General features: G+C 41.3%; 1 protein-coding gene across 1 annotated transcript; it reads left to right on the forward strand.

The window, feature by feature from the left end:
- The first annotated feature begins 7,240 nt into the window (after nt 1–7,240).
- On the forward strand, nt 7,241–57,742 carry ASPG (asparaginase). Its single transcript, XM_075193127.1, has 16 exons — nt 7,241–7,642; nt 21,784–21,913; nt 23,878–23,989; nt 27,320–27,445; nt 28,873–28,956; nt 32,466–32,592; nt 35,231–35,343; nt 36,251–36,436; nt 42,465–42,578; nt 43,684–43,803; nt 44,602–44,697; nt 46,228–46,391; nt 51,039–51,125; nt 54,869–54,968; nt 55,237–55,293; nt 57,506–57,742. Exons 1-16 carry the CDS (start codon nt 7,351–7,353, stop codon nt 57,554–57,556), a joined length of 1,959 nt encoding a protein of 652 aa, XP_075049228.1. The 5' UTR covers nt 7,241–7,350; the 3' UTR covers nt 57,557–57,742.
- Nucleotides 57,743–72,089: the final 14,347 nt, after the last annotated feature.

Here is a 72,089-nt window from a genome sequence, read left to right on the forward strand (position 1 = left end):
TATGTCTGGTCTCTTATGTTGTCAGATAAAGGACCCTTCCTTAACAACAAATGTTAGAACTATTTCAATGAGAGAGATAGGCCTGTAGCTCTCACAGTTAAGCTGGGTACACACTGAAGAGTTTTATAACCCACGTGTTATCTCAAACGATTGTACCTACCACTGAAAGTCCGATCAGTCTGGCAATTCATCCGTACACACTGACACGATTTACCTTCAGATCTGTGCTCTTCATCTGGTCCTCTAGTCTTCAGAGAATGACAGCACAATATTCATTCATTCATTATTGTCACATTGGGGGGTATTCAATTGTCAGCGAGTTGTTTTTGTTTTTTTCCCCCGCAGCGTAAAAAAAATTAATCTGTGGGTTTTTAATTGCAATAGCGACCGTTTTTAGTTAGCGCAGAGCGAAAACTCGTGCGATTCAATTGAAAAAGTATTAGGATACTCTAGCGCTCCTCCGGATCAATGGATGTGATGGATTACTGGATGTGTTTGCACTAAAATATTGCTAAATATTTCTTCTTTTTCTATGCAATTGCAAAGAGGGCTTGAGGATATTGTTTAAAAATATAGTTTTTTTTAATGGGGTTTTAGAAAATTGTGACCCTTTTATGAACAAGAAGTCTGCTTTGTATGAGGGGTAGGCTAAGAAGCCAATGTTGGGGAGGGGGCCATTGAGACCATGTACATTGTGAAAAATAAATCTAAAATATAGAGGAGTACTGTGTTTTGCCCTCTGTGTACCAGATGGTAATATCAGAGACGAGCAGATTGATGTCATTGTAATTAGAAACAAAGTAAAGGTGAAGAAATTGAAATTAGATCTTACCGATGAACCCTGTGGCGGAGAAACAGCATCTGCTGGAACAAGATTTGGATAGGAGGAAAGAGGGAGTGTGACGGTCTGACTCCCTTCTGCGCTAACGCACCATATAGGTGTAGAATTGCATTTCTACCACCAGTGGGCGCCATGGTAATGCTCCTAGCAACAGCTGAGCTGCCTCCCTCAGCTGTAGCTGGACATCCATAGAAGCCTCCTGCAGTCAGGCCTGGCTGGATCATTGCAATTCTCGTTTTCAGGTCCTGTTTATGCAGCTATTGCTATTTCAGTAGTATTCATCTTGTTTTACCTGGCTTTTGACTTCAGCTTATCCTGACCCTGGCAGGTATAAAATACTTAGTTTATTTCTGAGCTTTGTGCTGCTGGCTGATTACTTTGCGTATTGTGCATTGTTCTGTGGATTCTGTGTCCTTTTGCACGTGGATCAGAGGCTGCTTACTAGAGATGTTCACTGACCCCTGTGTTTTAGTTTTGGATCTGGATTAACTTTGTGTTTTAGTTTTGGCAAAACCGCCCTCGCGTGTTTTGGTTTTGGATCCCTATTTTTTTTTCTAAAATAGCTATTTATTTATTTTTGATAAATCACATAATTTGGCTCTTTATTTTGTTCCTACATTATTATTAACCTCAATAACATTAATTTCCAGTCAATTTTTGTCAAGTGACAAGTATGAGCAATGGCACTGGAGAGTGACAAAAACACTGCTACCCCTGTTTCTGTGTGAGCAATGGCACTGGAGAATGGAGAGTGAGAAGAACACTGCTACCCCTGTTTCTAGGTGACCAATGGCACTAAGCAATGTCACTGGAGACTGGAGAGTGACAAGAACACTGCTACCTCTCCTGTTTCTATGTGACCAATGGCACTGAGCAATGTCACTGGAGAGTGACAAGAACACTGCTACCTCTCCTGTTTCTATGTGACCAATGGCGCTGGATCTCCTGGGGAGGGAGGTACTTATAGAATCCAAAACCCGCGAGATCCGACAACGCAACAATGACGGTTTGCCTCGATTCAGATTCGAGGAGGCGCAAAAGTACAGAGTCGGTTCGCGAGCCTACTCTGATCCTCTAAGTTCGGGTGGGTTTGGTTTTCAGAAAACTGAGCCTGAGCATCTCTACTGCTTAGCTATATGTTCAGCACCTGTGTATTCAGCATATGAACTTGCTTTCATCTGTCTTTGCCTGGCCCTTCAGCCATTGAGATCCTTACCTTGCATGTTATAATTAATAAATATCACCTTATTTCTCCTTGATCAGTGGAGATGGGACCAAAGAAAAGACAAAATAATACCCCAATAATTAATGATTTAAAAAGGACAGACAAACAAAAATAAAACATTACATTAGGAAATATGTTATCGCATAAAATGACATTTTTTTTATTTCCTGTACATTATGCGGCGGCAGCTCCTCCGTGTAGGAGCTAGTATGCGTCTTTAGAATCTGTTTTTTTATTTTGCCAAGAATGTTCTGGAGGATTATTTTGATTTCTGAAGTTGCAAGAAAAGATCTTTTTTACACGCTTGGAATAATTTTTATGTTTGTTTATTTTTGTATGTTTTTTTTTTTTTATTTGGACAGCCATGGACCCTCAGATTACTTATATTGGGTTAAATCTTACAAGATTGGATCCCTTACAGATGAACAACACAGATATTGCTATCACTGGGGATTTTTAATAAGTTTAGTGGTAAAACGAGGTGTCTGGTTTACATAAATTTTGTGTTGGGGCACTACAGGACACAGTGTGCCCTTGGTGTCGGGGCATGCTGGCACTTGTGGTTCCCCATGGGTATGCTGGTGCTTGTAGTACTACATGGACCAGCATCCTCAAACTGTTAATGGCAGCCTGTGCTTGCTGATACCTGTAGTGCACCAGCCGACAATACTACTGTCGTCATGGTGACGGCCGGGACGCCTGGGCACACAGGAAGCGAGCCGCAGCGACTGTGAGTACTGCCGCGGCTCATAACAGTAACGGAGTTTCCTCTTGTATTGTATTTTGTGGAAATAACAGGAGTAGTCACATTAATTAGTTTAACCCCACAGAAAGTTTTACACAAAGATTTTCTATACTATTTGTTGTCATGTTATCGACTCCATTGAGATGTACAAATATAGACAATGGTACTTCTCACTTATCCAGCCGCTATTCAGGATTTAGCCATAATATACAATGCAATCCCTTGCATACTAACTATATCACCTGTATGCAGACAGAAAACCTTATTTGCATTGTAACAAGACACAGATGTGTATTCTTTTCCTGCAAAGTCTTCCAGAAGGGAGGTGGTATTCTTCAAGTACATTTTAGTGTGAATATTCCCCCCCCTTTTTTTTTTTTAATGATTATTTTATCTCTAAGTTGCATTGGAAATTCCACCCATTTTTCAATCTATTCGCAAAAAAACTGACAAAAAAACAAAACTTAATCTCATTAAAACCTGTATACTTGTCAATTAGGTTACACGTGTCCATTCAAACAGTTTAAACAAATTATTTCCTGTTTAGAGAAAGAAAACAGTTGGTCAATCATTTTAAATTCACATTATATTCCATTTACCAAATACCAGACTATGTCAATGAACTTTATGAAAGTTACACAAATGCAGAATTATGGCCATACACAGAAAGACACTACGCTTACAAATAAACCGCGTGATGCGACAATACACTTAGGGGCCAATTCAAGTCGGCCGCGTTATTCTAGGAATAAAGCGGCCTGTGCACTATTACCGTTAGTACGGTAATTTTAACGCTGTTTTTTTTTGTTTGTTTTTTACACATTCTTTATTTGTAAGTTGCATAATAATTAACAGTAGTCATCAATAACAGTTCCAGAGAACCAGCAAAGCAATTCAGCAACATATAATTTTATTTTATTTTTCTTGTACAGCAGAAACATATTTAACTTTGATTTTTGCTCGCACCTCTTGGGGCCGCAAGTAAAAATCCAGGTTAAATTGACAGTATTAAAGGTAATATTACTAACACTGCGTTAATCCTAGACTAACGTGGACAAATTGAATCTGCCCCTTGCACTATGTATAACTACCTCCCTCTCCAGGTTCACTCGGCGACTATTCAACTCGCAAAGTGGAGATTCGGTACATCATCACCATTTATTTATATATAGCGCCACTAATTCCGCAGCGCTATTGAGAGAACTCACTCACATCAGTCCCTGCCCGATTGGGGCTTACAGTCTAAATTCTCTCTCTTTCTCTTTCTCTCTTTCTCTCTTTCTCTCTTTCTCTCTTTCTCTCTTTCTCTCTCTCTCCTGTGAGGCAGAAGTGCTAACCACTATGTCACCTCAAAAACGGCAACGTCTTCATTTTATCCGTATGCAACGGTTGGATTTAAAACTTGTATAGCGCAAGACTCCCGCTACTAGATCCTATTTCAAAAACACTAAAGTTGTGAGTCTTTTATTTAACACTTTATTAATTAACCTAACATTATACTAATATTACCTATGCCTAACGTGTAATTACTGTGCTTTAAATATGGTTTGCTATGCGATCGGAAATATACTAAATATGTATAAGTCTCCATCACGCACAATAAGAACTGGTATAATATTGATCTTTTCATAACAATACGATATACTAAAATTAATGACTATTAATTAAAAAGGATAAGCTAAATACTATCTATGCACTTATGTGTATGCATTTTCACCTCTGCTTGTCTGTATTACCCTGTATTGCCTCTTGGGCAGCACAGTGACCTAGTGGTTAGCACTTCTGCCTCACAGCACTGGGGTCATGAGTTAAATTCCCGACCATGGCCTTATCTGGGTGGAGTTTGTATGTTCTCCCTGTGTTTGTGTGGGTTTCCTCCGGGTGCTCCGGTTTCCTCCCACACTCCAAAAACATACTGGTAGGTTAATTGGCTGCTATCAAAATTGACCCTAGTCTCTGTCTGTCTCCCTCCCTCTCTGTCTGTGTGTGAGTATGTATCTATATTAGGTAATTTAGACTGTAAGCTCCAATGGGGCAGGGACTAATGTGAATGAGTTCTCTGTACAGCGCTGCGGAATTAGTGGCGCTATATAAATAAATGATGATGATGGTTCAAAGTGCAGAGCGCTACGGAACATGTTGGCGCTATATAAATAAATGCAGAATTATGGCCATACACAGAAAGACACTACATGTACAATGTTCCTGATTAATGGTGTCTATGTGCAATAAGAACATTTTACACATACACAAACAGACATCCAACTCTAAATAGTTAACTTGCAAAGTTATGATTGCAGCTAAAAATAGAAAGGTTTCCTTTTTCTGTAGTTTTGCTACAAAGTCCTTGGATACATCAGCACCTCAATTACACCAAGTCACATATTTCTGAATGCAGATGGGTGCTGGGGGAGAAACCAGGTCTACCTGACTTTCTGCCTCCCCCTCCTCCATCACCATTGTACTATTCCCTCAGTCACCTGCATGGTGTGACCCCCTCCCCACAGTGTCACACAGTGACTGGATTGACCCCCTCCTCACAGTGACTGAATGGGGGCTGTGACCCCTTCCCCACAGTGACTGGATGGAGATGTGACCCCCTCCCCACAGTGACTGGACGGGGGTGTGATCCCCTCCTCACACAGTGACTGGACGGGGGTGTGACCCCCCCTCCTCACACAGTGACTAGACGGGGGTGTGACCCCCTCCTCACACAGTGACTGGACAGGGGTGTGACCCCCCCTCCTCACACAGTGACTGGATGGGGGTGTGATCCCCTCCTCACACAGTGACTAGATGGGGATGTGACCCCCTCCCCACAGTGACTGGACAGGGGTGTGACCCCCCTCCTCACACAGTGACTGGACGGGGTGTGACCCTCTCCTCACACAGTGACTGGATGGGGGTGTGACCCCCTCCTCACACAGTGACTGGATGGGGGTGTGACCCCCTCCTCACACAGTGACTGGATGGGGGTGTGACCCCCTCCTCACACAGTGACTAGATGGGGATGTGACCCCCTCCCCACAGTGACTGGATGGAGATGTGACCCCCCTCCCCACAGTGACTGGACGGGGGTGTGATCCCCTCCTCACACAGTGACTGGACGGGGGTGTGACCCCCTCCTCACACAGTGACTGGACAGGGGTGTGACCCCCTCCTCACACAGTGACTGGATGGGGGTGTGATCCCCTCCTCACACAGTGACTAGATGGGGATGTGACCCCCTCCCCACAGTGACTGGACAGGGGTGTGACCCCCTCCTCACACAGTGACTGGACGGGGGTGTGACCCCCTCCTCACACAGTGACTGGACGGGGGTGTGATCCCCTCCTCACACAGTGACTAGATGGGGATGTGATCCCCTCCTCACACAGTGACTAGATGGGGATGTGATCCCCTCCTCACACAGTGACTAGATGGGGATGTGATCCCCTCCTCACACAGTGACTAGATGGGGATGTGACCCCCTCCCCACAGTGACTGGACAGGGGTGTGACCCCCCTCCTCACACAGTGACTGGACGGGGTGTGACCCTCTCCTCACACAGTGACTGGATGGGGGTGTGACCCCCTCCTCACACAGTGACTGGATGGGGGTGTGACCCCCTCCTCACACAGTGACTGGACGGGGGTGTGACCCCCTCCTCACACAGTGACTGGATGGGGGTGTGATCCCCTCCTCACACAGTGACTAGATGGGGATGTGACCCCCCTCCTCACACAGTGACTGGACGGGGGTGTGATACCCTCCTCACACAGTGACTGGATGGGGGTGTGATACCCTCCTCACACAGTGACTGGATGGGGGTGTGATCCCCTCCTCACACAGTGACTGGATGGAGATGTGACCCCCTCCTCACACAGTGACTGGACAGGGGTGTGACCCCCTCCTCACACAGTGACTGGATGGGGGTGTGATCCCCTCCTCACACAGTGACTGGATGGAGATGTGACCCCCTCCCCACAGTGACTGGATGGGGGTGTGATCCCCTCCTCACACAGTGACTGGACGGGGGTGTGATCCCCTCCTCACACAGTGACTGGATGGGGGTGTGACCCCCTCCCCACAGTGACTGGACGGGGGTGTGATCCCCTCCTCACACAGTGACTGGATGGAGATGTGACCCCCTCCTCACACAGTGACTAGATGGGGATGTGACCCCCTCCCCACAGTGACTGGACAGGGGTGTGACCCCCTCCTCACACAGTGACTGGATGGGGGTGTGATCCCCTCCTCACACAGTGACTGGATGGGGGTGTGATCCCCTCCTCACACAGTGACTGGATGGGGGTGTGACCCCCTCCCCACAGTGACTGGACAGGGGTGTGATCCCCTCCTCACACAGTGACTGGATGGAGATGTGACCCCCCTCCCCACAGTGACTGGACAGGGGTGTGACCCCCTCCTCACACAGTGACTGGATGGAGATGTGGGCCGTGTCTCTGTGACATACGTAACGACAGAGGATGTTTATTTCACACGTGGTGGGAGTGGGAGTGGGGGCTGGACGTCTCTTCCACACCCCCTTCTGCAGGCATGGCGGAGGACAGAGATAACATCCCTCGGGCTACCTCTATATCCCAGCTCTCTAAAGCCCTGTCACACACACACCTGGACCTGCTAGAGCAAGAAGCCATGTCCCCTGTCCCCTCACAGACCCCGGTCCTGCCCCCACGCGTGTCCGCCACGCAGACCACCCGCAAGAGGAAGCTGTCCAGGAGCCAGAGCCTGTCCGGATCCCAGGAGAGTCTGAACAGCATAGCCAGTGAGGCCAGGGTCCTGGTGATCAACACGGGGGGCACCATTGGCATGATGTACCAGAATGAAGGTGACTTGTTTACGTGGGTGAGGGGGGGGGATGTCTGAGACAGGGTCATGTATCTGTTACATCTGAATGTACACAAATAATACAACGTTCTAAAGTGTCAGGTTACTGACCCCTCATGACCTCTAGAAACCCACTCTTAGATTGTAAGCTCTTTGGCGCACACTGCTTGCTAATTTGTGTGATGCAACTATCACTTGTGACTTACAGAATGTAAGGTTATCATGATGTCCACATTTGGTGACATTTCTGAAATTTGGTTAAAAAAACAAAAACTTGAGTAAAGTGTGTGGTGGGGGGGTTGTTATTTGTGAAAATGTACTTTTTTTTAAATATTGCCACTGCTTACTCCAGTTTTTCTTTATTTCTCTTTCATGAATACCCCTATTATATGTACAGCAGTCTATGCTGAAGGGGGGCACAGTTTATGAATATTTTAGGTTAATTTGGTTAAAATTGAGGGGGGGGGGGGTGGTGGTGGCTGCATTTTTCTTTCTCACCCCAGACGCTAACTTTTGATGCTCTGACAGACCAAAGACTGTGCACCTTATGTTAGACTTAGGTTGTCAACATGTGGCTCTCCAGCTGTTGTGTTGATAAGCCATGCTGAGACTTGTAGTTCAACAAGCGTTGGATCTCCACAGGTTACCTGTGTTATAAGAGACTATCAGGAATAATTACTATGAAGCGGATTTCGTATCGCCGCGTATCGTAGCAATAGAAAATCTTTTGTCAACTCAATTTACTTAGTGATAGTGGCTGGCAGCTTATTGATCTTTAGCTTCCCGGCGACACAGGCTGGCAGAGGTAAGAGTACACTGATGGCTTCACTGGCCAGCCTTGGGTCCAACTGCGCATGCGTGACTTGGAGATTGTATTTTTTGGCGTTTGTTTTTGGACATAGGGCTTTACTACCTATAATGATTAATTAGAGTTACAATAATTACTACACTTCTGGGCAGCCCTGTTATCCAGGAGCTGTACTTGCTAAGTATGTTATGTACATCATCATCACCATTTATTTATATAGCACCACTTATTCCACAGCGCTGTACAGAGAACTCATTTACATCAATCCCTGCCCCATTGGAGCTTACAGTTTAAATTCCCTAACATACAGACAGAGAGAGACTAGGGTCTATTTTTTTTTTTTTTATAGCAGCCAATTAACCTACTAGTATGTTTTTGGAGTGTGGGAAGAAACCCAGCACCCGGAGGAAACCCATACAAACTCCCCACAGATAAGGCCATGGTCGGGAACTGAACTCATGACCCCAGTGCTGTGAGGCAGAAGTGTTAACCACTAAGCCACCGTGCTGCCCCCTGTACATATAATTACATCACTGTAAGGCGCAGTATTGACCTACATTAAGCACTCAGCCCCTGCTCTGTTCAACGCTTGTTTATGAACTCAGTCCAGACTATTGTGAAGACCATTGATTGGTCTCCAAGGAGCAGTGTTTTTGAAACACTTGTCAGCCAGCGTCTATCTGGTTCAGGCTATAGGTCATGTTCAGCAAGATCAGTACAACTGCTGTCGTCCCTAGACTGGTGACGCCCCCTCCCCTCCCTCCATAGGATCGGTCACTGTATTTTTGCCTCTTGGTTGTTTGTGTTGCAGCTAGAGCAAACTACAATCACTAGTCCGCAGGCTAACGGAGAGCTGTTACTCTGCCAATGAGGTCCATAGACGACCTCCTCGAAGCTCTGTGGAGCCCAATGCTGGTGTACAGCCATTAGACATTAATAAACTACTCAGTAGTAATTGCTATTACAATATGAATTCAAAATATTAGTGAAATAAGAATTGTTTGCTCTGTAAGTTGCTTTGACCAAGCTTGGAACTCTGTCGTGTGTAGATGTTGTATCGACCACAAACGTTGCTGATCAGCTGGTCAGGGGCGAAGTTGGGGCCTCTTGGAATCTGAGCATCCTCATCTAGTTGCCTTGAACTCCCCCATCTTATCAAAAATAGAAGCCCCCCAAAATTACTAAAATATTTTTAACCTGCTATTGCCTTTTATATTTTATCAACTATGGAGTTATTTTCTTTTTTACTTCTTGTTCCATAACTGTATAATACAAGTTATATTTTGACTACATGTTGAAGAGACACTAGATCTGAAATGCAAGTTCTACTTTACAGTTAAGTACTTGATGAAATACCTTTTTTTTTACCTTAAAATACAACATGAAACGGCACGCAGTGACATGTCAGCGTGTTCACCCCAGGGAAGAAACAATGATATTTAAATTTTACATGTTCTTTAAAATAGTTGAGTAATGTGACGGCGGCTAAGTGGTTAGCACTTCTGCCTCACAGCACTGGGGTCATGAGTTCAATTCCCAACCATGGCCTTATCTGTGAGGAGTTTGTATGTTCTCCCTGTGTTTGCGTTGGTTTCCTCCAGGTGCTCTGGTTTCCTTCCACACTCCAAAAACATACTAATAGGTTAATTGGCTGCTATCAAATTGACCCTAGTCTCTCTCTGTCTGTGTGTATGTATGTTAGGAAAATTAGACTGTAAGCTCCAATGGGGCAGCGACTGATGTGAGTGAATTCTCACAGTGCTGCGGAATTAGTGGCGCTATATAAATTGATGATGATGAAAGTGAGTATACTCCTGCTATCTTTCATAAAATGAGTTGCTGTATATCTTCCTCTATTGCAGCATCAGATTCGATAGGAAGAAATTTGAGGATTCTGTAGGGCCTGTAATTTTGTCCTTGAAACTCCTTTTAAAAATTTGCACAGTCATTAGATATGGGTTTAACGTGCTGTGGTTCACTCTTTGGAAAATGTTAGAACGGAGATGAAATATTAAATTCTTTCTCATTATCCTTAGATTAAAGTTTTCCAGAATGTTAAATATAAGATAGTAGCAATTAGATTTATCTGTTCAGATTAACAAAAATATTCATATTTTTTGCATTGGTCTATCTTCTGCTTTACCAATAACGGATGATGCCAGCTGATTACAACTGACTGAAACGTAATTTCCATTGCAAACAATTAATAATTACCTTTTAAACCGTGAATTAATTATTAATAAGTGGGTTTTGACATACTTGAAGAAATCTATTATTAAAAGATTAACTTGTGCGTGCGATTTCCATACCATTAAAAAATATAAAAGAAATCCCACAAATTGCGTTCACCTTGCGTTCCAAGATGTATCGGGGCCCATTGTGTTTAGCTGAGAAGGGAAAAAAAAATAACACTGAACCATTGTATCCAATTAATGCCTGTCTAGTTGCTATGGTTTATTGCAAAATTTTGCATCTAAATGCAGTGTTGGTTAATGTCTCCCAATTCCTATAGTCATTGACTTGAACATTGGTATAGAAGTAATTCTATATATCGAAGTCTGTATTTTGGTGTCCTTAATAATATATGTTCAATGAACAAATATGTACATTATAGAAATAGTTGGTTATTATCACACTGTGGTCGCCATGGCCTGCTTTCCAACAAATTTTTTTTCTTTTTCTTTAAAGTAAAAATCCTAACATGTCCCGAGACTAATCCCATACTTGCCTACTCTCCCGTAAATTCCTGGGAGGCTCCCGAATTTCGGGGAGTCCTCCTGGACTCCCGGAAGAGTAGATAAACCTCCCGGATTCGCCGAAATTTACAGCAGGGGCAGGGTTTAATCGCGTCATTAAGCCGCGCTCCCGCTATTCAGTGCCGTGAATTTCGGCATTTTATAGTGGGGGCGGGGCTATGGTGACGTGACAACGTCCCCAAGCCCCCTACTACCCCCTGTCACATGACTTCTCCCCCGGGAGAAGGTTTGAAAGTTAGCATGCATGACTATTCCCAATACTGCCTCTTGTATAAAGTGTATTGCAGTTACAGTGGAAAGTTAAATCTTTACACTTTATTCTACAATTTGACCTCATACAGTCGGCCAGCACAGTGGCTTAGTGGTTAGCACTTCTGGGTTCGTGAGTTCAATTCCTGAACATGGCCCGTTTTTGCATGGGTTTCCTCCCACACTCCAAAAAACACTTCCTAGTAGGTTAATTGGCTGCTGTCAAAATTACTTAGTGTCTGTCTGTCTGTGTGTGTGTGTATGTTAGAGAATTTAGAATGTAAGCTCCAATGGGGCAGGGACTGATGTGAGTTCTCTGTACAGCGCTGCGGAATTAGTGGTCCTATATAAATAGCTGATGATACAGTCGTCTGTCTGATGTGCCCCATTGATATGATTGAAACACTAACTATGACACATTCTAAGCTGATGCAATGCTGGAGCAAGCTTCCTGTTCTGTGCTTCATGAATTACACTGTTTTGTACATAAATACGTCTTCTATCTTTTCATGTTTTGGCATTTGAAACTTTTTTTTTTTATATGCTGTCCTTTGTTTTCTCTGCACGACAGTGTAAATATCCTGCTACGTAGATATCACTAATCCCTATTAGAAGTGTAGTTTTATTGCTTGTTGTATATTATTGCACATGTAACCGAGAGGCATGTGAGTACCTATACTCACAGATAAGTGTGTTATTAAACAGTGTTGTATAACTGATCATAAAATGCATTTGTAACTCCGGCAATCAGACCAGTAACCAAGTTATTGTGCATCATATTCTCTGTGTTCATGTGACTGTCCTCATTCATTTAGCAATAAATACAGTTTGTTGTTTTTTTTTTTTTGTCTGTTTGTTTTCTATTTTATTTTGTTGGGGGAGGGCTTTGGGCTTTTTTCTTTCCCCCTCTATGACCCTCAGTGGAGCCTTTTGGGTATCTTTGTGAACAATAACTCTGAGATCTCTTTGGTCCGGTTTATACCTAATTTTCTGCATACAACTTGTATGATATGATCCAAGACTGCGCTAGACCCTTCCCAAATTTAGCAGAAAGGAAGATAAAATCTGACCCCCCCCCCAATTTTGTTACAGCTGTTGTGCATCTCTGACAGTAGCGCCAACAAGGTTAATGAAAGCGTATAGTCCTGTTTTGAATTAATTCTGCAATAATCATACTAGTTTTTGAGTAGAAGCTGCCTTAAGAGCATGCAGTTATTTTGGAATGATGCTGTTGCCGAATTCCTAAAACAAAGTAGATCTTCCTGTAAGCACTTCTGAAGAAATCTGCGGCGAAACGCGTTAAGAGGCTTTTTCTATTGCCTTCAATGCAGGGCTGCTTTGCGGTTACCAATTAAGGATGAATTCTTTTTGGCAGCTGTTGATGTTTTTGATAGCAGCGTTCCTTACCACTGTGCCTGCTGTGTAGCTTCTAGTGACATCGGGGACACTGTCTACTTACCAGGAGTACACGGCTCGATGCCAATGTTTGTTTCACTCTTATTATTGAAGTCCCCAAACTGTGAATGCTCTGGGAACGTTACATTGTGGCTTTTCATTGAGGCTATTCCCAAGAGAGTCCTTGTTACAATTTAAATTCTGATAGTACATCACATTGATACAGCAGATCCTGATAATCCATGTTGCCAGGTTTGCACACTATGGGCTAGATTTACTAAGCTGCGGGTTTGAAAAAGTGGGGATGTTGCCTATAACAACCAATCAGATTCTAGCTGTCATTTTGTAGAAAGTACTAAATAAATGAAAGCTAGAATCTGATTGGTTGCTATAGGCAACATCCCCACTTTTTCAAACCAGCAGCTTAGTAAATCTAGCCCAATGGGTCTTGTAAACTGTGTTTTTGGCTAACACTCAAGCTACTTTTGTGCTCCATATTGGTATAATGTACTCTCTTAATATCATCATGTAAGGATACAGCTGATCATGTTGTGGTAATAGCACTGTCAGTCTCTCTCATTATATAGTGCGTAAGCATGTCCACATTATATTATCTATTTATGGTATGTATATATCTGTGCTCATTGACTTTTACTACTAAGGTCCTTAGCAATTTAGATGTATTAACTCATTGATTAACAGCTGTTGTATGACAGATTTTCCTTTTTACAAGTGACTTTTATAATTGCACTTATTGATTGCCTGTTTTTTGGGGGTTTATTTGTTCAGTTTTGGAGCTAACTTAATAAAATCTTGTTTTTATAGCAAAGCAATTTTTTTTTTTTTTTTAGATGTGGTTTAACTGTCATAGTGATATAGATTTGTTTTGTTTTCTTATCTACTAAATGTTGAATTGTAGAAATGGTGATACAGAAAAAAAAGTTTTAGACACTTGAGATTAGCTCAAAATCAGTGAGATGGTGACAAACACCCCCCTAATCACTGTTCAAAGCTTTTAAGCATGTGCAAGCGTTAAAATGAATAGGAATGGAATGTTGTGAGTGAGTCCTCTGTACAGCGCTGCGGAATCAGTGGCGCTATATAAATAAATGGTGATGATTAAGAGGGTGGTGGAGGAATACTATAAGCTTGTCTGAAGAGGTGGGTTTTCAGAGAACGTTTGAAGACTAGAGGAAAGTCTTGTGGTGCGAGGGAGGGAATTCCACAAAGTGGGTGCAGCCCGAAAAAAGTCCTGTAACTGAGAATGGGAGGAAGTGACGAAAGTGGAAGTGACGCAGATCTTGTGCAGAACGGAGGTGTTGATTTGGGAAATATTTTGAGACAGGTGAGGAAATGTATGTCGGTGCAATTTTGTTGACAGCCTTATATGTTAGTAGAAGAATTTTATATTTGCTTTGTTGAAAAACAGGCGACCAATGTAGAGACTGACAGAGTGGTTCAGCAGAGGGAAAATATATATTCTAGGACTATATATAATATATAGATATTACTAGGTTTTCGTGTTCATATCTGTTAGTTACTCTCCTCCAGCGTTGCTTCATTTGTCCCATGACACCAGGCAGTATAGATACTTCTCTTCTCTAACCCAGCTGTCTGTTATCACTCAGTGCCACTCCTTTCTTCTTCTATCTCTTATCTTTCTCCTCCCCCAGAGCTTTCTCCATTAACTCTTTGACCCCCAGCTCTCTTTTCTATACTCATTGCTATTTTTGCACTCTCCAGTCTCTCTTCTCCTTTCAGCACCCACTACTCTTACCCCCCCCCCCCCCCAGTTGTTTATCTCCTTGTGTCAGAAACGCAGTCCCTGGTCGCTAGTCCACGAACACGGCATGCCCGTGTGACGGAAACGCAGTCCCTGGTCGCTAATCCACTACTCCTCCAAACAGTCAAAAACACAGATATATTTCTCTTTAATATTCCCACAGTGCTGGGTGGACTAAGGGCTGGAGCCAGTTTATGATAGGTGGGAAATTGATAAGACTTAACCTGCGTGTCCTCCGCCCAGTGGCTGGGGACTGTTGGCCCCTGTGGAGAAGGGTCCTGTATAACAATGACCTTGTTGGATAACCAGTATCCACATATGTTAGTGATTTATCCCAAACCTATTGTTCTCCTTATCCCTGAGTAAACACTCCTCCATAGAACAATTAACATAAACACACATTATACAGTCTAAATACAATGGTGCATTCCTCATAGAAAGTAAATGTGCTCAGACCATATCTACTTGCAGATTGTAAACAGCACATGATACAGTTTATACTACAACATGTGACTTATATTAGCCAGATATTAAATACATATTGTCAAGTACATAACTGTGTTAATAATAACCTGGGAAATATATCACAACATTTTGTAACAACAAATTGTATATCGCAATATAGAGCAACATTCACAAATACAACTTTAATTACATGTACAGTATTAAACCACATTGAATGACTGGATAACGTGGACACTAGTAGTGCCCAAATGTTCTGTGCTTAGAGACACCCATTTAAATCAAAGTCCAATAGTATTGGAGGACCAAGTCCATTATCCTGATCCTTGGTTTCCTTACAGTTGGTTTTTGTTAACATCCCCTCCTACCAACTAGCAGAAATGTGTAGATCCAATCCCAAGGACCCTGCATTCTGGGAGAACACACTCCTTCCAGCTACTGCTCTTGTCGCTGAGAATTTCAGCCAGCAGTGTGTCCGTTTCAAATATAGGCACGAACAGGTCATCATCATCAGTTATTTATATAGCGCCACTAATTCCGCAGCGCTGTACAGAGAACGCACTGACAACTGGGAGTTTTCTCCCAGTTGTTAACCTGGAGAGAACCACCGGAGACATGGGACAGTTTTACTAACTGAAGAGAGGTGGGATGTTGTCTAAAAATTATCTTTTATGTTTTTGAGTGGCGTTAGATAATTATACCAAATTTCAAAATGTGATGCAGGTAAACTAAACTTTCTTTTTTTTTTTTTTAATATATAACCTGCTTAGTGCCACTCAGAACTCATTTTTGGGTAGAGTTCTCCTTTAATGTCCATCTCGTAGAAGCAGACCTCTTGTAATCTCCTATCATGCCCTGACCCAAGGACTTAATCGCCTTTAAGACACTGTATTTTAAACACTACTGTAATGCATACAATTTTACTTGCACAACAGATTAAGAATATATATTTAATGGACAATAACCTAAAACAAAAACAAGTCTGTACATATTTGTATGTCCTACTGCAGAATGTATATGCACAACATAGTTTTGCCTGTGCAGGCACTAATTCATGCGTTGTCTGCAGGCTCTTTGCCCTTTCTCAGTCATATTTTCAGAACTTCCCAAACCTGGCTATACCCCAATATGTCATACCCCATCCTCTCTTATACCTCCCTTGTCCCTAAGCTGTTGTATTGTTAGGGACAATAGCTTAGGAACAAGGGAGGTGTGTGGTATAAGATATTGTATTGTTAGTGCATTATCACCTCTTCAAAATGATATCTGAGCGCTAGAAGACTATAACGTAATTCTAGAGAAGGCAAGCAATGGGACTGTACAAATTGATGAGCTCTGCACCATCATACAAACTAGATAAAATATATTCTGGTTATAGGGCTTTATGTGTTCAATCCTTGTTTATTATAGACGATGGGAAAATATATAACATCTAGGTAGCTTTTAAAAAGCTGTACAAGTTGGTTTATATGAAAAACTACTCATTATTTATGGGTTCATAAGATTAGAAAATCATTGGGGGCAGATATTTCACTCCCCAAAATAAACTTGCTGTCCTGAATACCACTGAAAAGCAATACACTCTGCTCCTTCTATAAGACCTGCATTTATCACTAATTGTATTTTCTATCTCCATATGTGGCAGTGGGTGACTATTTGATACAAAAATACTTTAATTTCAACCATAAATTTCTAGTTCCACTTTCAAATAAATGGCAGAAACATACACATTTGTAGATATCATACGGTCCTCTTAGATGCAGTTCAGACATTGTTGCCAATATTATAATACAGTGTATACGGACAGTGCGTGTACATTCACCTGGTACAGTCTGTATAGGCCCCGCACACTGCAATATCCATCATCATTTAATCACTGAACTTGGCTTTTTTATTTTTTATTTTAAATATATATTTTTTTGTGTTAAATGTAAAAGATGACAAATTGTATTGTGCAGTATTAATATTGAACATTAGGGGCAGTTGGCAGGTATGGTTTAGAGCCTAGGTTCTCAACCTGTGGTACTTCTATCTCAATGGGTAAATCGGCTTCAGTCTGTTTAATACTCACAGTAACATTGCTTCTATTTCTTATAAGAATCAGAAGGCGTATTTTTAGTACTTTTAAAATGTGTAAGAAAAAGCTTAGTAAACATATATAAATTGGGGGGGGGGGGGGGGGTACAGTGCTCTTTGACCTTTTGTGTAATAACATTGATTCGTTTGGTTGCTCAGAGTCTAACTAGGATGATTTGCCTATTTAATTCTGTGTTACCCTCTCTGCAAACAGTATTTGGGGGTAGATTTATCAAACCTTCCATAAAGGAAAAGAGGAGGTGTTGCCCATAGCAACCAATCAGATTCTAGCGATTATCTTCTAGAATGTGCTAGATAAATGATAGCTGATTGGTTGCTATGGGCAACATCTGCACTTTTCCCCTTATACACATTACGTTGCTCCAGTCGGCTTGGTGATGTCACAGGAGAGACAGATACTGTTTAGTGCTGCTAATATATCCAGTGAATGATGGGTTGGAGTCAGAGCTGGATTAAGGCTTAGGGGGGCCCCTAAGATCTAAAATTAAGGGCATAGTGACACATCCTGCATTACATCACCTACAGCCCACAGTATGACACTTACAGCTCTCCCAGAGGGCTCGCTTAGATTGTCTGCATAAGAAAAATCATTGCTTCCACAAACTAAAATACTGTACATTAAAACAATCATCAAAACACCACATTAAAATGGGTATTGACACCACACATTAAAACTAGCAATGATATCACACATTAAAAATACCATTGATAATGTACACTAAAACTAGCAATGATACCGCACTTTAAAAATAAAATTTATAATGCACATTAAAACTAGCAATTATACCGCAAATTAAAATACCATTGATAATGCATCACTGGGCATGGCCAGGCCACCCTCCTACAGACAAAAAAACTGCATTGTTGTGTACACCATTGAACAGTCACCAAAAATTGGGATTGTCCCACTAGAATGACAACATTTCACAGACTTTGCTGTTCTCTCCTACCTGTTCTTCTCACTTTCACCACCTGTGCTGCAGGTTTCTTTAGTTGCGGCTTTGCTGGATCCTGGAATGTTAGGGGCCCTATTTGGAAAAAAAAATGGGTACATTTAGAAAATGACAGCCACCCCCGGCGTTAAATCGGTACCACCCATGATTAATAATTAGGCCTTCCTCAGGCCCCAGCATTAAAATAATAGTATTCACATTTAATAAATAAACCTATTTCTCTCCCTACAAACAGCCCCAGCAATAAATTAATAGTATTTACATTTCAGAAATATACCTATTTCCCGCAACCGTCACTGCCATTAAATAATTCATAGGCACATTTAATAAAGGGTCCTCATTCTCCCCAAACCACCCTATCTTAAATTAATTGTCCCCACTATTGTCTCCCCCCCCCTTTTTCCTCATGCTGTGTCTCTCACCCTTTTTTCTTATACTGTGCCTTTCTCCACCCTTTTTTCTCATGCTGTGCCTCTCCCCCTTTTTCCTTACTGTGCCTCTCTTCTCCCCCTTTTTCCCCATAGTGTGCCTCTCCTCTCCCCCTTTTACCTCCATACTGTGCCTCTCTTCTCCCCCCTTTTACCTCCATACTGTGCCTCTCTTCTCCCCCTTTTACCTCCATACTGTGCCTCTCTTCTCCCCCTTTTACCTCCATACTGTGCCTCTCTTCTCCCCCTTTTACCTCCATACTGTGCCTCTCTTCTCCCCCTTTTACCTCCATACTGTGCCTCTCTTCTCCCCTTTTTTCTCCATACTGTGCCTCTTCTCCCCTTTTTACCTCCATACTGTGCCTCTTCTCCCCTTTTTACCTCCATACTGTGCCTCTCTTCTCCCCCTTTTACCTCCATACTGTGCCTCTATTTTTTCCTTTTACCTCCATACTGTGCCTCTCTTCTTTCCTTTTACCTTCATACTGTGCCTCTCTTCTTTCCTTTTACCTTCATACTGTGCCTCTCTTCTTTCCTTTTACCTCCATACTGTGCCTCTCTTCTTTCCTTTTACCTCCATACTGTGCCTCTCTTCTTTCCTTTTTCCTCCATACTGTGCCTCTCTTCTTTCCTTTTTCCTCCATACTGTGCCTCTCTTCTTTCCTTTTACCTCCATACTGTGCCTCTCTTCTTTCCTTTTACCTCCATACTGTGCCTCTCTTCTTTCCTTTTACCTCCATACTGTGTCTCTCTTCTTTCCTTTTACCTCCATACTGTGCCTCTCTTCTTTCCTATTTCCTCCATACTGTGCCTCTCTTCTTTCCTATTTCCTCCATACTGTGCCTCTCTTCTTTCCTATTTCCTCCATACTGTGCCTCTCTTCTTTCTTATTTCCTCCATACTGTGCCTCTCTTCTTTCTTATTTCCTCCATACTGTGCCTCTCTTCTTTCCTTTTACCTCCATACTGTGCCTCTCTTCTTTCTTATTTCCTCCATACTGTGCCTCTCTTCTTTCTTATTTCCTCCATACTGTGCCTCTCTTCTTTCTTATTTCCTCCATAGTGCCTTTCTGCGTTATTCCCTTTTTTTTTTTTTACTTACCTTTCTGTTAGCTTCATTCTTCTCCTCTCTTCTGTCTTCTTTTTTCTTTCCTGGTCCTCTCCGCGCTGCTCCTCACTGAAGGACAGGCGTGACTTGATGACGTCACGCCTGTCATTCAGTATCAACAGTGCAGAGAGGAAGGAGGAGGAGGGACGCCAGCGCCGCGGTGAGGTGAGTAGTGTATCTTTTTTTTTTTTCTACTACCTGGCTCCCCCCACCAACGAAGGGAGCCCCGAGACCCCCCACCCCCCCTCCCGCCGGCGCTGGCGCCGTTAGAAAAAAAAAAAGTTACAAATTTTTTAAAAAAAATCAGTACAAGTTATGTGCGCGGCGGCGGGGGGCCCTCGGAGAGAGGGGGGCCCGGGGCACGTGCCCCCTGTGCCCCCCCCCCTTAATCCGGCTATGGTTGGAGTTTACTAATACTTACCTACCTCGTTCTTGGGAGATGGGAGGCGAGTTAGGAAGGAGTAGGTGGGTGGAGCTTGATGGCACAATTTGCAGTAAGTGGGGGAGACATCAAGCCCCTCCCACCTCAGTAAATGGTAAAACTCCATTTAAAAAGTGTTTACTGACGTGGTCAGGGCCATCCATACACTTCATTTCCATGTTGAGTGATACTTTTTGATTTTACTTTTGTGTTTCTAGTTTAAGTGAATTTTAGCTCAAGTTTATATTCCAATAGCTGGTAAAAAGTCCCATTCCCTCTAATGGTAAATGCCAATGAAAATGGTGACTTATTTCGCACTGTAATGCATAGAGTAGGATTATAGAGGATTGGCAGAGTAGTGTGTACACACTCACTCCGCCATAAGTACCCTCTGATAAATCTCCAGAGGCTTCATACAGCCGGCGCCTGTTTGTTTTCAGTTCTCCGCAGCCGTTTGTTTGCCTGGCTGACCCTGCGCAGTGCGCTCAATGTTTGCTTTTCAGTGAGTGAAGAAGTGAATGTGGTCATAGTACACTATAACTGTATACATTCCTAGTATGGAGTTACACAACTCTGCAAGAACACGCAAACACTGTAATTAATGTGGGAAGTTAAAGCTCTGGGGCCTAGGACTATGTGGTTGTCAGGGTTATAGTACATGAGCTTTGAGCTGGTGCAAAAAGCAACTTTTTTTTTTCTTATTTCTTTGTGGGGGGAAAATGTCATTGTGCTTTTCCCAGACTGTATAGGTTCTGGAGAATAGATGCAGAATAGTTCGTAAAAAAATCACAGACGTGGATTTTCCTTTTAATCTAATGAGAACGTCGCTGTGAAGGACTGCTTTGAGAATCTGCTGTTCAGTGTTGCTCTTAACAGTGTTTGATGGTCAGCATGGTGTAGGGAAAGGGGTAGGAGATTAAAGAGCAAATAAAGCCACGTGCTTTCTTTCTCTCCTTTACAATTTGCATTTTAGGAGGGGGGAGTGCTTCTTTAGTTAAGCAGACATAGTTTGAGTGACAGATTTGCAGACTTGCTGTGAAAAATGCACTGCGTGGATTGCTGGATTAATACAGAGACCAGATCGGTAATGTCACAACATGTTCAGCTTTTTGTCCTGTATAGGATCCCATCAGGACACTGTCCTATAGATGTGAGAGGAGACGCAGCTGTCTGTAATGGATTGGGGAGGTTATGGTATACTTTTCAGTATTACAGAAGGCTTCTGGGAAGCATAGTGAACGTGCTCCTACCAGTGACGACAACAAACCACCCATGACTGAAAAACAAAATGTTAAAATGTTGACATTCCCGGAGGCTTTGATTTGTGAATTTATCTGTAATTGGATCATTTTAAGACTGCGCCCACTCATCTATACACCAAAGTTGTGAATTTTGTCACTGTGGGGACACTGTACATTTAGGGGTATATTTACTAAACTGCGTGGTTTGAAAAAATGGAGATGTTGCCTATAGCAACCAATCAGATTCTAGCTTTCATTTATTTAGTGCATTCTACAAAATGAAAGCTAGAATCTGATTGGTTGCTATCGGCAACATCTCCACTTTTTCAAACCCGCAGTTTCGGAAATATACCCCAAGGAGGGTTTATTTCATTTTACTTTGTCAATACTTTTGGTGAGTAATATGTATTTCTTTGCTGACTCGCTATATTCTATGTTTTAGTTTTGGCTCCGCAGGCCAACGCATTTGCTACGGCACTGAAGAAACTTCCTATCCTACACGATGAGCAGTACGCCCAACAGACTAAGCTCTACGACTTCCTTGACTTCCCCGAAAACACTTTGGTTCTACCGTAAGTAACTTTGTTTTTTTTGAGGGGGGGGGGGGGTGTTATTGTGTGTCCTGGAATGATACACTGTAAGTATTTAATCTATGACCCTCTACTAAGGCAGCCTCCAGCTCACTGATTAATTGCTTCTCTACCTCTCTGTAATCCTGTCCCCTGAGGGAAAAAGAAAAGCTCAATTATCCTAACGTAATTTAAGGTTTGTCTGGATTAATGTGGCCAGAATTGGTCTAAAAGGAATAGCAATGATGTAGTTTTATAATATTTTATATCTGAATATAAAAATACATTTGCAATGTGTTCTTCAAGGATCCTGAACATATTAATGCTGGTCTAAGTCTGCGTTCGTATTGCTTGATGCAGAGTAAATGAATTTCACACCTAGGCTAATGATCACATTATACATGCAATAAAACATTGTTGGAGAAGTGGTTCTAAATCCTCTGACTTTAGGGTCTGTTTAATGAGGCAACTTGGCCGAACTCAGTGGACCGTTGAGGTTACACAAGGCTTCTCGACCTTGGAAGTCACGGGGGGGGGGGGGGGGGGGGGGGGGGGGGAATGTATGCGGAACTGAAGCACAATTAATTACAAGCAAATCTTGGGGGTTGCAGAATCTGTTCGGGGCCACTGTGCTATCAATTAATGTGTTTCTCTGTATTACTGTAATGACTTGCTTGGGGGGAAAGCCAATTAGTGGAATTTCAATATTATACAATCTGATGTAGTTGGGTAAGAGGAGGATACAAACACAATCGTTTAACAAATGCAACTTTGTGAACTTGTTTATCCTTTTGCAGCTTTATGCTGTATTTGTGTTACTGCAATCTCTAAATCTCCGATTCATAGGACATTTTATTATCTATAAGGTTCTAGCTGTTCTTTGGAGCTGCCCAGTTTATTACTTCGTTTGTTTTTTTTGGTTTTTTTTAAAACGATCTTGAATATCTGCTTACATATTTGTCTGTACAAGAACTTCCTGCATCATCGCTCCAGAAATCCTGGCTAAGTGTCACTTACTCATATTGCACAATACTGTATGTATTGGACATATTTTTAATGGAAAGCTACAGGACCTGAAACTGATGTGTGTGGGATTCATCGTATGTGCCTGTTTCTGTTCCCTCTCGCTGAGTATATCAGGATATATGCAATCTTAGCAACACACACTCACGACACAAAGGCTAAGGCCCTATTTACTAATATTTGGCTATAACGACAATTTATTGGCCGTTATGACAGCAATCAGCTCTGCTAATAAAAATAATTTAACTGAAAAAAAAATATTTTTTTTTTAATTTATTTATATATATATATATATATATATATATATATATATATATATATATATATATATATATATATTTGAAAACCATTGAACTTTGAAAAATATGCTTTGTTCACAGAATAAACTATTTTTCCATTAATTTTTGTCTGTTCTTGTTCTCCTGAGATGTAGATGGCAGAACAAGTATTGCGGGGGCACGGCTCTGATTTTTGTTAAGCAGCAAAGTGCTGTAGCCGGCAGCAACCCATCGGTATATTGGGCAAAGCCAAAATATACCAAAAATCATGTTGGCCAACTGGATAAATAAACCCTAAATTCACTCTACATGAGGGCTCAAATAGAAGGAAAAAATATATTTTAATATATCTTCTAAGAGAGATGACTATATAACGATAAAGGGGTCCTTCTTTCCAATACTATATTTAATATTCATTTTCATTTATTGTGCATTAAAGTCAATCTTGCTCTCAGTAGAGTATTTAATTGTTCTGTAACTACAATCTTCATGTGCAGATCCTACAAGTAGAACAATCGTATATATATTTATTACATCAATCACCTTCTCTGTGACTTGTAGTGTTGCCCGACGGTTTATAAATTCATAGCTGCTGTAAGGTGCACATAGACTGTATAAAGAAGAGACGTCTGACTTTTTTTATTTCTCCATTCCTTTCTCTTCCAGTCTCTGTAAACAGAATAAGAGGGTGGTGTATACGATCCTGGAGTATTCTCCTCTTCTAGACTCCTGTAATATGACCACCGATGACTGGGCCAAGATAGCCAAGGACATCCAGGTACAAACTGGGCTTGATGGGTGCTCTTATGTCTGACTGTCTTCCCGTTATGTTTATTTATACTGAACAGTTCATAGGCAAACCGAGGGGAGGGGGGGGGGGGGTTACTTAGCTCCTGGAAACCCCCCTCCAAGCCTGGGGCACTGTATTATCGAGGTGGCTGGACCCTGCCCCTGCTTCACACAGCTCTGCTTGAAAAGGGAGAGCTGCGTGCACCGAACAGTAGTGCACGCAGCATTGCCCATGTATATTATGGGAATAGGAAGAGTTGGAAAGCAGCCACGCCCCCATGCATGCTGGTCACGCCCTCTGGTGGCGTGGTGTGGATACCACACTCTACAAATCCTACGGTTGTACTTCTTGTTGCTTATGCTGGATGTGGTTATTGCCACATCCACATCATTGTGGTTACAGCCCCTCCTCAGGCTAAATTCTGCCAGTCTTCCCCTGTGTATGCAAAACTGCACGTTACCAATTATCTGCTTCCTGCCGTCTGTTCTTAGAAAGATGTGACATACAGTTGTTTTCTTCATTTACGGCAACTAACCGTGTCTAGTTCAGAAGTGTTCGTGCACCAAACATAACCTTTGCAGGCGCGTCAGCCCATCCACCGCTATGTCGGAGGCTGCAGGCCTGGAACAGTATATGTTAATGTTAGAGGAACAGTCGCCCTCAAAGACTTTTACAGGAAGATCTGTTTGTTTTCATCATTCTTGGAGACGACAACAGACCTGCTGTGTAGACACTATTGTATCCAACACACAGACCTCAGCTTGTCTGTTGTCCTAGCCGGGAGCAGCGAAGTGCATTTGTTAATCATTATTTAAAATTTAGACTTTAATAACAAAATGAAACTGAAACCAAGGTCAAAGCTGGTGCAGATTTAGAGTGAGAACTTCGGTCTTTTCTGAATTTGTTGCTATTGAAGTCAGAGTATCGTGTGATTTCAGTGTTTGGACACTAGAGGGAGCCCTGGTGTCGGAATAGGCTGATTGCTGTCAATAAATGTATCTGCGGCCACATTTAAAATGAGTAGATCTAATGCCTGAGGTTTGTTTTATCTCCCGTGTGGGCTTTAAGAATTATGAATAGAGATACAAAAACCGAGTGATTATTTTATTTATTTATTTTTTGTTTTGTTCCTTATCTTTTTTTCTGGTGTGAACATCATCATCGTCACCATTTATTTATATAGAGCCACTAATTCCGCAGCGCTGTACAGAGAACTCGCTCACAACAGTCCCTGCCCCATTGGAGCTTACAGTCTAATTGTCCTAACACACACACAGACTAGGGTCAATTTGTTAGCAGCCAATTAACTTACCAATATGTTTTTGGAGTGTGGGAGGAAAGCGGAGAACCCGGAGGAAACCCACGCAAACACGGAGAAGACATACAGACTCCACATAGATAAGGCCATGGTCGGGAATTGAACTCATGACCCCAGTGCTGTAAGGCAGAAGTGCTAAGCACTGAGCCACCGTGCTGCCCAAACACTGATATATAATTTTGTGTGCACACAAATTAGGATATTGCTTACTTTTAAACAAAATATTTTCCCATGGGAAACATTGTTCTATAAATATTTAGAATTCTGAAAACTTCTATTTATAAAATAGTATTCTGCCGACCAACAGTGTTTTGTTTTTTTTTGTACTGATTTTATTGTGTTTATTCTTTATAAAATGCTAAACTATTACATGGCAGTTGTGACTTATGTGGATCACATTTTTGAGTTTTACATTTATATTCCTTAATGTCATCCAAGCCTATTTCATATTGAATCATCTTGTGTAATGAGAAAAATACTGCGCAGGATACAAGTTGGAGCTCCCAACATTTATCTTCTTGAAACTGCCAATTATAATTAATCCCTGTTTAAACAAGTTGTTATATGAGCTCATTTTCAGTCATACAAGTAGGTGTGACCCGAATACATGATAACAAAAGCCAGATTGAGCAAGCTCGTTAAAAGAACTCCCCACAATTAATAACACTTTCAAAGGTCCTATCTCCTGAAGACTTTATAAATGATCAACTTTTCTGCTGAATTCTTGGAATGGGAGTTCATATTAAAGTTGTTGGTTTGATTTCAGCTAATGTGCCTCAGTCAAGTTTGTGAAGATTGGCGTCTGTGCTCTTTGACCCCTGTGCTCTTTGACCTTCTATATTCATAGTCAGGACTATTATTGTAGTGTTTTGTTACTCTCTAGAAACAAAGTTGTGGCACTCAAACAAAGATTAATAGTACATTGTAGCTGATACGGTCGAAAAACCACATTTAATATTAAGGTAGCAGAAAAAATTATTTTACACGGATTAAACACAATAATGGAATGGACATTTACCTCCTCCCAAACCAGTTTTCAATGCATATGAATTGTCAGACGCTAGAAAACGTTGTTCTAATGTTACCGTAACCTTTAACTGTTTTGCGTTCGGGTGGCGTGTGTCAGAATGCTACATGCTCCATTATTTTACTTTATTTTTTTTGCTTTCACTGCATGTAAATGCATTGGAGAGCCTACAGCGAGCTCTGAAACGCTAGTAAAATGCGCACATTAAACACAATTGCGCTTTGATCAGCTTTCTTACTAACGTTAAACCACAAGAAAAAAACGGCAGTATGGTAACTCGCCTCTCAAACTATCAAATCTAGTTCTAACAATATGAACATGGAAATAATGTAGATATTAGGCTAGTGGTTTCAGGAAGTTGTCCTCATTGTCTAACCTTTAAAGGTGCTCGGTGCCAAGTACTTAAAGGCCCAACTGTCTAAAACCCACGTTAAGAGCGCTACTAATAAGATTCAGTATAGAACTCTGAAGACCCCATGAGCATCTTATTTGCAGGAAAGCTGCACCCAAACTGTTCGGATTCCGTGGTCCTCATAAACTTTGAGGGGCAATATTATATTATAATTTATTGCGCTCCACCCAAAACTGCATTTTGTTCAGGTCTATAGAAGGACACTGTAGGAAGCCTGAACTAGCGGATGGTAGGGGATCGCTAACACTTGTCTGCATAGCAAATGTAAATACAACACCACAGACCACATTGAAGTTTACACACGTGTGTGTACAGTGCGATTTGTATGTTGGGGATGCTTCTAAATCCATCCCAATCCTCCTTTTTTTTTTTTTTCCTTGTTAGTTTTGTTTTTGTCCAAATCAACTAAAACTTGTACAAAAGGTTTACACCAAGGAGGATGAAGAATGGAAACTCTCGAAAAATAAACTTATTTTTTTTGTCGTCTTATAATGAGGGTGGAGGGACCGTGGTCTTTGTTTGCCTGTAATGAGAATCTAAATCTCTTGCTTTGTGTTGTAGAAAAATTACGAGCATTATGACGGTTTCGTCATCCTCCACGGGACGGACACGATGGCCTACACTGCGTCAGCTCTGTCCTTTATGTGCGAGAATCTGGGCAAAACCATTGTGCTCACCGGGTCCCAGGTACGTAACAGATTGTCTGTTTGTTTTGTGTATATCTATTTCAATGTCATATATTCTTCTGCATAATAATATCCAGCTGTAACTATATCATATAACACTGGCTTCTTTATTCTCATTATTCTTCCTAAATAATCTATTCCAGAACTGCCTTTTCTCCATACATTATTGGGGACAGTTATGAAAAGTATTGTAAAAGAAATTGTACAGCAAAGTGTTACCCAGACTAGTACAGTGTAGACCAGTGATGGCTAACCTGTGACACTCCAGGTGTTGTGAAACTACAAGCCCCTGCATGCTTTGCCAGTAGATAACTAGCTGATAGCTAGCAGAGCATGATGGGACTTGTAGTTTCACAACACCTGGAGTGTCACAGGTTAGCCATTACTGGTGTAGACCGATGGCGGGCAACCTGATACTCTTCAGGGACCGCAGCGTGGCCCTCTAACCTTCAAAAGGGCCCCGTATTACTCTGAATCTCAGTAATAAGTTAAAACAATACACTTAATCAAAGAAAGACACCCTTGTATAAAATGCCTATTGATATGTCATTACATATAAGTGTTACATGGTATAAGAAACAAATCTGACAATAAATCGGGAAGTAGCTGGAAGTCTCAGAGGGCCGCCTGTTGCCCATCGCTGGTTTAGACCATGAATGGTTGCTATGGGTTACAGCACAGTTAAACTATTATCATTTTCAGCTCCAGGTGGAAGCAGGTATAAAGATTTGAGGCCAGGGGTGGACAAAACAATAGACTTGAAAAGCCAGTCTATCGGATTGAGGAGCCAGCAAGATCTTTTAAGAAGCCAGGGAAGACTATCATCCATTCACATAGGTAGACTCCAGGACAAATGTTTTCGTCACACAGAATGTGATGGGTACAATACTATATATTGGTCATTTGATCTGTGTGCTGGATCATAATATAATTCAGATAGTTATATCCTGGTCATTGTTGGTAATGATGCTATGTCTGCATTTCATTATACGAATAAGCATATCTACTATTTTGCATAGTCACACCTTAATTATTTCATACAGCTAGTAAACGTTTCCTTAACATATTGCTGGCTGCTCCCTCTGAGACACTTAGTCCTGGCCTGCTCTACACAGTAGTTACAACTTTTCCAGTTTTTCACTGTATAGACATAGGCCATTAACTGGGTGCCATCAATAATAAAAAATTACCTTTAATCCTCCGTCACGTTCTTATCTATCTTCATGAACGTGGTACAGCATTGAAGTACTAGTGCGGCTTCCTGGTTACTAGTATATATTCTCTTGCCGCGCAGTGAGAAAATCTAACTAAATGAATATCTAGTACAGTAAAAGTTATAAACTGTGATACTTGTGTTATTGTCTGTTCTGAATGTATAACTATATTTTACTGTGGAAATAAAATACATGCACTCTGTAATTCTCGCAGGTTCCCATCTACGAGTTGCGTAACGACGGCCGTGATAACCTGTTGGGGGCGCTGCTGATTGCCGGGCAGTTTGTCATACCGGAGGTCAGTTCTAATCTTCTGAAAACCTTGTGTGTTTAGCTCCATTATTAATCTCCTGTTGCAGAATGATGCAGTGACGGAAGCTGATACTCAGGGAGCTGGAGCACCGTGATGTGCCGCTAGTTTTAATCTGTTATTGGCTATGTAGAGATTCTAAATGCGAACGTTCCGTTGGACAATAGAGGAACACAGAGATAACACGGGTCATAATGAAACGTTGAATGTTGGTATTGTGAAGCCCTGGTGACATTAACATTTCACAGCTGCCTAAAAAGCTCAATTGAAGGCAGTGGTTCCCAAACTGTGCGCCTAGGCTCCTTGGGGTGCCTGAACGATCTCACAGGGGTGCCTCAGCCAGGGCCAGTGGTAAGCAAGGTGGGGGACTACTTGATAACTATTTTGGCTTAGGGGTGCCTTGAAAAAATTATGGAGACCCTAAGGGTGCCTCGAACTGAAAAAGTTTGGGATCCAATGATTTAATTGTGTTGAGTGAAAAGCCCTCGTTTCACACCGTAAGATCTTGTTCACATGGGTATTGAAGAATAACGCTCGTTAAACGCTTAGGAAAAACGTTGTGCTTTGTTCTTAAATTAACTTTGTGTTAGAATTGCATTCTCATAACTTCTCTGCATAGTGTACTATGAATATCCCCATAGAACTCACCTGCATCATACTCGGCATTAATGCTTCTCAATGCTGCAGGCAGACTTGACATTGACATAAACTCTTCTCAGAAAGTCTGAGTACAGGTCCTCTTATTTTATTTTTGGGTGTATCCACCTCCTAAGCTTCAATAGGCATGAAAAACAAGAAATTTAAAATGAATACACTTGTCTTTGGAGCCTATTAAACAATGAAAATGTAATCTTAAATACCCAATATCAATTTTAATAATTAACACATAGTATTAAAAGAATTCATGTATCGGATTGCTGTCTTCATATACAGCAATTGCTCAGTTATATCCAAAACGTGTTTTGAAGTGAAGGTGTACTTCTGTGGCCAGCCACTAGAGGGCTCTGGTACTTTCATTTCCTCCACATCCTTGATATTGGTTGTTCTCAGTCCTCCCCATGTTTTCTGGGTCCCTTAACAGGAGGCTCAGGTGACATAATCAGTGATCCAACAATAGTGATCCACCGCTGATTATTAGTTGTCCGCTCCGCAAACCGTTTGTCATTGTGGTTTGTTTTGTTGTTTGGGAAATGCCGCAGAAATTATTTTCTATGTGTGTTTACACAGTGATGGTGCTTGGTGGTATCCGTAATGAATGAGTAATGTAGTACAGGATGCAGATGTTGTTGTGCCAGTGGTGTAACTGCAAATTACCGGGTAGCTGAATAATCCGGGAGTCTGACCACGCCCTGTTACTGCTCTGTCGCCAACTCGGATTCACCCAACATCACCTGCTCCATCCAAAAACCTACACTGCAACATGCATAATGCATTATGACACGGGTGACTGAACTATATACACACTCCTGTTTATGCTCAGTAGTTGCAGAAGAAATCAAAGGCTTCTATAAAGTGAGACTGTCCAGAGTAATATTTATAATGATATTCGCTATCATACTTGACCACCGTGAATAAAATAAGCCTGTTGCCTGAACATACGATAACGTAGCATTTTAAGTATAATCCATTGGACAACTATATAATTTTACAGACACCAGTATCAATGTTCTCATTATCGTGATGGTTTCACAGTTAAAACCTATTTGCACACAGGACACCATTGCACCGACAATTAGTGGTGGAAGTGGGGGTGTATACGGGGTATGCTATACCGACACTTCTCCTACTGCCTTCATTGTAAAACTATCACATTCCATTCACTTGATGATATGGAGTCAGATTGCCTTAGTGTAAGCCTTCCTTTTCCCCCTTGACTTAATATTCTAGACCAGTGGTTCCCAAACTGTGTGCCAGGGCTCCCTGAGGTGCCGTGGCAATCTCACAGGGGTTCCTCGGCCAGGGCCAGTGGTAAGCAAGGCAGGGGACTTCTTGGTAATTTATTTTGGATAAGGGGTACCTTGAAAAAATTATAGGAGACCCTAAGGGTGCCTCGAACTGAGAAAGTTTGGGTTCCACTGTTCTAGACTGTTGTGGATCTAGATAAACCCGTTTCCCCTGCCAGAAAGCACCGCAGTAAGATCTTACTGGTGAAATCTCTTGTTCAGTCTAGTTATTTTTCACAAAGACCTAGAACAGACCTTCTTATCACTGGAAAACTATAGGTGGATGTGTTAGGAGTGGACAAAGTGAGCACAACTGTACCTGTAATGTATAAAGCACTGTATAACCGTTTCACAAAGCCTAACCACATTAATCTACACCCACCTTTAGTTTATATGATTAGATTGTACATTATTTGCTGCCCACTGGAAATAGAAAACTGTAATATCGCTGCTGGAATAACATGTAACTCAATGTAGCACTTTTATGTTCCCTGTTAATATGTGTACAGTGTTTAAATGGATTAGTGACATAAGCCGCCGTGTTAAACACTGTACACACAGATACGGAGAACAGGGCCAGAGACTCGCTCCCTCCATCATCACTCTGCTCTGTCTGTAAACGTCAACCTCGCTTGGCAACACACGGCTTCTACCGATTACCTGAACCACTTCTATAACTTTTTGTCTGTGTGGCCATGCTGTTGTTGAATGTTAACTGTTTTTTTTTTTTACTTGTGTTGAACCAATGTGATATAAAAAGCACTCTAACCTCGACATTTTCTTATTTATTGTATTTATAAGAGGGTCCCCAGATGACTCCAGCACTTTGGCACTGCTCTGTTTTGCTCAAATTTCCCTTTCATAAAGGGGAGTGGCGCTGACAACCGTGAAACAGACGAGTGGTTGTCGTATATTGCAAAGAGGCGCCAGACTGTTGGAGGCATCGGATTATCCGTCGCCGCGGAAAAACCGTAGCGCTTCAGACAAGTAAAACTTAGTATTTCGGCTTAAGCTAGGTAACTTCACTCAAAACTAAACTTTGAGTGGAGTTCTTCCCTGAGTACAGTAGACCAGTGGTAGCATTCAGGACTCGATAAGATCACCTAAGTTTCTATCTTTTAAAGGACTTGTAAAAGATATATCACACTTTGGGGGGGGATTCAGTTAGCTGCAAGATCCTGCAGGAACCTTGTAAAATGGGGTTTTGTGCACACAAAACTGGGTATTACGGTACAGAAAATATTGCTCAAAAAATATTATCGGAATATCCTACGGAGATGTATTGTGCAAGGCTCCTACGCGAATTGACTGGTCCCCATTGTTTCAGTTTACGTTCATTTTCTATATTAGTGATAACTGAAAGAACTTGTGTATCTGCCGGAATTGCCAGTAATGCCTTTGATATCAAAAGGGGTGACTGCACTGCACGCGTAAGGTTGGATTCGTACTATTTAACCCCAAATCTCCCTTTATTACCTAGTTTAGTAATTGTGCATCAAAGGGTTGGTCTGTCGTGTTGTAACACAAGTGTTGTCTCTCTGCTTTGCTTCCCAGGTGTGTCTGTATTTTCATCACAAGCTCTACAGGGGAAACCGGGTGACTAAGGTGGATGCTGGAAGTTTTAAAGCGTTCACGTCTCCCAACTTGCCTCCACTTGCAAACGCCGCAGTTGATATTACAAGTAAGCTGCCCAAATGTTTAATCCCTGTAATTTATGCTGCATGTAGGAGTTTCTTACTTTTTGAGATTGGAAGCTTAGTGAAGTCATGAAACTGGTCTTGAAACAAACAAAAGCTGTGTTTTGTGGTAGAGTTGTGTTGCCACCTTCGTCACTTCCCTCGGCTCCTGTGGTTGCTCACCTGGTATAACAATGTTATTTAACAAAGTTCTGCAGCTAAACGTAGTCGAGCAAAATGTAACAAAACATTAAAGGACCACCTTTGTCTAAGAATAGACATTCGTTTGTGCCCGCATAAGACTGTGGCTCTAGGTTAAATAGCCGTATAGGCGCGGTTGGAAAGCACCATTAAAGTACTGACCGTAAAATATACCGCCTGTCACTACATTAGTACATAGAGGAACAGCAAGAATTATTTTTAGGTATTCGTATCGTAAATTATTTATTTAAAATAAGTGATTCTCATTTTGATGTAGATATTGCTTCTACTTTTATTTCTTTATAAGATGTGATGCAGCATATTAATGTCATCAAGAATTGCTAACAGTCAGTAAATTTTCATCAACTTGTCTGTAATAAAATGTATGTTGTATGATTGCAACATTTGGAATCTGTCTGTGCCACGGTGGGGAAAAACAAGCTATGAAAATGCAGTGTTTTGAGAGCCGTGATGGAATTAATTAAGTTGTGCTACTTGCAAGAGTGCCGAAATATGCCAAACAATGGAAATCTATGGTATAGGTTAGTTGCATACCCTGAAGCTGCTGTTCAGAAAAATCATAAACCTGTATAAAGGGCAGCTCCCATGAGTGGGATAGTCTTTTTTTTTTTTTTTTTATCTGATTGTATTGGCAGCATTTATTTTTACGCACTGTTTTTACGTGATCTTTATAGTGTTTCTTTGTGCAGTAATTTAAAATCATGGCTTATGTTGCAAATTTCATGCTATATTTTATTTTTTTTATTTTTGATGGTTTAGAGATCTGATTTTTAGCTTACACCTCGCAGCTTAAATTTGAGCTGCAAACCTCCTTTCCAGTTAGTGTGGTTGTTTAACCTGATTTCCAGTTGGTGTCCGTCTGTGCTCTATATTCTGCATGACCGGTGCAGAGCTGTTATTTAAAAAGTAGTCGGTCTAGTTTGATTTCATAACTCCCGAGTGAATGCGCCACTCCTTAGGGAGTTGTTATTTTAAGAGTTTCTCTGGTGCTGTTGGTGTAAAACTCTATGGAAATGTAGATGGCCGAGGAGGGTATTTGTGGGTGCAGAATTGGGAAAGTGACTTATTAAAAAAAATGGTGTTCTATGTATACGTTTAAGAATGACCAGAAGTCTAGATATTTTGTGGCTGTATATAAAACACTGTATAGACATGTACAACCTCCATTACCCACATGATAGAATAAAACCTCTGAAAGGGTTATTTACAAACTGCAAATGTGGAAAACCTGTGTCCAGGCTCTTTGATGTTATGCGACTAGTATTCTGAAGTTTCACTTGGTTTACACAAGAGACCACACTGATTTGAGGCCACACCAGCCAATGAGCAGTCGAGTGTTCCCTGCCCAGTGCACGTACGTCCAAAAACAAGATTTTGTTTTGCGGGGTGAGATTATTTCAGTTCGGATGAAGGAGTGGGGGAAGCCATATTTACAGAGGGGGGTTTCCTTGCATTGCAGAAGGACGCATAGCCCTTTTCTCTTCTTTGAATTTGGAGTGCCAGAGGTCAACCCTCAGTGAGACGCGTTTCACACTTTCTGGCTGCACTTCTGCAGAAAAGAGCGTTTTTCTAGATGCACAAAAGTGACAGACCTAAAAACCATCTGCAGTGTCCCCCCATTCTCGTGTTTCACAACCTTAATGAGGGTAGACAGAGTAGTATTTTAGGAGAATTGAAGGGAGGAGTCCTAAAGTGGAAGTTGTAGGAGAAATGCGTTTGGTTAACTTGCATTAGAGGTCTAAATAGCCATTTCTAAGCTATATTAGGCGTGATTTACATATCAGCGTCACATTTTATTATCTACAAATCATTTTGCTGCTGTAAATCTTTCTCTTCTCTTTAAAGTTCTATGTTGTACATATTTATAGGTCAGCCAGTTTCTGAGAGGAAGCACGACTACTCCCACCTCTGTACAGATATATGGCCTTGTATCTTGTCAATCCACCATTGTTCCTGGCTGTAAATGGTCTGAAGCAGAAGTTTCATTCTCTCAAAGTTCTTTTAAACCTTGAATTGTCATTCATGTGTATATCTGAGTGAACATGGGGTGACCGTTATGATCCTTTAGATATTGGCTGCTGTACAGTTCGTTATCTGGGATTTGTTTGTTGTCAATTGCTGATACTATATCTGACGCACACGTGTGTCAGATAGTGTGTGTGTGTGTATATATATTAGGGTCATAGTGCAATTCTAAATATCTCCGTTCTGTAAACTAAATTTTCATGTTACTAATATTTCTCCTGTAGCAGTAACGTTTACATTAAATTTAATTTCTTTAAGGTTTTCCACAAGTGTATATGATTGTGTGTTGAAGTAATGGTGAGAAAATTCATTTTCCTGTAACCTTTTTGTACAGAAAGTCATAAAAATCTGTCTGGGAATGTCTGAACGCTAAACGGGGTTCTTGGTTTTTTTCAGTTAATTGGGAGACGGTTTGGAGAGCAAACACCACTAAGAAGTTCCACGTGCACACAGATATGAACAGGAACGTGGGTCTGCTCCGAATATTTCCTGGGATCACCGCTGCCACTGTACGTCTGCAGCCTCTTTACTAGTATTTAAAAACTATAATAATATATAATTCCGCTACATCTCCAAAAAAGCACTAATGAGCTCGGCCAGCCCATCGATTTGGGTCAGGAAATAGAGATTAAAAAGCCTTTTCCTCCCCCAACAGTCCCATGTAGTCTCTTCAGATAAGCGTAGTAGACTTTATTTACTTATTTAGTATAGTTTATATTTCGGGGGGTGGAGACTAGATGGGATTTGTGTAATTATGTAGATAGTCTTAACTGACTGGAGGAATAAACTATTTGTGCTAGTCTGATCAAACCCAGTGATGATTGGTATGTTGTGGAGATCGACGCAGTGGACTACATAAACGTGGCTTCATTGAAGATTTAGGGGTATATTTACTAAACTGCGGGTTTGAAAAAGTGGAGATGTTGCCTATAGCAACCAATCAGATTCTATTTATCATTTATTTAGTACATTCTACTAAATGACAGCTAGAATCTGGTTGCTATAGGCAACATCTCCACCTCTTAGACTGCAGAGAAGGGTACCAGTTAGATACATTGCTACAGAGTTTATCTAACCAATAGTTAATCAGTCATAGGACAAGAGTTATGTTTACAAAATAGATCTGTTGTGCCTCTTTAACCAAACTTCTTCTTTTAAGAAGCCTCCATAGCAGTTTATTGTAGCCCCCAAAAGAACTGTTACAATATTTAATAATTGTATTAAAATTTAAATGTTCTTTTTTTAAATAAAGGCATAAACTGATGAGTTTATTGCAGCAGTAGGTGTGAATGAGTTCTCTGTACAGCGCTGCGGAATCAGTGGCGTTATATAAATTGATGATGATGATGATGATAGGTAGACTATTGCATTTTGTTAGGGAATTCTTATCCTTGCATTCTATACATTTCTGAACAGGTAAAAGCTTTTCTCCAGCCACCGATGGAGGGCATCGTACTTGAAACCTACGGCACTGGCAATGCCCCAGACTGCCGCATTGACCTACTGCAAGAACTGAAGGCCGCCACAGAACGTGGAGTGGCAATAATCAACTGCACGCAGTGTTTACGTGGTTCGGTCACCGAGTGCTACGCAACTGGAAAGGTCTGTAGTCATAGTTTATTTTTAGGTACGTTTTAAGAGTTCTCCTGTCATTCTCGATACATGATTCATTCATTTTGAGGGCATTCCATGAATAACTGCATAACCGTAATTTAAAGCATAACTTGACTTTTAACAAGCTGCCTGAGATATCACTATTTTTGTTTGTTTTTGTCAATGTTACTAAACCGTCGAGTTCGCCAGATTTGGCTTTGGTTGTATATGTTAAACAGCAAGGTAGAAAGTCTATCTGTGCTGAACTGCTTGAATTATGACGCAGATTGTAGTACTGGCTGATCACTGATTTTTGCTGCTGTTCTGAACGTGGCAATTCACAGAATTCATGTGTTTTTGCAGAGTGACTAGTGGCTTGGCAGAAGGGTGCACAACCAATTATGTCCCTAAAATTATTAGACACTCCACGCCAGGGGTGGGCTGGCCCGGGGGCAGGGGGGCTGCAGCCCCCCAGGGTCGCTCAGTATTACCTCTATTAGGGCCGCAGGGATAGGCCGGCGGCTGCCCCCCGGATGCAATATACGCATTTTCACCGGCGGCCGCATCACATGACTCGGGATGCACCTGCCTGTGCGCCACCCGGGCTGTCATCTCCCAGCCCGCGCCTGCAGCTCGTATTTAAATTCTTGACACGTAAAACAAAATCTCGTTTTTGCACAGGAAATAAAACTAGGCATAGTGTGCACTTGGCAATGAATGCCCTCGCTCTGTCCAAATCCTCCCATCAGCCAGTACAGACTTCACGGTCTTACCCATAAAGCTGTGGCACCAGCGCAGGTCAGAGGATGGAGGATTGTTTACTTAGCCTCTATCAAGAGGCTTCTACTGCATAGTTGTATTGCAGATTAATAACGTTTGGAATCTATAATGGATAGTCTAGTTTTTTATTTCTTGCAGAATATTTACTTATTCCAAATCTATGTAATATTACACCTATAAGGGCACAGTATATTTTATTACATAGCGCACAATTTTTTTGTGGATGTTGTGCGGGAGGAGTGCAGAATTGTGTGGCTCTTCATCAGCGTTTTAAAAAAAAAATACAAAAATACAAAAATAAATTCTGCATAAATCCCATTAGTTCTCTTGGCTGTTGTTGAGTTACTTTCCTTGTGAGGTTGGTTTTGGTGAATTTCCTCATTTTATTTATTACCACATTGATGCATATTTTACTATTCTTGTTATATGACGACAGGAGGCCGCTTCTTGATAATACGGCAGCACTGACTTCATTTCAGATGCGGAAAAAAAAAAAAAAAAATAGATTTTCAGCCTGTAGCATTTTAACAGCCACTGGTTAGTGCTGGAATTATTTTTTTGCATATTTCTACACTTGTCACTTGCATTGGTGCCTTAAGCTATCTCAAGTGTATATTATATGTAAAAAAAAAAAAAGGGGGTTATTTTGCATTGTTGTTTAGAACAGTGAGGGGCAACGTAAGAGAGGTGGAGGGCAGAGTGTGCCCCCCCAACCTTCTAGGGGCCGCACAGAGGAAGGAGGGAGAGCACATGGCACTGCATTCTCCTCTGGGTAAGACATGTGACGCATAATTCTGCTGCCCCCCCTTCTGATTAGCTTAGGGGCAGGGGTTGGCCGTAGGTGAAGGCACGGTGGGCTGACATCCCACCTATTGCCCACTGCTGGCCTAGCAGCAATATAGCAAATGCAGTGTCTAGTAGTTTGGGCAACTAACTCGTCTGTGGCAGAGCGCAACCACAGATGTTTACCCCCAATACAGTCCAAGAATGATGTGTCAGCCTGATTCTCCAGGTGACTTTATTTATTCATAAACAAAAAAAAAGGAGAGATGGTAACACACAACGCGAATCCAAATCTCAAGCTGCCCCCTATGTTAATACTCTGATCCACAACAGAGTTGAGAGATATAGATAGATATAGATATAGAGATATATATAGATCTTTATATCTTTGGAGCAGTTTTTGAATTTTCAGAATTTCAGAGATTCAGCAGGAGAACAACAGAAGAACAACCCAGGTTCTACAAATAGTGGCAGAATTGCGCTGAATTTTACAATCTTTAAGACTAATCTGCTTTGTCCATCTCTTCTCATTTCCACAACATAAGCTACACACTGCCTACCTGTGTGACAGAACGGTCATTAAATCTTTTGCTCCATCTTGTTAATTACTGCTTAATAACATGAAGAAGGCTGAGGCCAGCACTGGGCCGGGCACAGTAATTATATGATGAGCACACAAGAGGCCGAATGCTGACAGCTTGATGTTACACTTTAAACAAGGTGTTCACCAGCCCATAATGGACATTAGTACAACGTGTCATTCTGCCCAGTGTAACACAGTAACTGCTGCTTGTAACCGATAGGGTGCAGCTTATTGCTCTACATAACACTGCTACAGGTGTCTTGGTTATGAATGTCCTATTTTCAAATAGTACATAAATGTCAGATATAAAAGGACAGGTTTCAATCAATGCAAAGAAAACCCCAGAACACCGTCCTGTTCCGGTCTCTGCAGCTTAGGAACTGCGCGTTTGATTGATAAAGTATTTTGCACTTGATAAACCGCTAACTTTAAAGGACCACTAAACCCTAAATACAGGTTGCTTATACAGGGTTGGCACCATCATCATTAGACAAACTCGGGTGGTCTCCTACAGCACCAACATTTCAGGGGCGTCTAAAACACTGAACGGATGACCTCTTGTCACTTAGGGCTAGATTTACTAAGCTGCGGGTTTGTAAAAGTGGGGATGTTGCCTATAGCAACCAATCGGATTCTAGCTTTCATTTATTTAGTACCTGCTACAAAATGATAGCTATAATCTGATTGGTTGCTATAGGCAACATCCCCACTTTTTCAAACCTGCAGCTTAGTAAATCTAGCCCTTAGTGTTTTTCTGTTTCCTCCTACACAGTTTGCCAATCATCCTGGGGATTTAAATTCAACAGACCCCCTTATTGGCTGACAGTAGGGAAGAGGTGTGTGTGTGTGTGTGCGCGCGCGCTTATTTAAATTAACTTGCGCTTTAGAGCTGTTGTTGATGATTATTGTCCATATCAATGTTAGGTTGGCAGTGTGTGTGCTGCTGGGTTGTGATTACTGGTTATATAAGATCTACTGGTGATAACACTTTCTGGGTGTGGGTGTAATGGTGACACACCCTAATTAGAAGGGGTAGTGTTAAGATATACTAATGCGCTTGGCTGAGTGGGTAGGGAGTATGCTATACGCTACGGAACCACTGTGTTCTCCACCTAGTGATACTTGAAAGAGTCATCAGATAAGTACTAATTAGAAGGGGTGTCCACTTACTTTGGGCCATTACATAAGTGTATGTATGCGAGTACTCTGATAAGAGAAACGTAACATTATATGTCTGCTATGTACCCACTGCCATTTAAAATGCTTCTAAATTCCATGACAATGCTGCGATGCCCATCAAGTTGCTTAACCTTCCTTGTCCTGCACTGAACGGCAATATAATCAGCTGAGGCAAAGTATAGCCAATGAGAAACGTCTCCTTGTTACACAGTTATGTCCAAACACCTATAAATGTCCCTCAGGTCTTTTTCTTTCCCCGTACTGTGTGCATGTATTGTAGAACATTCCTATATGTTACATTGCAATTTGGGAGGTCTTGAAGTTCAAGCTCACGCCAGAACCCGCTGTAGAAATGGGACAAATGATTTCCGTAGTAACGCTCTTTCCACATGGCGTTGGAGCATTGGATGGCGCACACCTAAGAGTTCAAATGATCTCTAGTAGTGGCTCCAACTCCTACAAGTACACTTATTTTTTAAACCATAAGAAATTGTGCAGTGTACACAAAATAACTTTCTTTTTTTTTCTTTTGAAGATGTGTGTTGTACTTGGCCGTACATACTTCTGAGAGGCAGGTAGGGTTTGGGTTCCCCACAGCATTGTTGACAGCCCCCCCCCCCTCTTCACTGGAATCTCCCTGAGGCTTTTATATCTGAAGTGCAGACAGTCTTTTGTTGGTACCAAAGTTATCGGTCACAAGACAAAACTGAATAACACATAAAGTGTTTTCAGACCAGTGTGCACACAACATATCTGTGAAGATGGTTACGCTTGGCCAAAGGAGGCAGAGAGAGGTGGGAGGTTTTTCATTGCCTGATGCATTGTCTGAATCACCTATGAGCAATAGACTTCACATAAGAATAGTAGAGGGCAATATATCACCCAGAGAGCAGTTTTTGCCAGTCAGTGTTTCCTAAAGCACACATATTGCACTTGACCATAAATAATCTTTCTATAGGGCATTGAATGGCCATTGCAGGAGTGTCAGCTCTTGGGAGATTTGAAGAGGAAATGTAGACGCTGGTTTTTGTCTTGTGACTATTTACACTGATTACTTTGGTGATCAAAAAAGTGCAATATGTTAGATAATAACTATATGAAGATGTGTATTCAGTTTATGATAACGAGGGGTTAGCTTGTCCATAGCATTGTGGAAATCTCTCTGGGACTGTTTAACCACGGGGCTTATTCTTACCATCAATTCCCTCATTCTGAAAATGTGTGACCTATAAGTTATAATATGGACTTGTCTCATAGAAAGCTTTTCTCTTGGGCTCCCTTCACCTACATTAGTGCAGTCATCTGTGTCTTTCAGTGCTGGGATAGGTACAATGCACCTTGTCTTGTAGGTTTGGTAATGTCTTATCTGGGCCTTAATGTCTCCTACACCGAGCGCTGCCTGGACACGGATCAGTCCTGATTGTCGACTGTACTCTGACCGCCTGTCAGCTGCCCTTACCTCGGCCTGTACTCTGATCTGACTGCCTGTCAGCTGCCCTTACCTCGGCCTGTACTCTGATCTGACTGCCTGTCAGCTGCCCTTACCTCGGCCTGTACTCTGACCGCCTGTCAGCTGCCCTTACCTCGGCCTGTACTCTGACCGCCTGTCAGCTGCCCTTACCTCGGCCTGTACTCTGACCGCCTGTCAGCTGCCCTTACCTCGGCCTGTACTCTGACCGCCTGTCAGCTGCCCTTACCTCGGCCTGTACTCTGACCGCCTGTCAGCTGCCCTTACCTCGGCCTGTACTCTGACCGCCTGTCAGCTGCCCTTACCTCGGCCTGTACTCTGACCGCCTGCCAGCTGCCCTTACCTCGGCCTGTACTCTGATCTGACCGCCTGTCAGCTGCCCTTACCTCGGCCTGTACTCTGACCGCCTGCCAGCTGCCCTTACCTCGGCCTGTACTCTGATCTGACCGCCTGTCAGCTGCCCTTACCTCGGCCTGTACTCTGACCGCCTGCCAGCTGCCCTTACCTCGGCCTGTACTCTGATCTGACCGCCTGTCAGCTACCCTTACCTCGGCCTGTACTCTGACCGCCTGTCAGCTGCCCTTACCTCGGCCTGTACTCTGACCGCCTGTCAGCTGCCCTTACCTCGGCCTGTACTCTGACCGCCGGCCAGCTGCCCTTACCTCGGCCTGTACTCTGATCTGACCGCCTGCCAGCTGCCCTTACCTCGGCCTGTACTCTGACCGCCTGCCAGCTGCCCTTACCTCGGCCTGTACTCTGATCGCCTGTCAGCTGCCCTTACCTCGGCCTGTACTCTGATCTGACTGCCTGTCAGCTGCCCTGACCTCAGCCTGTACTCTGACCGCCTGCCACATGCCCTTACCTCGGCCTGGACACCTGTACCATACTGTGTTTATTATTGTGCCTCCAATATTATCCATGCCAGCACCTTCCTTATAAAAACAACATCCTTGCTCCATTGCTCACAAGACCTGGGGGCAGCCAAGTACCAGTGAGCAGGTTTAGCTGTAATTGAAAGGTATCCACACAGACTTCCTTCTTGTATTTGTTGGATAATTGAGGGATTGTGAGAAATCAAAAAAGGTTTACTTATAGCTTCATTGTGTCTGCTCTGCTCTTCTCTAGATCATCTTGCTCATGGACTCATTCTTCCCGATTCTCTGTCGCCAACTACTACTTGCTGTTCAGTGAAATAAAGTTTATTTGTGATGAACGAAGGCCCTAATTTTCTCTGTTCCATGCAGGCGCTCACTGTGGTGGGAGTCATACCAGGGTGTGATCTGACTCCAGAAGCTGCATTGGCGAAACTATCCTACGTCCTCGGTAAAACTCACCTCACCCTGGAGCAGAAGAAACAGGTAAAGTGATGGATCTGTAATTTGCACAGATTCTATATCGCTACTACCACTGTGTGTGTGTTTGAATAAATATATAATATATATACAAGCAACGTAAGTGCTATAATTGCTAGATAATTAGTTCATTGGCCAGCTTAGAGTGTACCTGTCTTCTCCACACAGTGGAGGTGGCTATTTTGTGTGCTGAAACACTACTGTCACTGGTGAATGGCTGGTTCTTGTAGAACAGGCACACCTTAATACAAACCTACAACAATGCGCTTTTGTATAGTACAAGTTCCTTACAGGCAAAGCACACAGTTCTGTTGTCACATCGAATGTTCTTTTGCAAAAGTTCGTGTTACGTTACTTTTGTCTTTAAAATGGTTTTTATGAGGATTGTTTCATCCTATGCTCCTCTTAGTATTCTAAGTAATGACCGAAAGCTAATCTGCAACATAAAAATAATTTCGGAACGCTCTTGCAAACGGAACGTAAAAGCTGTAGAACACCTTGGCTGCTGTTGGGCCGTTTAGCAAAGTAATTCTGTGACTTCTTACGTAAAACAAAACCTGATCTGCCCAACAAATGATGTAAACGGTCTATTTCATGTATATTTCAGGAATAACTGCAGCAGCTTCTACATGTACACCGCTCCGTTCACAATTCGCCTATTCCGCTCGCCTGATCTGTCCGGGCGGTACCCCTGTTGCCTGGCATTTTTGTTCATGTTCCTCGCGGAGGGTTGAGCTGCTCTAATAATCAATGCTCTTAATAAAATATGTATAGCTTTTTATTTATTATGCTCTGAAACTTTATCATTTAATAAAAACAGGATGCGCTATCTAGGCATTATTGCCGTTTTGTTTTTTTGTAAATTAAATCAATTTTTGTTTGTCATTTCCAGACAAATTCTTGCAGCAAATTATAATATATTAGCTGATTTATAATGTGGACATTTTGGACCTTTAATTGGTGGCTTTGTATTTTCCAATAAACTTAGGGCTATGCTTCTTTTTTTTTTTTTTTTTGCTGTTATAATATACGATAATGTTGAACAACATTAAGAGTTGATATGAATTCTGCCGCTGTACATAGTAATTTACCAGGCTGCTGTTCTTTGTAGATGCTGTTTGAGAATCTCAGGGGAGAGATGACTGTAAGCGCCACTGGAGCCAAGATCTCTCTGAGAGACAGCAAGTTCATCCAAGTTGTTGCCAAGTCGGTGGGGGTGAGCTGCAAGGAGGTACGGTCTCATCAGAAAGTCACATCACATCTTTAGAATTTCATGTATGTAAGATTCCTTCTGCCATATTTGGGCAGCACGGTGGCTCAGTGGTTAGCACTTCTACCTTACAGCACTGGGGTCATGCGTTCAATTCCCGACCATGGCCTTATCTGTGTGGAGTTTGTATGTTCTCCCCGTGCTTGCGTGGGTTTCCTCCGGGTGCTCTGGTTTCCTCCCACACTCCAAAAATATACTGGTAGGTTAATTGGTGATCCAATCATATTATAATTATTGCTACATGTGTAGCACATAAAACAGCCTAAGGATATGTCAAGCAGTGGCGCACGCAGGGGGGGGTTTCTGGGTCTCCAGAAACCCCTCCCCTCCGTTAACGCAGTGCCCCACTTAGCGGCACTGTACTATACAGCAGCCGCGGCGCTGTCAAAGAAGCGTCCTCGGCGGTGCTGTATTGTACACAGCACCGCCGCTGACGCTTCTTTCATGGCGCCGCGGCTGCTGTATAGTACAGTGCTGCCGAAATGGAGCTGCTCCGCGGGCGCATGCGCAGTAGCTCTCGTTTTTTTTTTGGGGTGGGGGGGGGAATCCCGCGTGCGCCCCTGTCAAGTGTGAAAACATTGATCTCTGCGGGTGGTCGCAGTAATCATAATCAAGTGATCTTTATTGCCCGTGCTCAATATACCATTGAATTCAACGTGTTGTTAATGTATCAGATTTAGATTGTTCAATGAAAACATAACTGAAAAATATTTTTGATTTTTTTTTTTTTTTTTTTTTTTTTTTTCTTTCCTTTTCCAGGAACTGCAGGCGGTCAGGGACGCCCTCACCCCGGCCCTAGCCTGTGCTGCTGCTAAAACTGGGGACATTGATGCACTGGAAACAATTAGGGGCATGGTAATAATGCAGATTCATTTCATGTGTTATAAAACTTTAGTAGGGAGAGCTTATTAATTATCACAGTACTGATTGATCTTTCATGGTCCGATGCTGTTGTCCGTTCCTTTCTTAAACTGTTATAGGCACATTATACTAAAGAGAGAGAGACCTCCTATTGTGACAAAATAATATTTGACTAGTAGAACTGTTCTCGCTGTGTGAACTAACAGCGGTTACATGGCTGGTCTAGTACAAATGATAGTTCTGTAAAGCGCAGTATGTATCTCACAATAGTTCATGAACATTTGGCCACAGTGGGCACCTTGGTTATAATTCTTCACATTGCAAAATATGTGGCTAAAGTCTTACTATTTCTATATAAATAATTGTGAACTTTTGGAAGTTATAGAACATGAAGCTTATTGATGATATAAATAGCACAAAGACCCTGTAATCCATAATATAATCATCTTTGAATAGTCTATGGTAAATTACACCAGTGTTTCTTAAACCCAGTCCTCAGGGCTCCCTAACAGTGCATGTTTTCCATATCTCCTTGCTGGAGCACAGGTGTATTCATTACTGACTGATACATTGTAACAGATCCACAGGTGGTGATGATTTCCCTCGTCACCTGGAAAACCTGCACTGTTAGGGGTCCTGAGGACTGGAGTTGTGAAACTATTGCATGCTAATATCTCATCTCATTGCCGGTTAGTTATACCTCACAATAGTCCAGTTTATGGCGGAATAGTCTAAAATAAAGATGAGGATACAACAGATCAATTGTCAAGTCTGGGATGGGTCTTATTTTGTCCAGACTCCTTTGTAAGACTAAAAAGGTCAAGTTAATGGTTTTTATATTTGAAATTTCTGGAGGTTCCAATGTGTCTCCACAACAGTCTTTTGTCGAGCTCGGACTGCTTATGTTGCCCACACACGGAGCGGTTTTGGTTGCTACGTCTTTTGGTTAATTTAAACGAGTTGCACAAGATAATGCACAGCTGCTAAATCTGTCCAATCAGAATTGGATTTGATCAGGTGTGAAGAACAAAGTAGTTGGATGGTTCACATTGTAAGATGTAGAAGTGACAGAGATAACCACTGCAGCTATACGTGTAGCACATTTACTCCAATGATATAGGGCCTGAGTCATTAAGGCAAAAAAGGAGTAAATGTTCTCTGGGACAAACCAAGTTACAATACAAGGGGTGCAAATCAGTTTATTATTTTGCACATAAGATAAATACTGGCTGTTTTTTCATCTAGCACACAAATACTTGATGGCTTTATTTGTACATTGAAATGTAAAGTTGATCTAGGACATGCCCTACTCCAGCTATAATTCTGTCCCCACATTTTAAATTGACCTCCCCCTCCAATGCAACATGGTTTGGCCCAGGTGCAAATGTTACTCCTTTTTTTTTGTTATGTTTTGCTCTCCTTAATGACTCGGGCCCATAATGTTTGTTGCAGAATGTTCTCACATGAAGTAAAAGTTCCACACGAAAGAATTAATCTCAGTGAGATGTTTCTCTGTATTCCCAGGGAGGTAACATGAGCAGCCAGGACTACGATGACAGGACACCGCTACACGTTGCCAGCTGCGAGGGGCATTACGCTGTGGTCCAGTATCTGCTGAGTAATGGAGCCACCGTTTACACTAAGGATCGCTTTGGGGATACGCCTTTAATGAACGCTGTAAAATTCAGGTAATTATTGGCTAACGACTTAAATCTGAGTTTGAAAACTGGTAACCAAACAAACAGAAAATAGAAAAAGGTGCCAGGGAGAGCAGGGAGCTTAAAAACGATCTGCAAATCCCAAGTGAATGTTCCTGCTCGCCAGACTGGTGCAGAGTCCCTCTGTGTATGTGTGAGCTGTGTTGCCGAATCGTCCATGCAACACTGGAATTGTAAACCCAGACTATGGCTTCTGGTTCAGGATTAATTTTAAAAAGGAAAAAAAAAAAAATATTTTACATTTTTTTCTAGCTGATAGTAGCCAAATCCTATCTATATCCCATTGGGAAGCTGAGCCAGGCAGACACGATGAAAGCTATCACCGGTAGGGAGGGCTTCATAAATAAGAAGGAGCCCTAAATCCTGAGAAGAATACTATTGTTGTCGGCTTTATTTCTTTCTTTTTTTTCTATTTCATACGTAGACCCCTAACTCTGGTACTAAATAGTCCCTAAACACATTTTATTGTGTTGCATATTCTGACATCTGGGTTCTGCTGCCATTATCCTAATCATTTTAATTAATAACAATGGCATCTTACTGTAGAACGGTTTTAGGTATTTAAAATACTATAGATTATAATAAATATTGAATATTGTTTTGCTTATTAGTACTGTAGACCCGGCTTCTCTGTCTGATATCATCACATAATAATTGTTTACCATTTATACGTTATTACTGTTGTAACCTTTTATATAGTGGATTTGAGAAACAATAATTGCTGCATTTATTTTTCATATTTTTTGGATATTACCATTTGGGAGAGCAGCTGGGCTCCTCATTCAGAATATTTCTATTATAGGTCCAGAAAGGTTTCCCCTTTTTTCGAGCAATCAAAAGCATTAACGCTCAGTAAATGACATTGGGCCCCTCTAGGGGCTGCTCATTGAGTACACAGCACACTATGCTGCAGGGTGGGACAAAGAATACACTAAGCCTGTTTGTTCTCCTCACCTTAACTAGAGTGTCTCATACCCGTATGTACGAGCTCTAAGAACTTGTGAGAAAATAGTCCTGTGTGCCACGCCCAGTGACTGCCTGGGGTACTTCTCAAAGAATTATCAGTGCCACTCCTGTTGTGAGGCAGGAGCCCGTACCTGGCTGCTGGCCCTGCGGACGAGCTGCCACAGGATCGTAGCCTTGTACGCTCTTGTACAGAGGCTACAGCTACTGACAAACAGGTCTTGCTGCATTCTCAGGGGAATATAGTCATAGAAGGAGTTAATTCATCATATATGGAAAGTAACCATGATACCAGTTGGTCTTCGGTGAGATATAAGGTACAGGGGGGAAATATTCTACAGAGCAAGAGAAGTATTGGAACCTCTAGTGTCCGTGCAAGTCCTCGTGTTCTGAGGAAATGTGAGGAAAAACTGCTTCACAGAAAGGGTAGTGGATAAGTGGAATAGCCTCCCATCAGAGGTGGTAAAGGCTAATACAGTAGAGTAATTAAACATACGTGCTTGGGATAGACCTAGTTCTTACAAAGAACTAAGGATCAAATAGGGTTGGAGGTTGCCATAGGTAAAAAAAAAAAAAATGGGCAGCCTAGATGGGCCAAGTGGTTCTTATCGGACATCAAATTCTATGTTTATAAATAAACTAATAAAAATATTTTGCTGCTAAGGAAAAACAAAATACATTATACATCTCCTTGTATCATTGCAATAGTATTCAAAAAGTATAAAACACAATTAAGTTCCCAGTATTCTATTATAACGAAGCAGTAGAGCACTGTAATTGCCTTTAAGTAAGTTTAATTGGTACTTCATTTTGGATTTAGAGCACAGACCATTATAATGAGAAATGGTTGTTTGATCGGTGCTATATCTTTAGCTGTAATAAACCGTAATGTGTGTATACAGTCTGCTCGGAGTTCTAGGTCTTCAGTGACTGCTCACGTCTGTAGCTTCACCAAGATAATATGGTTTGGCAAATAATTAGTTACTAGTAGTGTATTAACGGGCCACATTTTAACAGTGTGATCTGTTTCCCTCCCTCCCCCCAAGTCCACATATTTTACCACTGAAATGTGCGACTCGGAAGCCTTTATTTTCCTAGAATCAAAGTGATGCAACCTGATTAACTGGCTCAGTGGTATTTGGAACTTACGAATGTTTCGCTGCATCTGACACCCACAAAGGAACAGGAGGTGTCTTTAGGATAAATCTATTTTTGCCTATATTTCGAGATGCTTTGGATACAACATAGTGGATCTAAGGGATGTATGTACAGGGACCCCCCACCAGAGTGCTGCGATTGGGGAAAGGAGGGGACTGGTGAAGGTCTCAAAGGGAAGAATCCTATTTTAGTCTTAAGTTATTGTGCAGTGTGACTAGGATCATGGTTACATCGTTCTCTTTACTATAATATATACAGACAGTGGAAAGACCTGTAGTGCAGATAATACACATTAAGTTCTCAGAACTCTGAACATTTGCTGGTAATGTTTGGCTGGGGCCTAGTTGGTAAATCCTGACAATAATATTGTGTCGTTAAAACTCAGTATAAGGAATTGGAAAAAGATAAGCGTGTCTTAGAGACCCTGCATTGCTCTTATTAATGGCCTCACGTCCTGTAAGAATGGGGCCACAACCAGCCAACCAGGGCCACAGCTGATGTTACTTGTGCTTTCCTGAAGCCTGGAGAGTATAAAGGAGGGTAAAGAATAGGAAGAAAATTGGAAACACAAATATTCTGACACATAAACGTGATTTCCAGCCCTGACTATAAGTCGTGTAACTGGTACATAACTATCATTTAAAGGAAATATTGATAGAATACCATTTTTGAATGAAATGGTAACTCTGTAATAATACTAGATGTGATGTACTAAACCCCATGTACCTGCTTCTGTCTGCCCAAAAAAAATCAGACATTAATAAGCAATTGAAATGCTAATTGTCCTGCTCCCCTAGTGTTATAGCCCCAGATTCAGTCTCTGCATCGGTGCAGTTTGGCTGTATAAGAGAGCGGGAGATTCGGCATCTGAACTTTTCCATATACTAGAGAGTAACTTTTTTCTTTTAAATGGGAAATGAACATAAAAACGATTGTCATTGCTTGTAAATATTTCTTCCCGCCTTGTCTGGACGAGGGATAACTTTGCAGAATAAAATTTACGTGTGGAATCCACTTTAGTTACTCTCCAGGTATTTTGTAACAGAAACTCTTGTAATGCAGATTTTGAAACTGAGTATTTTGTTAATACTGTTGCTTGTGATGTTTTATCTCTCAAAACGTTAATCCACTTACAGATCTACTTACTGATTGTATGACTGCAGTGTAATGTGTATATATATACAGATCTACTTACTGATTGTATGGCTGCAGAGTAATGTGTATATATATATATACAGATCTACTTACTGATTGTATGACTGCAGTGTAATGTGTATATATATATACAGATCTACTTACTGATTGTATGACTGCAGAGTAATGTGTATATATATATATATACAGATCTACTTACTGATTGTATGACTGCAGTGTAATGTGTATATACAGATCTACTTACTGATTGTATGGCTGCAGAGTAATGTGTATATATATACAGATCTACTTACTGATTGTATGACTGCAGTGTAATGTGTATATATACAGATCTACTTACTGATTGTATGACTGCAGTGTAATGTGTATATACAGATCTACTTACTGATTGTATGACTGCAGTGTAATGTGTGTATATACAGATCTACTTACTGATTGTATGACTGCAGTGTAATGTGTGTATATACAGATCTACTTACTGATTGTATGACTGCAGTGTAATGTGTGTATATACAGATCTACTTACTGATTGTATGACTGCAGTGTAATGTGTGTATATACAGATCTACTTACTGATTGTATGACTGCAGTGTAATGTGTATATATACAGATCTACTTACTGATTGTATGACTGCAGTGTAATGTGTATATATACAGATCTACTTACTGATTGTATGACTGCAGTGTAATGTGTATATATACAGATCTACTTACTGATTGTATGACTGCAGTGTAATGTGTGTATATATACAGATCTACTTACTGATTGTATGACTGCAGTGTAATGTGTGTATATATACAGATCTACTTACTGATTGTATGACTGCAGTGTAGTGTGTATATATACAGATCTACTTACTGATTGTATGACTGCAGTGTAATGTGTATATATACAGATCTACTTACTGATTGTATGACTGCAGTGTAATGTGTATATATACAGATCTACTTACTGATTGTATGACTGCAGTGTAATGTGTATATATACAGATCTACTTACTGATTGTATGACTGCAGTGTAATGTGTATATATACAGATCTACTTACTGATTGTATGACTGCAGTGTAATGTGTGTATATATACAGATCTACTTACTGATTGTATGACTGCAGTGTAATGTGTGTATATATACAGATCTACTTACTGATTGTATGACTGCAGTGTAATGTGTGTATATATACAGATCTACTTACTGATTGTATGACTGCAGTGTAATGTGTGTATATATACAGATCTACTTACTGATTGTATGACTGCAGTGTAATGTGTGTATATATACAGATCTACTTACTGATTGTATGACTGCAGAGTAATGTGTATATTTGTTTTCCTCTCTTCAGACATGTGGAAGTTATCAAACTCCTGCGTCAGACGGGGGCTCATCTGTCCTGGGAGGATCTAAAAAACATCGGAACAGAACTCTGCAGGTTGGAAGAAATTACAAATCTTAGCCCTACTTCTGAGCTCACTGTACAGACTAACCAATCTATGGGCAGCCATTATGGCTGGTTTACACTGGGATATGTGTTTTTTTGGATATTATACGCTGCAAGTCCCCACCCAGTGTCCTACATGCGACATAGAGGAGCAGGGAAAATACTTTCTGTAATGCGTTTCTCCCAATTTTAGTGAGACAGTCATGAATTTAAGGCTCAGTCCTGCTCGGGGACATGTTTGTCCTGGGGGTGGGAATGTTGGGAGCAAGGAGATAGCTAAGGGACAGCCTATCGCTTTACAGCACTTGGGCCTGCCACACCCCCATTGAGACATGACCACGCCCCCTATCCCGCTGCTGGGGACTTGCATGTTTTTGCGGTATGCAGCGATGAGAAGTTCTCCTGAGTCCTATTGGTTGAAAGGTGCTATATAAAGAATTATTATTAACACTGCCTACACCCAGGCTGCAGTTTATGGTACACCATATAAAATTATACGGGGACCAGAGCCAGATTTAGACCTCATGGGGCCCTAGGCAAGATACTGGTTTGGGGCTCCCTCCCTGAAAAAATCCATAGCACTATAGTTTTTTAGCATAACGTATACCCCTATTCAGGGGCTGGCTGGCAGACTTTAGCCCAGGGGGGCAAGCACATAGCACTGGCCCATAAGTAGCGGCCCATTTTTAAATGTTGGTCTCGCCGCCGGCCCTCTGGGGACCGCTGGGCCCTAGGCAATTGCCTAGTGGTAAATCCGGCCCTGACGGGGACTGTAAGTGAAATACTTCACTGTTAGCAGAGTCATCCGTGCCAGCACATTTATGTACAAACCTATGGATAAGCACTGTGGATACATTGATAACAGATGATCATTTTATTTTGGGGCCAAAACTTAAACCTGAAATACACCACAAGGTGCAGTTGCTTTTCACACCTTAAAGAATAAACAGGTCTAATTGACATCAACACATTAGAGTGTTGATCGTTTGAAGAGCTGACAATTAGGAGGATTAGATGAGTTTCCAGTGCACCTCAGGCCACTGCAGGAAGTGGTGATTTTATTCATGTAGCGGGGAGAGGCTTGCGGATGGCATTCCTGCACAGACACTCTGCCCGTCTGTTCAATCAGCCCAACCTGTGTAACAGGTTTACTCGCAGTCTGATATTCCAGCAATGTAGGAATGTAGCTGAGAAGTGAGAGAGTCTCAGGTGTGTAGTGCAGAGGTCTGCAGAGCTCCTTCCTGCTGGTCCCAGCACTCTGTGAGCACATACAGGGGAGCGAGGAGTCCTCTGCTGCTAACTGGCTTCTTGGGCCTGGCCAGGAATGGTCTGATCAATTTAATTTCAGTCATTCTTGGGCCTGTGATTATCTTGATCTGTTAACTCTTATCAGTTACAACAGGTTAATAATGACTTCAGCTCCATCCACACACAGCTTGTTTAATCCCTCATTCATAACACTAGCAGGGTGTATATTCCTTTTTAATGAATTGGACACCTGTCAGATGGGGGATTTGGTGTCTATAATAAGTGAGAACACCTGCTGTGTGTTTCAGTGAATGTCTAGGTCAGTATTGGCTAACCTGTGACACACCAGGTGTTGTGAAACTACAAGTCCCAGCATACCCTTACAGCAATAAGCTGCTATATATTGGCAAAGCATGCTGGGACTTGTAGTTTCACAACACCTGGAGTGTCAAAGGTTAGCTAACACTGCCTTAGCGTAAGGTCGGACAAGTCAGTTGAGTATTAAAGGACATCAGGTGGAAGGGTGCCCAAACTCTTGCACATGCCACAATAATGGCATTTCATTCAGTAACTAAAACGTAATTGTACCTTAAAATGTGCAGAAATGTCCCCCTGCAGAGGTTGTGTTAACTCCCTTTCACCTAGATTTAGTAAATCCTGCAATCTGACCAGGACTGTCCAAACCTTTACATACAACTCTATGCAATCCGGGTGACCACAGCTAACAGGTTGGTTGATTAGTGTAATGCATATCAAAAACAATGACCTGAATACAAAATAATCTGTAGAAAGAGCATTGTCTAGTGTAACGGATGTTACACAATCTCAGAAATCAAAATACAAAATTAGATGTCTTCTAATAAAAGATTTGCCCTTTAACTGTTTTAATCTGTAAAAGTTACTTCAGAAAATGTAAAATATATACTCATTTTTGCAAAGCTCCCCTATCAGGGTGTTGCATTTGTCCATTATAAAGGGTGTATAAATAGTCTACATGAATTGCCAACCACAGAATTTTTTTTCATTTTTTGCCCTTGGGTAATCTCACAAGATCGCTCAGGTGCTTACTGCAGAGATGTCTCTGTCTGACACGCTGTCATTTTCTCCTACTTTGTCACAATGTTTGGCTTTTCCCATGCTGCTTATTGTAGCCTTAGCTTTACTACACTATGGGGTATATTTACTAAACTGCAGGTTTAAGAAAGTGGAGATGTTGCCTATAGCAACCAATCATTCTAGCGTCATTTTGTAGAATGTACTAAATAACTAGAATCTGATTGGTTGCTATAGGCAACATCTCCTTCTTTCAAACCCGCAGTTTAGTAAATCTAGCCCTCTGCCTGCTCAGAGAGCTTCATGCTGTCCTGCTCCAATTATTGTACCAGTTGTGTGTAGAGACATCTGTCAATCAGGCTTCATGCTGGAGGTAATCCCATTATCCCATTGACGCCCTGGGATGGTCGGTCACAGTGCTGGGACCTCCGTTTGTGGCATTTCTTGTGTACAATACGGGCTCTTGAGTACTGGTATAAATGGGGACACTTTTAGGATTTTGGCACTCATGTCTCCCCACTAGCTGAGCAACTTGCAAATGGCCAAGGACTTTGAAATAACCTCAAACAGAGAAACAAATCACAGTTGGGCTTTAGTATATATATCAAACATTGTGCATAACTGAGTTCCATTCATTGAATTCCAGCCAATAATATTTTTAGCTTTAGGCAAAATAATTCTTACCTTCTATAAGCCAATGACTGGATCTGCTGGATTCCTCCAATACCTGTAGCTGTCCCGTGCTGCTCTGATATCTGCTGCAACAGCTCACCTGGGTCTGACAAGCCGAGTGGCTGTAGATGGGTCTTCTCCTGTGAACATGAATGTGCACTGACACAGGCCTGGCCTGCCAAACGGAGTGCATCCGGGAGCCTAATGGGACGCACATGTTGCACACTTTGTAATGATTAAGAATAATTCCACACAACCAAGAAAAACATCAGGTGGCGTTCAATATTTTAAAGGGATTCTTTATTTTGCATCAGTCTAGAACAGTGTTGGCTAAGCTAACCTGTGACACTCCAGGTGTTTGTGAAACTACAAGTCCCAGCATGCTTTGCCAATATATAGCAGCTTATTGCTGGAAAGGTAGAATACGACTTGTAGTTTCACAACACCTGGAGTGTTAAAGGGGAGGGATGGTGCCCAGAAGGTTAAAGCATCACTGGTCTGAACCATTGACTTGAACTCTTCTAGACATTATACAGATCACTAGACCAGACCATAACATCACGTTAGACATTGGCTTCTGGTCTGTGATAGAGAGGATGTGACATTTGGACATAAATTTGCAGAGCTTCCCAGTTGCAGAAGAGGGTAGACTGACTAAATGTAAAGGTGGATGTCTTTCTCCCACCCTATTCTCCTTAACTAGGTAAGAATACTGCATTTTGGCACTATTTATATCAAGATATGTTTGTTCTGTTTTGCAGCTTGGCAGCCAGTGGAGATGTGGATGGATTGACAGCCTGGGAATTGGCAGGAGTTGACATGGACCAAACTGGTTATGATGGGCAAACTCCTTACCAAGTAGTAAGTGAAATTCACCTGGGGGGGAGGAATTGATTGGGAGGGGGCGTTAAACACTTTTCCTGCAGCCTTTTTCCATAAGTCTCAATAGAACTTTGTGGTAAATTTGAATTTCAGGATTCTATGGATGTTCTCTGTAAGCTATAAGTAAACTGCATGATGATCAAAGTACTTTGATGGCTTCATGCATAAAGTTCTCTTGTTGTTGATCTCTTGCCCTGATTGTTTGGAATAGTATGTGTTGAGCTCTCATGTATGTATTTGCTCACAGGCAGAAGCTGTAGGAAACAAGGAAGTCTTGGAATTTTTTCATCAAAATAGAGCACAGGTTAGTGGCTTTTTTTTTTTTTTTTTTACCCATATTGGAATTATACATAATATGTGTGTGTCCTTACAATGCAGAATTGTTGAGTCAGTGTACTCAAAGGATTATTTAACAATATTATGATGTACATGCTACAAGTGGCTGGGCTCTGTTTAGTGCAAATAAAGTGGATTGTAAATAAGGGGACTCAAAATATATCTTGTGTAAACGGCAATCCAGTGTCCATCGCCTTTCCCCAAAAAAACTTCCACTTTCCCACTTATCACTTCTTTTATTATTTGCCTAGTAAAGTTTATAATAAGTACCACATCTCCTGCATTACCCATTGTCTGCATTTTAAACAAATGTATGTGCTGGGCTTGCATCTTGTTTTATTGAGAGGGAATACAAATTGGCTTTAAAGTGGCTATAAATGAGATTTATTTTACTGGTTTCTGTTTTTGCAAGATTTTTTTTATTTTATTTATTATTATTATTATTATTATAAAGATTTTGCTGCACTAAACTTTCCCTTCCTCCTCTGGGTCCTTCCATTGTTTTGTGTAGTGTAAATGACTCCCTGAAATGTTGGGATAGCTATAGTCTGATGTTCTGTGTGCCAAGCACTGGCTGAAATAAGAGGTAGTCCCTGATTGGTTAGCTGCTGTCCTCAACCAATCAGGAGCCACTTCAAGGGTGTCCAGCACAGCGACCATCCTAAAGCACTAGTGCAGAATACAGCAATGGGGAGGGGGAAATTCTTGATAGTAAATAAAATTAAAAAGTCTCATCATTTTCATGCCTGAGCACCTTCAGATACACCACTGTGTCCTAGTATAGCGAGCACTGCATTCTTATTTTAAGAGGTGGACCTGTTCTATACGTTAATCTCACATTATACTCTCTCACTCCCTGATCTGCCAAGACATGTCTCATCAAGAGCCGAGTTCAACACTGTTCTTTACGCCTATTGTTGTTTAATTCATTTCAATCAGGGCCGCTTTCCAGAGGGCTTATCAGCAGCCTCCACCCTTGCGCTCTTGTTTTTCTTTGTATATTTACAGGTCGTTTAAAAAATGAAAAATAAAGTTTTGTTCTCCTTTTTTTTGCCTATTTTTTTTTTTTAGGTCTAAAATAGCCAACAAACACTGTGCTGCCCTGTGCTTAAATACTGGGGGATAAGAGTTACTTGTCCTCTCTAGTAAGTGGCTCCTGAACCAGTTCCTGCATTCTCGTCAAATATCTGTTCAGAGCACAGGAACACTTAATAGTAATAGTCACAAAATAGCATTTGCACAGTATGTTTTGCTATTGCACAACTGACAAAGATCTATCGCAAATCTTCTAATATGTATATAGGGTGATTCTAAACAAAGAGTGCTCCAAAAAGACCATTGTGGGCCCACTCTACCTCCGAGTCACACCCACCTAATTTAATACATATGAAACCAATGTGCCAGGCTCTGTAGTATAAAGTAAAATAGGGAAAATTAAAAAATACAGTAAATAAAGTCCAAATATAAATAAAAATATGCAGAATAATCTTGATTTGTGAATTGTCAATGTTAAATCATCAAAATCTTCTTTAGTTCCTTCTTTGTGATTTTCTCAGTGTTCATAAATGTCCCTAAAAATTTAAAGAAAAAATACAAAAATAAAGAAAAGCAAAAAGAATTTCCTCTTGTAGTGTAATCAGCTGCCTTTACGCTGATCAAATATTTGTAATAATATCACACTATTGTACATATTGGGTTTATTTTGAATGATGATTTCAAGAATTGATTCCAGAGACTGCTATATGTCCAATTAGTGTTGCATGTATTAATTCACTGCTTCTGGTTTCGTTGTGCACCAAGGTGCTGAAACCCATTATACACATTTGTGTAATTTAAATTTTTTAATTTTTTTTTTGGAACATTTATGAACACTGAGAAAAATCACACAAAAAGGCTAAAAGATAATTTAATGATTTTTAGCAGTGACATTTCGCAATAAAGATTATTTTGGCTTTTTTTTTTTTTTTTTTAAGGATTTTTGGCCTTTTAGAAAATAAAAAAATAAATGTGGTCTTTTACTTTATTAGAAACACTGGCTCAGTCATTCCCCTCACTCTTTGTTTATATGTATGTAGGGTGGCTCAGTGGCTCTCAGTATTTACTTGTGAGCCCATCTGAGTGTGCTGGAACTCCGACTGGCTCATCGGTTTCTGATTTCTCTTGTTTTTCCGCTATTTCAGATTTTCCTGAATGGGAACTCGAGTGACAAGGACAGCTATTTAAGTAGCTGAATGAATCCAGAAAGCGTTACCTATGAGGACGTCAGTCTGCATTGTTCTCACGCACAAACTTTATCAGTCGTGGTGTCTTTTAGTGATAAATCGTCACTTCTCTTCTTACAAAGACCAGACGGCCTGGGGTCTCCCCTCTCAGACATGTCGTGTTTTTGTATGTTCTCATAAATGTTTTTATATTTATGTGGTGTTGTGTGTGGTTGTAGAACAAAAACCGACTCATTTCATTGAATGTTTTAAAAACAAAACCTCAAACGCTTACAAGTTATGTTCGTGATCGCAGAAGAACAGGTGAGCAGCCATCTATGGTCTTAGCGTTCGTTGTCCGATTGTTAGCAATACACTTGATAGTGTCAGTTCTTCTGTTTTGTTTGTTTTTAACAGGTATCTGAAGCGTGTGTGTGTTAATTTAATGGATTTTGCTACAAACAATGGCGGTTTCAGATATCTTTGCACAATTGAAGTAAATGTATTTGTTTTCGTCTCAGGGGAGGGAGGTGCACAAAAAGGACGCCTCTGAAAATGGCACGACTATAGTCCGACGACGTTCAAGATATAGCACATATAGAAAGCACAGTATTTTTTTTTATTTTTTTTTAACTCTTTATTTTTGACAATACAAATATAGCAACATAATTGGGAAACAGGAAAGGAAGGAGGAGTAAGAGCTCCAAGAGTATACAATACGGTACAAAATCTGAGAATACGGGAAAGTTTACCCTTTGCTGTGATGTTAATTGTACATTTTCTTTCCTCCATTTCCCTAGAGTCTTTTTTTGTTGTATTTTGTTGTTTTGTTTTTGTTTTTTGGGTTAAAATAGAGGGGGGGGGGGAGAGGAGGAGAAAAGGAATGAGAGAGGAGAGGGAGAAAAAAAAAAGGGGGTTCAGTGGGTTCCCCTAAGGGGGAGCGACCCGCGTGACCCTCCTTCAGGGGAGAAAGCACAGTATTTAATAATGTTTTTTAGTTGAGGCAAATGAGGATTTCATGAAAGTCTGTGAAAAGTGTTTTAAACTTGTATTGCTTCAATCAATAAAGTTTTATCAAACCAATTAAAATGCCTCTTCATTTAAAAACCGATTCCTGTATGTGCAGTTGGGTTATTACATGGAGTCATGTGACTTATTTTAATTACATTATATTTAGGAGTTTTGCAAACTTTTTTTTTATGAGAATTGAAAATCTTTTCACTTAAAACTCGTGATTTTCTCAGGACCATCCCAATTTTGCTTCTGGAAAAAGTTTTTCATTTTCAAAATGGAGACTTGTGAACAGATGTAGACAAACTGGTTATTTATCATAGGTCTTTTATTTGGCACCCAAAAGGTAGCAGGACCTGAGCAACGAAGCCACATGGTTGTACTGCAGGAGTGGGTGCAAAAAACTCTGGACTAGAGGGGCCAGTTCTGTTTACAGCTGTTAAATTCTATGGGACTGATGTAGATGGATGCACACCTGTGTGCGTATGCCCACAAAGAGCGGATACAGTGGGGCACAAGGTGGTGCAAAGTTGGCAGAGTACAGTAAGACCGTGTTCATGCAAACGTGGTTAAGACAGACCAGCACAGTGATAAGGACAAGTGCCAAAAACAAAGTTTTTTTTTTTTTGTATATCTACCAAAATTAAAATATTGGTTCATATTTTGATCTAAACATTGAAGCCTGCATCCCAGTGTCAAGGATATCTCATTTTACTCTAACCTATATGCTTCAAACACCATTCAAATAAACTTAAATTCAGATACAGGGGCTTGTATCTAGCAAAGGCTGGCTTGTGAACCACACCCAAAAAAAGGCCTTAAACAGACCTGATAGGTGCTAAGACAACACAAGGCAATAGTTTGAAACAAAATCAGAGAAGAAATAAGTCAGCACTATGTTAATCGCATATTATACAGGGTACAAGCGGCATTGCAATATAAATGCTGTATATAACAGCTTTTTCTGAGCGTAAATTACGCCCAACATGCTTCCAACTCTGCATCAGGCCCTGTGTGTGTGTGTGTGTGTGTGTGTGTGTGTGTGTGTGTGTGTTTCACGCCCTCTAATGAACAATGTTTTATGAGGAGTGTGGATCACAGAGAACATAAAATACTATTAACAACGGGGTGCTGAGTGCTTTGATGTATTTTCTTTTCTAATTGGGTCTGATCTGACAGATGTCAAATTCTAATTTAGTGATTATCTCCTTCGCACTATGTACACTTGGACCTGGAGGCCCTTTTCCCGTCTCTGACAACAGAGGAGCTGCGAGGCCAATCTGACACACATCTCGGGCATTTTATCCGTGTGTAGTACTATGGAGGAATGTGTAGAGTGTTTGCATTTTTATGTTGATTTGTGTTTGTCAAAAACTGAACACATGCTCCAGGTAACATTCAGCGCTGCAAAACCTTCAAAACATTTTAGTTTAACTCCTAGGTTCCCAAACTGTGCGCCGCGGCTCCCAGGGGTGCCGCGGCCAGGAAGAGAAAAAAAACAAAACAAAAACTTACCAATCCGGCGGCACCCGGAACCCAGTATCCTCCTCTCTCCTCACTGAATGTCGGGTGTGATGACATTCAGTGAGAAGCAGCAGGAGAGAGGGTGCTGGGTCCTGGGCGCCGCCGGATTGGTAAGTTTTTGTTTTTTTTCTCTCTTCCTGGCCATGACGGGATGCAGAGGGGGCACAGTGTGTGTGGATGCAGGGGGCACAGTGTGAGTTAGCTGTAAATTATTCTTTGACAGAAATATAATTGAAAATATATAAAAATATTGTTTTCCCTTGGATTTATGTGTATGATTTTTGCATACATCTAAAGAAGTATTTCTGTCCTGACCTAAATACTTATTACGTTTTTTTGACTACTTATAAAACGGGACTGCTAGGTAATTATTTTGGAGGGGTGCTTTGAAAAAATTATAGAGACTCTAAGGGTGCCGCGAACTGCAAAAGTCTGGGATCCACTGGTATAACTAAAATATTTGAAATTGTTTTATTTTGGGGGTTATAAAACTATTCTTCATCCCCCAATTAGGAAAGATTGGGGAATCCCTTTAAAATGAACATTATAATTTTATTAACCATTCTCTGAAAACTCTAAATACAACCGCATATTAATCACCCATATACTAGAAGCTATGTTGATTTATATATACACATCGTCATGTGAGAAAAAGTAATCCACCGTAATGAAAAACAAAACATTTTAAATCATCCAGTCCACACCAAGTCATACAAGATGGTAAATCTAATCTGTGATAAATAACCCATAGCAGATTATACTGTGCTTCTTTCTGTTGCTTTATTCTATGTTGAATTAATGTCAATGTGTGAAAATTAAGTTCATCCCTACTGCTGACATATCAGTAAATGAGGACATTTGATCACCGGGAAGGGCGAACACTTCTATATATATAGAACCACCTTTGGCAATTCAGCCTGCAAAATTCAGGTTTGTATTAACACCATGCCAAGGGGAAAAGACATCTGTAATGACCTCGGAGGGGCAACTGTGGCTGCTAATTAGCCTGGAAAGGACATTTCCATGCAATGTTAGCGTTTAACTCCACAGTGAGAAATATTATTTACAAATGGAGAAGTTTTAAGGCCGTTGCTGATCAGGACAGGAGGGTGCATCCTAGCACGTTTACCTAAAGAGCAAACCAAGAAATTGCTGTTATGGTAAATGTGAACGTCCATAACTCTACCAAAGACTGAATAAGTCAGGCTTTCATGGAAGAGTAGCCAGGACAAAGCCCCTTCTCCCCCTTCTTTTGGGGACCCCTCCCCGCCCCCCCCCCCCAAAAAAAAACCCCAAAACATGTCAGCATGGCTTACGCTTGCAAAGTTGCATCTAAACAAAACACAATCAGCCACAATGTTCTCTGGACAGACATGACCAGAATCGGAGCATGTACTGCGATATGGGAGGGAGGGGGGTCCTACCAGATTAATTAGTACTGGGCCTTACAGTTTCTGATGTCAGCCCTGTATGCTGGCGCTATAGAAATAAATATTAATAAGTTGTATTCCTATTTTTTTTTCTCCAGACATCGGTGTCGCTGCTGTATAGGTTTTGTTTAGTCTTCATCTTTACCAGTGAAAGTAGTGAAACATGTAAATTGTCTTGATTTATTACACGTAATAAAAAGAATATTGAAACCAGAAAGTGGCGTATGATAATGTATGTTAATTATTATGCATGATATCGGTCTGAGGATCTCACGTGGGGTAAATCAAAGCACAACTCCCCCAAATAGAACTGGTTCTGTAAAGATTTTGCATTTAAAAATAGTTTTCTATGACATCCAGCTCTGTGTCCAATGTATTGTGCCGCTCAGTCTCTCCCTTATCTGTACCATCCTTCCCTGGGTACCACACTCTTGGTGTGGGGGTCCGAGCCAGGATATTACTTGTCACTCCGTATATGGACCCATAAATAAAGGGAGGTGGTACAATATGTACATTTACATAAATGATACCAGATAACTTGAGTAGAATGGGGGATGTAGCTACTTTTTGCTTCTGAATTTGCCTCCGTCAGAGTTCTGTACAAAGCACAGCAATATATTTGATTAATTGCAGCCCTGTCATTGCTCCGATCAAGAAGGCCTGATTTATTTTATTACGTGCCAGTAAATTAAAAGCCTGATCGCCTCCTAAATGGCAGTTTCATCATCAGTTGATCTACGTTTACATGACTGATGAAAAAAAGTTAGATTTTTTTTTTCTTCCTGTTTCATTTTATATTGAAGTATAAAATAATGATGTAATCACATGAGTGTATATTCTTATATACCAGCCTTGAAAATGTAATCATATAATAAGTACAAATCCCTGGGGCTAATGCAGAAAAAGCATTTGGGGCTAGATTTACTAAGCTGCGGGTTTGAAAAAGTGGGGATGTTGCCTATAGCAACCAATCAGATTCTAGCTGTCATTTTGTAGAAGGTACTAAATAAATGAAAGCTAGAATCTGATTGGTTGCTATAGGCAACATCCCCACTTTTTTAAACCCGCAGCTTAGTAAATCTAGCCTTTGGTGTCAACACTTAGGGCTTAGTTGAACTCCAGCTAAAATGCTGATCAATGAGCTCTGTCATTGGTCCTTCAGTCTTATTAATTAGTGAAACAAGACGTGGTATGTTCATTTATTCATTCATTCATTGTGGTCATCTGTAAAAATATGACAACCTACCAATAGTACTAAGGTAGATCATACACCCCCCAGTTATAGGTTAATTAATCACAGTGTGTTCCACAATAGACCCCTCATGACTTGTCCACCATTGTCCAACACATTGTGGTGAGAACCATTAGTCGTGTGAATGCAGCCCACCATATATATGTATACTGTATATTTATTTTAGAGACTAGTGACATCACTGAGTCATCGGCTCCTGTTAAATTGACAGGCTGAATTTTCTGCATGGCTGCCTCCACTGCATTTAGGTGACAGGTGCTATTTAAAGGGAAAATCAACACTTATGGACTTTTTCTTTAGGGGTTAAATTTACAAAATAGAGAAACATGCCGTAAATACAAGAAAAGCCAACAATATTTCTGAACTTGAAGAGTTGGAAGACTGTGAAACTATTCCTAAAGCAAGAATAGAAACATTTCTAAGCTGCGATTTCTGCCAAAAAAGTACGTACTGTCTAATCAGGTGCACAAGCCACTTGTTAAATTCAGCAAATAAATAATAATAATAGTTAATATTAACAATAGTTTATTAAAGTGTGTTTAAATTTCATGTTTAAGTTGGTACCCTGCAGAGGTTTTTTTAAGTTCTCTTCATCTAGAGATTCAGTCAAACATGCAATTTGACCAGGGGTGCCCAAACTCCTCCGACTGTATCAAGATGGGGATTGTAGAGCATGAGATGTAAATGTACCTGGAAATTAGTATTTTGTTTATTATACTTTTACCCTTCATCAATGGTCATTCTTATCATTTTTTCTTTAGTACTGTGGAAAGTGCCCATCCAAAAAGGCAACATATCCCCCCACATCTAATTAATTTTTCTGGCTGCAAGCACAATCGGCTATGGGGCAACTGGCTCCGAGCCAATCCCACCCCCGTACAGTTTAAGTGTTTTTACTGGCGTTGAATACAAAACAAAACCCCGCTAGTAATAATATGGTTTTTAAACATTAGTAGAAAACTGACCTTCGTTATAAAGGTACATAAAACTGAAAGAAGGTATTGGCATGTTCATAGCGAATAACCATTATCCCACAAAACAATGGAATGAAAAGATGCAAAACTAGAAAGTGTAACATACAAACTGCAGCAACATACATCTCTTTACTTCTTACAAAATAGCTGCCAACTCAACACCTTCGTTCTGTATCTAATCCACTCATCACCTGCTCCAACCATTCCCGTTTACAGGACTCGCACAACAAGACTTTGCTCACCTCTTCAGACACGCTTGTCAAATTCCCAAACTACCCTATTAACCTCCTGAGGCTGCTCTACCTGATTAGAGTCACTCTACACAGTTTCACACACAACTTACATGAGTTCTCCTTCTATTATTATTATTATTATTAATTTTTATTTATGGGGCGCCACAAAGTATCCGTAGCGCCGTACAAGGACAAACAATGGCACAGTACAAGGTGAAACAGCACAGTACAAGTAACAGTAAGCACTATAACTCTGGGGGCTCAGGCACAGCATGAAAGAGAGGGAGGGAGGGGAAAAGTGAGTATAGGCAGGTAACTATGGCCCAAGAGGGTGGGCACGGGAGGGCACTTCTATGCTCAAAGCCCCCAAGACCAACATTGCTGTGGTTGGATCACACAGCCCCCACTAAGTCCTTGCAAACTGGCTGAACCAATATGCACCATATTTCAAAAGCCTATTGCCCTATAGATTGTATCCCCTCTTACCCCTATCTGTAATATCAGTCTTGTTTCATTACTATGTTTGCTCCCAATTGTAAAGCGCTACGGAATATGCCGGCGCTATATAAATAAATGCCATTTACATGAATACATCTGTTACGGATGCAATCTGTACAAACAAATTAACTAATTCATTCTCTGGATCTGCGTGGCGATGCTGTTTGTTATAGACTAACTATGAGCCTGTAAAGTATGTCTTTACCCAGCCATGTTAACAAGGCAATTTAGCAGCAGAACTGAAATTGTTTTACACCACAGTTGCAATAATGAACATTTGATAATTACAAAGCAAAATTCCATACGGCCATTTCAACAACTAGGCTGTGGTTCTTGGCTGAACAATGCAATTAATTAGATTTATGAATGGACATCAGATTTGCAATGTGTTCGTACATTTTCAATCTAAAAGATTAGATTAAAAATGCTGCAAACCATACTGTATGCAACCTGAACAAATCAAAGTGAGAAAAACATCACAGTCTGTTCTGTTTAATCATTAATACAAAACAAAGATCATTGCCAGCAAATTTTTACCTTCTCAGTATAGGTCAAAATTTCAACATAAAATGATTGCAGATGTAACTATATAGAGCTTATCATTATATTGGAAATGTAATGAGAGTAATGTACCCCCTACTGTATTTAATAAGAATATAATAAAGATATTGAGGACCTAAAAGACCATATTCATGCCGACATAATCAGCCTGGCGGCTACGCCATCTGAGCCAGTTTATGAACGGGGAAGCCATTGCGCAGACCAATAGCTTCCAAGAAGCAGCACCAGCAGTGGCAGGATCCACGATTCCGCTTAGTGGCCCTGATAATGGCCAACATAGCTGCAAGAGGAGAACTCTGACCTTAAATCAGGGGTGATTGCTGGGGTGAATTTGGAAATGGTGATGTCAACACAGAACTCTAAGGGACACTCATCAACAAATACCAACACTGGGGGGAGGGAAGGGAAAGCACTCACTAGGGTCGGGACAGTTGTGTATTAATTTGAAGTCCAAGGCAAAGCAACAGAGACACTGCAGATAAGTCAATCAACCTGTGAGCACCCAGTTTCATCAGATATGGCCCAAGGAGATCACTGCGGTGCATAAACTGTTCATCATCCCAAAGCAATGCGAGTTCAGTGGTGTATGAAGAACAGGCAATGTGGAGGAAGGCGATACGGTCACATGAATCATCCTTCACTATGTACTTGAAAAACAGATGAATGCATGCGCAGTGCAAACCTATAGAACTTTACAGCCATGAACGTTCGTTCCCAACAGTTAAGGGTGCTGCCATGGTTTGGGTTCAGTCATTCCTTAGATGGCAAGGTCAATGCTAATCGCTACTCAAGTGGTACAGAGTAATCCTATTCATGCCATATGGCAGTATTTCTTCCCTGCCGGGAGGGGGTGTCTTCCAGTTTGACAATGCCCCCATCCATGGAGTACTTGTGATCACCCAATAGTTTGAGAAGGCCATGACATATCGATAATAGCCGTATCCTGTTCATCAGTCACCAAATCAACCATTAATTGGATATTCTGGAATAATGCTGGGACTGAAGACACCAATATTCACCGCCATCAACTAGACGTCAGATGAGTGGGCTTCTTGTGGAAAAAACTGTGCTAAACCCTTCCTGCAGAGTTCCAGGCATTGGTAGACTCTATTATACGTTGCATACAGGTCGTGTTGGTGGCACAATATCCTTTTACGTCTCTTTACATTCGTATTTTTAAATTTGTTGTCCACTATGAGTAGAACTTTACAGGTGATGGTGGTTTATCACCGCTGCCACTAGTTTCTTTCAGCAAAATCGACCAGTATCCCACATATGTGGAAATCGATGGGATCTGTAAATTTGGCCAGAAGACCACAGATACAGGCTGGATCAGTCAACGACCGACAGCTTTTACCAACAGACCTGATAATGATCCTAACCATGATCTGCTCAGATATCTGCTGCATGTGGCCAGCATTAGACTAAGAAAAGGATTATTTTATTTTGTGATTTTAGCTGTATTGGGCTAGTCCCATAAATAAGAGGGAAATGACGAGTGACAAAACTGAACACATTCATAGACCTTAAAAGATCTTCCCACGACATTATGTTGAGCTGAGGCCCCTTCTGCATGGTAAGGACAACATCCTGATGGGATCTGATATGGCATACTTACCAACTCTCCTGGAATGTCAGGGAGACTCCCTGAAATATGGGTGATCTCCCTCACTCCCTGAAGAGTCTGGCATTCTCCCTGATGCTGAGCCAGTACAAGACGTGGTTGGCTTCACCATCTGTGGCATGATGACACAGTTCAGAAATTGTGTCCTATGTCCATGTATTGATGCTTATGGAGGTGGCCATTTTCATGGAGACCAAGATTGAATCAAAGACTGACAGGTAAGACAACATGGCTTCAGTAATGGAGACAGAAATGTAAAAGAAACTTCAGTCTCTAGAGATTCATTAGCCGCTTTTCTTTAACGCATAGTTGCCTTCTTTCCCGGAATGTCCGGGAGACTCCTGCATTTCTGGGAGACCCTCCGGGAGAGCAGGGCAACCTCCCGGTTCTCACCCCCGCAATAGATAAGTGGCGGGGGTGGGGCTAAACGACGCAAATATTGCGTTCTTAGCCCCGCCTTTTGCTGTAATTCGCCAAAATTTGCGACAATCGTTTATGGGGCGGGTCCAAAATGATGTGATTCGTCAAGCCCCGCCCCTGCACCCCGACCTCACCCGGAATCTCCCTGAAGCCAACGAGGAAAAGTTGCCAAGTATGTGATATGGGTCAAAATAGCTCAGAATGCAGATTATTTCATTTACTCAGATGTTATCTGCATTTCTGCATAGAAAGACTGCCTAAAAAATTACCAGCCTTCCTACCCGGTTATGTTTTACCAGCCAAGCAACAAGCCTGTATCAGATAAACAGCTCCCTCACAATATGGCCGCCTGTTGCAGAAAACATGGTGGGCTTATTAATTTATGTGTAAAGACTCCAGTTATTTCATGTATACCATTATTCACCAGTAATACATCACCTTTGAAATAGAATAGCCATTTGCTGACTGAACACTGACTTAAAGCAGCAGGATGGAGTCTCCTTAACCCTGCATTGCCATTTTAAAACATCAGGAAGAAAGTGGCAATTGCTCTCCGTTAGCCCCATGTAACTCTGTTCCGGACACACAGATCACATTTAAACCTATGTGCTGCTTCCTTGTCTGAGCAGGAGATACTCTAATGCCATCACAAGGACTTTCCTGCACTACTGCCTTCGGCTGGGCAGAGACCTACATACTGCGTACAACCTACATTTGGGACAATGTAAGCTGGGTCTAATGGAAGCAGTTCTATTAAATCCAATTTACAATGAATAATTTAATACTTGGAAGACCCAAACAGACAGACCTAAACAAGCAAATATCTTCCAAAATAAGAATAAAGACCAAGGGGTCTATTTAACCAGCCTTGTAGCCCTTAAATCCCAAAAAGCAGACTTCTTTTTAGCAGGATTATAACAAAATACAGTATTGGACCAATGTATTAATCCTGCAACTATGGTGAACCAAAAAGTGAGGTCTTCTGCAGCTGCATGAAGCTAGGGGCGTAAGAGACCCCGGAAGTCGGACAGTAGTTCGCTGTGGTAGCCTGTTTTCAGAAGCGCCATCCTGGCAGTCAAATAATTCTAAATCGCTCCATAAACTCAGAGCAAAGGGCAAAAAAGTCATAGTTAAATATTGGTAAAAAAAACCCCAAACAAACAGTTAATTGACAAATAGGCTCAAAATAAAAAAAAATAAAAAAATATATACAAGAAAAACCAAACAATTAAAAATCTTAAATGAAAAAGGCACTTTGAATTTTATAAAAAATGTGTAGTTTGTTTGTCATTATACTCAGGAGACATAGCTGAATACATTTTAGATAAATCAGTGGGCTTTCACTATCTGTGTAAAAACAGAACGTCCCAAAAATTGTATTTTACACCATAATTTTGACCTCCCTACGATTAATCTGATGGCGCAGTTTTAACTATATTAAGAAAAAATGTAGATAAGAGTCCATCTCGATTGAAATATATTGGCGTAGCTTTTTCATGCAATCAGGGGAGGGGAAATATTTGGATTACGATGTATTTTTGTGCAGATGACAAATGTCTCGAAGAAGGTGTCAGACATTTTCTACTGAGCACCCACAAAACTCCACACAAGTACAACTTGCAGAAACCGATCTGTTTTGGATCTCTCCAGTTTGACAGGAGGCCTCACTCTGGGTGGGGATCAGCGAGATAACCACATGTCCTCCGTGGTTAAGGCTTTTGAATGCTTAGACTGTTTCATCATGTCACCGAGGCGTGTGAGCATTCACCCAGGGCGTGTTTGCATTACACCCACTAAGGCATCCTGAGTTTCATATGCATAAACATTTTACGTTTACAAAGAAGACATCTCCCAGGATGATTTGTGACCTGTGTTATTATAGCTTCCAAAACTCCAGGACTGTGTAAGTTGTCCTAGATGACTAATTGCTTCGAAGTGTCAATGCTGTTGGAAGAAACAATTATTCGATATTTTACGTGAAGGAAAATTGTTCATTAAAAAGGAGCTGCTGTGCTAATGACAGGCTTGGGTTGCTTAGAATAGATGTTTACTTCAAAACTTATCATAGCCATTCTCAAGTAAACAGAAATATGGTCACCTGCCGGGGATGGAGATATCTCAGATGCTAAATTCTGTGACCACAGGAGAAACACAGAGATTACCCCCTTTCTGTCAGAACGGGACCGGCAGTGGGCATTTCCCCCCTAAACGCCTTCGTAAAATGTTTGTGGAATATCCCCCTCAAATTTAATTGTAAAATCAACTACGTCCCTGTTTGCCTAATACAACAGAGCGCTAAATAGGCCAAACGGAAGAAAAAGTCAGGAGATAATCTGAGGACACATGGGCATCCCTCAAAACTTCAAAAGGGCCGCACATTATCCTCAATCTAGGTAACAAGTTCAAATAATACATTTAAATCAAAGAAATACACTGATCTATAATAAACATACCAACAGGCATTTTAGACAAGTGTTACAAGCTATAACAAGCTAATCTGACAATAGAACAGGAAGGAACCGAGGGCCGCAGGTGAGGACTCGTATGGGCCACATGTTGTTCATCACCGATCTACTGTATATACTGCAGTGATGGCTAACCTGTGACACTCCAGGTGTGGTGAAACTACAAGCCCCAGCATGCTTTGCCAGTAGATAACTAGCTGATAGCTGGCAAAGCATGCTGGGACTTGTAGTTTCACAAACACCTGGAGTGTCACAGGTTAGCCATCACTGGTATATAGCCTAATGTGCGGGCATCAGTCGATTATACAGACAAGGCCCCCGTGTGACCTGTTCTTCTAACATCCTGAACACAGACCTGCAGAAGATGCCCATACTGGAAACAGATGGCACACTTGGCACTTCGCCCTAATGACTGAATTGGCCTGCGTGATGCCACCAGTCTAATGTAACCAGCTATGCATTACCGAGGGCAGAGCTGCCCTCTAGCAGATGGACTACTACAGTCCTATTAGACTGGGAATCCCATTGTGTGCTAGGCTTTTGCTGGTGGAATCCATCACCTCAGAAATTATTTCTCTCCATAGAATCTATACTAGTGATGCTCTAGGAATATATATTTTGTTGCATTTAGCTTCCCAAAAATGGAGGGGGGGGGATATTTACTAAAACTTCTAAAAAGCAAAAGTGGAGGTGTTACCCCTAGCAACCAATCAGACTCTAGCTCTCATTTTCTACAATGTACTCTATATATGATAGCTAGAATCTGATTGGTTGTTATGGGCAACGCCCCCTCTTTTCCTTTATAGAAGTTTTAGTAAATTTATCCCACCGAGTGAGCTGTCAGTATAGGTGCAAGTGGTTGTCAGCCTACAATAAGCGCCTTCCTAAGCAAACGTAGGGATGGTTGCAGTATTGGTTGGAGGGTGCCAAATGAAGGGAGAGTTAAGGTATAAATAGAATCGAGAGATATAGAGCTGAGGAAGGCTAAATGGAATGGATAACAGATTATAAAACGGTGTGGAAATATTATAGTGGAATTAATTGGAATAGAAATGTGGTTAAGGAGGGAACAACAGATGTACAAGTAGGGATACAAATAGATGTAGGATAAACGGATGTGGTTCAGGATGTGGTTATGGATGGATACAGGAAAGTGACGAATAAGTGATGGAACTACATTGGACTTATGGGGCTGTGAGTGAACAGGAATTGGTATAATGTGGATAGTTCTAAATACTAAATGGTTGGCAGGAATTTGTAGTGGGTGAATACAGGTGTCGGCATTAATGAAGGGAATAGTTGGGTTTGAAATAAAGTTATGGTGGGTTGCAGGTCAGGTTGGTATTAAAGGATCGGAGGTGGCGGGTGGTAATAAATATATATATATATATATATATATATATATATATATATATATATATATATATATGGACAATGATCTACAATGTGTAGAACTGAATATCTGGTACAGAGCTTTTGACTATACATACAGAATAAAAACAGATGCTGAAAACTACATCCCATATTCAAAACGAGTAATACTGTTGTGAACCATTCCTAGTACAGGGCAGCACGGTGGCTTAGTGGTTAGCACTTCTGCCTCACAGCACTGGGTTCATGAGTTCAATTCCCAACCATGTCCTTATCTGTGTGGAGTTTGTATGTTCTCCCCGTGTTTGCGTGGGTTTCCTCTGGGTGCTCCGGTTTCCTCCCACACTCCAAAAACATACTGGTAGGTTAATTGTCTGCTAACAAATTGACCTGTGTGTGTGTGTCTGTGTCTGTGTCTGTGTCTGTGTGTATGTGTGTGTGTGTGTGTGTGTGTGTGTGTGTGTATGTTAGGGAATTTAGACTGTAAGCCCCAATGGAGCAGGGACTGATGTGAGCGAGTTCTCTGTACAGCGCTGAGGAATTAGTGGTGCTCTATAAATAAATGGTAGTATAGTACCGTATATAAGGTCATAGTCACATAACCTGCACTCAAGGAGGTTATTGACCATCAATCATGGCCCATTGCTACTGATTTTGGAGCGAGAGGGGGGCATGTGCCGGACCCTCTAGAGTACCTTAGGGTCTGATTTTTCCATCCAATTTTACTTTAGAGTAGGTAACTTCAATAGGAAAACAAGTAGGAAAATCAGGAACAGAGTATTTTGTACCAGGTCAAGCTGGACGGTCAAAAATGAATGACCCATGTTTCACATGAGCCGTGAAACCAGACTACATTATTTTTGCAGTAAGGTCTATGAATCCACAATCACCTGAAACAGCAGCAATCTAGGATCTCTAGGATAACAATCTGGCTTAGTGCAGAAGTCACAATAGAACTGTACAGGTGTTGACTGTGAGTCTACCCAGTCTCTTATGCTGTGATTCATTGATACACCAGCCCGGCCTACACAGCACATGGACTCATCCAGCCGACTTGCATAATAAAATGACAAGTCCTTTAGTGTGGCGTTAATAGCTACTGAGAGAGTTACACCTGGGTGGAGTTTCTCACTCCCATAATAATCCACCTCCAGATTCTTCTTCTTCTTCAAAAAAAAAACCTGTTAAGCAATTTCTTTT

Source organism: Mixophyes fleayi, chromosome 12, assembly GCF_038048845.1.
Source record: "Mixophyes fleayi isolate aMixFle1 chromosome 12, aMixFle1.hap1, whole genome shotgun sequence".
In the NCBI taxonomy this organism is placed as follows: domain Eukaryota; kingdom Metazoa; phylum Chordata; class Amphibia; order Anura; family Limnodynastidae; genus Mixophyes; species Mixophyes fleayi.

Excerpts from the sequence above, each read along its gene's own strand:
- ASPG (XM_075193127.1), top strand. The coding sequence starts at position 7,351 with ATGGCGGAGGACAGAGATAACATCCCTCGGGCTACCTCTATATCCCAG. Across the intron at positions 21,914-23,877 it reads GAAAACACTTTGGTTCTACC|TCTCTGTAAACAGAATAAGA; the intron begins GTAAGTAACTTT and ends TTTCTCTTCCAG. Across the intron at positions 51,126-54,868 it reads ATCGGAACAGAACTCTGCAG|CTTGGCAGCCAGTGGAGATG; the intron begins GTTGGAAGAAAT and ends TCTGTTTTGCAG.